Raw genomic sequence first — 65,174 nt, forward strand, 5'->3', positions numbered from 1 at the left:
CAATTCTGGTGGACCTGGCTCTTTCCAATAATGAGGTGATTCAGGCCAGTTCCAATAGACATGGGTTGGAAAGTGCCATCCAATTCCAGAGAGAGAACTATGGAGACTAAATATGGATCAAAGCAGAGAATTTTCACCTTTTTTGGTTTTGGTTGCTTTTTCTTTCTCATGGTTTTTTCCTTTGTGGTCTGATTTTCCTTGCACAACATGACAAATACAGAAATATATTTAAAAGAAGTGCACATATCTAACCTATCTCAGATTGCTTGCTGTCTTGGGAGGGGCGACGTAAGGGACAGAGGGGGAAAAATTGGAATACAAAGTCTTACAAAAATGAATGTTGAAAACGATCTTTACGTGTATTTGGAAAAACAAAATACCTTTGGGGAAAAAAAAGCAAAGAAAATGTGGATAATGAGAGCACCTCCCTAATAGGGATCAAATAAAATTACACATAAAGCATTCTTGCAAACCTTAAAGTGTTACATAAATGTCAGGTACTATTATTCTTAAAATGGACTGCTCCTTAATTCTGCAACAGATGATCAGAGGAAAGTAAATGGTGGATCATTAAAGCTGAAGCAGTGGGGCTCCGGCTGAGAAGGTGGCAGGCTAATCCAGAGAACACCCTATATTAAGCCTACCCTGAGCCACAGTGCTGGGATGTCAGCAAACTTGGCTCCTTTTCAGCTTCTCCCCAACCAAGATCAGACTCCCTGCGTGACCCCCTTACCTCAGGGTACGTCAGAGACACAGGAAGGATATTTCAGGTTCAGGGCCCTTGGGTTAGGGGGTCATACAGCCAGACATCAGATGCTGGTCCAGCTTGAGACAGATTGGATCTGGAGGTAGCCTCATGTCACCCCTCTGCAGGGCTCTTGCCCTAGCTATTTGCTGCGGAGTGAATGGACCCACCGCTTTCAGGGTCAGCTCCAGCAGCCATTATTTTTTAGGTTGTCTCTGAGGTAGCTAGATATCCTGGGGGAACCCCAAGAAAGGTTGACTTTGGGGGTTCGGTGCCTCTGAGAGCAGCAACGCAACTTCACTCATACCTCCAGCATCAATTTTGTTTCAGTGCCAGGGGGCGGGCAACAGCTAGATGCTTGGGCACTCCCTTAGCCCAGGCCACTTAGCTTATTCTGGAGGTTCCCCTTCCCTCTTGGCCCACCTGCCTACTCACAACATTCAGGGTTTAGAGGCAGGAAAGAGGGACTGTTGCTTCCTTAGCAACCTCCCCAGGGCTGAGACCTTTAGCAGGAATAGCACAGCTAGGGCTAAAACATCAGCTGAGAACTCTGGGCTGTCCCTTTGCCCAAATGTCTCCAGCCTCAGCCTCCCAGAGGGAAACTTGTGCCTTACCACAGAGTACTGTCCCATCCCCTTCTTCCTCTCTCACTCTGGTCCCCTAAGGCAATCGCTCATCCTGTAAGGCAGGGAGCTACACTGGCTCCCACACTGGCAGCTTAATCAAGACCCTGGCAGATTAGTGACACTTTGGACATTAAGCCTCATTCATTTAAATGGAAATAGTCACTAAGCAACTTTACTTGGCTGGGCTGTGATGTTGTTCAACATCAAGTTTTTTAGCTACTTAAAAGATAGTTTGGCCTTTGGGTTAAGTATTTAGGGGAGAAGGGCACAAAGGCCTTTTCTAATAACTGTCTCATCCACATAATGAGGCATTTTTTGAGTTTTCCAGGTACCCCCACACCATTCCTGGGATCATTCCTAGCATGGATGCATGGGATGACAACCCTGACGGCTGATAGAGGATCTTGGGGATTATAATCAACATGCAAGGTTTTTTTTTTTCTTATCCGATGGTCCATTTCTGCCACTCTAGGTATTAGGATATCTTTAGTCCCAGTTTGTCCAGAAGAACCATATCTCAGTGGGCAGTGAGCAGAGCATTCGGAAGACTTGAGATGCAAGCTTAACTTCACCTTGTTTCCTCCTTGGTAAATGGATGTAATGATAAACAGCCCCTTTGTTTCATTAATAAAACATGTAGGGGCAGCTAGGTGGCGCAGTGGAGAGAGCACCAGCCCTGAAGTCAGGAGGACCTGAGTTCAAATGTGGCCTCAGACACTTTACACTTCCTGGCTGTGTGACCCTGGGCAAGTCACTTAACCCCAACTGCCTCAGCAAAAAAAAAATAAACAAACGAATGAATGAATGAATGAATGAACAAATAAATAATAAATGAACAAGCAAATAAACAAACGAATGAATGGATGGATGGATGGATAGATAAAAAAATAATTAAATAGATGAATAAATAAATATGCAAATAAATAAATAAATAAAAACATGTACCTGGTGACTCGGACTGTGAGCTCTCTGAGAACAGGAATTATTTCATATCTATATTGTGTGCAAGGGACTCTTTCCTTTCATCTCTCCAGCTTCATTGCTTCATGCAGCGTTTGTGGGGTTAGGTCAGCAAGGGCAGTGAATCTGACCCTTCTCTACTGGCAGAGCAAGCAGTCCCCCTAAAAGTTCCTGAGCACTAGAACACTGCCCGGCCATGATAGGCACCTACCAGCTGCTTCTTGGAGTCCTTTTGTTCTGTTTTATTGAAACCTAGTGATAGAGTGGGTGGCTGAAGGTGCCTTTTCTGTGTTTGCTTCAGTTCAGTTGAAAGTCCAGGCTACTTATTTATTCCACCTTCTAGTAAGCAGAGAAACTGAGAACTCTGGCTGACCCCATTACAAGGCTAGGCCCCAAAGCCCCATGGAGAGCCTGGAGCTGTGTGTATCATCTTAATGTCCGAGGTAAAATCTCCAAACAAATTGGTTCCCCAAAGAAAGATATCAAACACATGCGAAAAACCACTAGCCGTCTGCCATTCCAATCAAACTCCCAGCAAGGCTGCCATAAAAGTGACTGATTTGTATTCCTTGGGCTTCTCAGCCCTTCACTCCTCCTCCCAACTCCATACCATCTGGTGGTTTCCTACAGATGCTCTACTCAACAGGGAGGAAAATCAATGAACGGTTTCTTGTTCTCTCTTTGTTCAAGTCAGGATTGCTTTGCTCCTGGTGGGGACCCTTCATTCAGCTCTTTCTCAAACTTTCTAAAAACTTACCAGCTCTCTAAGTCTCCTTTAATTTTCTTTTGCTCCTCTTTGTGTTCTGAGGCTCTCTCTATTCTTGGGAAAACAGTCCTGAGTTGAATATGACTTGAATGTGATGTTTTTTTCAATATTTCATTAATGTCTGTGTGCCGCAATCAGTTCCCAATAAAAATAGTTAAGCAAAGTCTTTCATGACAATCACGGCAAGTGACAGAGGAGGTACCATTCTTGACCTCTGGGCTATCACCTCATTGCAAAGGGGAAACACGTTCCCACATCACTTGTCTAGAATCGGTCCCGATTGTGACACTCAATTGGATCTGTTTTCTTCTAGGATTGTTCTCACGCATGTTACTGTAGTCATTAGGTATGTTGTTCTAGCTCTGCTTTCCACATATTTCCTTTCCATCATCTCTCTGTGGGGAGAAGGAAGTGTTTTAATGCTGGAAAGGATATTGATCAATGAATTGGAGTGAATTTTGGTTGCCCTATAATATTCCTCATTTTATTCATTCATTTTTGCTCCTTAGGCAGCTGGGTGGTACAGTGGATAGAGCTTCAGGCTTGAAGTCTTTCTGACTTCAAATCTGGCCTCAGATATGTGGCCTTGGACAAGTCACTTCACTCTATTTGCCTCACTTTCCTCCTCTGTAAAATGAGCTGGAGAAGGAAACTGCAAACCATTCCAGTATCGCTGTAAAGAAAATCCTAAAAGGGGGGCAGCTAGGTGTGGCCCTGTAGGCCCTGAAGTCAAGAAGATCTGAGTTCAAATTTGATCTCAGACACTTAATGCTTCCTAGTTGTGTGATCCCAGGCAAATCACTTAAGGCCAACTGCTTCAGCAAAAAAAAACAAAACAAAACAAAACAAACAAAACAAAACAAAACAAAAAACAAAAAAACAAAGGGGTGGGGGTGGGAAGAAAGAGTTGGGAACAACTGAAACTACTCAACAACAACTTGGCTCCATATTATTTGTCAAGCACCACACAATATTATATTCAAGAACTCTAGTTTCTTCAGTCATTCCCCAATGGATATCGACATTGTTTCTAGTTTAACTAAGTCAGTTCACTGAAGATATTTTCATAGATATAGAAAGCATCTTTGACCTCCTTGGAGGTAAATGCTCAGTACTGGGCTACCTGGATCAGAGGGTATGAGCAGCTTGAGCATTGTTCTAGTGATTCTAAATTGTGTTTTTCAGTTGGAGCAATTCACAGCTCTTTCAAAGAGATGTCGTGTTAGTATGTCTGCCTAGCCTCTTGCAGCCCCTTCAAAGCCTACCGTTTCCATCTTTTATTATCATGGACAAATATGGGTGTGAGTTGATATTTCTGAAATGTTTTGTATTTTTAAATTACTCATGCTTTAGAGTCCTCTCCCAAATGTTGCTGACATTTGCATTTCTTCTTTAGAAAAATGTTCATATCTTTTGAGCACTCATCCTTTGGGGAAAAGCTCTTAGTCTCACACATGTGTGTCGATTGTTTGTGTATTTTGGATATCAGACTTTAATTAAAGATTTCTCCTCAACTTAGCAATTTTATTTTTATTCTAGCATCAAACCTTGGTCATATCGAAACTTTCTAATTGAATTTTGGGATAGAGGATTCCCTTTACCCCTGCAGATTGGCACCTGATCTTCATCTTATACTCTTGCCTGGGGCACTGAGAAATTAAACAGCTTGACTGTATCAGTAGATATCAGAGACAGAATCTGAATCATAGGTTTTCAAACTCTGAGGTCAGCTCACTATCCACTCAAACATGGTGTCTCTCTTTTTAAATTCATTAAAAATTTGCATTTTAAATAATCAAAATGATTTTCGTCATCTTTCACAATTACCTCTAACTCGTGTCTGGCCATGACTCCTTCCCTTAACATATGATTTGAAAGAGCTCCTATTTGCTACTAATTTTATTTCTAGACCCCAATTTATATATAATACAGGTGTGTGTACATACACGTGTGCACTGCGTATATACACACCTGCATGTGTGTATATATACATATATATACATACATGCATTTGGAGGATGCCCTGGGTACATTTCTTTTTTTAAGTTTTTAAAAATTATTATAGCTTTTTATTTACAAAGCATATGCATGAGTAATTTTCTAACATTGACCCTTGCAAAACCTTCTGTTCCAACTTTTCCCTTCCTTCCCCTAGATGGCAGGTAGTTCAATACATGTTAAATATGTTAAAGTCTATGTTAAATACAGTATATGTATACATATTTACACAATTATCTTGCACAAGAAAAATCGGATCTAGAAAGAAAGAAAAAAATCTGAGGAGGAAAACAAAAATTCAAGCAAACAATAACAGAAAGAGTAGAAATTCTATGTTGTGGTCTACTCATTTCCTGGGTACATTTCTCATAGATTCATAAATCTTACTATAAGTAAGGCTAAGGATATGATTATAAACTACCCCATAGATAGGTTTTATATGGTAACTCTATGTGACATATACATCACGAGCAGAAAAGAAAATGACAGATGGTGGAGGGGCCGTGGGAAAATAGGTACATCAGATGTACTATTAGTGGAGCTATGATTTAGACCAGTCATTCTGAGGAGCAAGTGGAAACTGTGCCCCAAAAGCTATTAATCTGTCCCTACCCTTTGACCCAGCATTACCATTACTAGTCCTGTACCACAAAGAGATAAAAGAGAAGACGGCCCCATATGTACAAACATACGTATAGTAGCTCTTTTTGTGGTGGTGAACAACTGGAAACTAAGGAAGTGTCCATCAGTTGAGAGATAGCTGAAAAAAAATCATGGTATAGGAATATAATAGAATATTGTTGTGCCATAAGAAATGATGAAGGGGATAGTTTTATTTTCGGTTTTTATTTTTTTGTGATCACGGTTTGGAGGAGTTTATTAAATAAAAGGCTGTTTTCAGAAATACGACACTAATTACATTTATTGAAAAAGGATTAAGCAATTGAGGATCATATTCCTTAGTAATTTTGAAAGGAAATGTTTTTGAGGGTACATGCAGTAGTTTGGGGAAGAAGTATCTGCCAGACATATGAGCAAGTAGGGGATAGTTTTAGAGAAAGCCGGGAAAATGAACTGAGGCAGAAAGAGGTGAGTAGAAGTGGGAGAACCATTTCTAAAATATCATTACTTGCAAGACAAACAGCTTTGAAAGATTATTTCTGATCAATGCAATGGCCAACCAGGATTTTAACAGTTTGAGAAGAAGCCCTTAAATTTGGGGATTAAAAGAGACCATGGGTAATTCTGGAGAGAGCAATTTTGGCTGAATGATGAAGTCAGAAGCCAGACTTCAATTTTAAAAACCTATTTCAATTATCTCCTCCAATCTTCTCCCCTTTCTAAAATATACTAGCATAAATCAAACCATTCTCTGTTTTTCTTCATAAATTCACACTAGAATATCATCTTGGGAAATCAATATTGGATTTGGTGACATCACAAGAATCAGGAACTTACCTGTTGAAGATTTGAAAATGTATTCAAATGGGGCCAGCTAGGTGGTGCAGTGGATAGAGCACCAGCCTTGAATTCAGGAGGACCTGAGTTCAAATCTGATCTCAGACACTTAACACTTCCTAGCTGTGTGACCCTGGGCAAGTCACTTAATCCCAGCCTCCAAAAAAAAAAGAAAATTTTTTTTAAAAATATATATATAAAATATTTTAAAAATATTTTATTTTTATAAAAATATATTTAAAATATATAAAAATATAAAAAAATACATACATACATACATATATATATATATATATATATATATATATATATATTCAAATGTTAGCCAAAGAGTCCAACTTAGCTTTCACTGGAGATTTACTGAATAAAATCGGCCAGATTAAGAACCTGGAGGATAAGGCCCAGGCCAGTAGATAAATCAGAACACCATGAATCAGCTGATTATTGAACTCACCATTTTTCTTCTTCACTTTCTCACTGGTGCGCCAGGCTCATTGAAAGAGCTAGCAGTTGTTGAGTCATTTCAGTTGTATCTGACCTTTTGGGGCCCCCATTTGGGTTTTTCTTGCAAAAGATATTGGGAATGGTTTGCCGTTTCTTTCTCCAGCTCATTTTACAGATGAGGAAACTGAGGCAAATGGGATAAAGTGACTTACACAGGGTCACACAGCTAATAAGTGTTTGAGACCACATTTGAACTTGGGTCGTCCTGCCTGGCGTTCTATCAAATGCCCAAACCTAGCTGTCCCAAGCTAGAACAGATCAAATTCTTGACTGAGTTGGATCTTCTTCAGCAGTAGGAGGGAGGAATCTGCCTTATAAAACTGGTGACTGTGATCTACATTTTCATTAAGGTTAAGCCCTCCCAAATTGAAGTTGGTAATTAGTAGGATGGGCTAGTTAGGGATTAATTCCAGAATTGCAATTAAAATTGAAGCCCCTCTGCTTTTAGAAAGGGGAATTCTCTCCCTTTTAATGGGAAGTGGAACAGTATATTTATGAGATATATCTTTAGGATTGTCCAAGGACAAATGGAAGAAGAGTACGGGACCTTAGCCTTCTTCTTGCCTGGCATCAGAAAATAGAACAAATAGAAGGGACCAGCACAGGAGGTATCGGGGTCCCTCCCTCCTGGGGGGGCTTCACACCCCCCATGGCTTAGCAACTGGATTTCTGGGCTCATACAAACTAGGTTTCTGCCTTGATCAATCCCCTACAATGAGAGGGTAGAAAAGTATTATGTCAGCTTCCAAGCTTCTGGTCCTTGGATATACTTGGAAGGAGACAAGGCAGCCTCTACTGAAATCTCTTGGATGGAATTTTTAAAGGACGCAACAGGGAAGCTGCAAGTACACGGGCACTGGCTGAGTCTGGCAAATGGAAAAACTCCTGGAGGGGTGATTAAGGACTCTGTGGGGCCTGTGCAAGCTAGATGGAAAAATCTAAAGATGTTACCAAAGAACCTCGGAGAGCAATACATACTAGATGGTCTCTTTCATGGGTCAAGAAGAAATTCCCTGGGGATTGCACAATCGCCTCCATGCAGTTCAATCGCAGCTTTCTCCTGAAGTCTCTCATCACCAACTGCCTTCTGAACCTTGTGCCATGGATGTCCCTAACCATTTCAAACTCATCATCTCTCCTCCTCATCCTCTTCCCTGCCAATGGCCCTGTTTCTGTCAAGAACACTATCATCTTTTCAGTGACTCAGGGTCATTTGAAAGTCTTCCTTCCCCTTCATCACTAATGTGATCAGTTGTCATGGTCTAGCCATTCTACCTTCTACATCTCCCACATCTTTCCCCTTCTTGCCACATACAATATCAGCACATCATTTCAGGCCCTCATCATTTTTTACCTAGAATATATCAATCGTTTTTCAGTTGATCTCCCACATCTCATCTCTCCCCATGCAAATTCACCCTGACTTTATCTCCTCCTTGTAGAATGGAAACATCTTGAGGGAAGGGACTGTTCGTTTTTTTAATTTAGTTTTTATATCCTCCAGACTCAGGTAATGGTATACTGGTTGTATGAATTATCTGGGCCAATCAGTTTGCGACAGTAATGGTCATGTGTTCTATGGCTATTGGGTTGCCTCAGAATGGTCCGATAAATGCAGATTGAGCTGATTTCTCTCCCTTTAGTTAATTTTCTCTCAGTTGAGTATTCGATTTCAGACCAAACATACGTTTCACTGCTGCCATGTTGTGTCTTAAGGAGCACACTTTAGTGAAAGTGAGAGCTACCAGAGAGGCTGTTGTTGTAAAGTCGAGCATTTCAAGAATCATTTGAGCCTGCAATGAAATATATTCAGTCCTATTGAAGTGCAAAGGAAAAGATAGTCAAAAACAAATGCCTAGAACTGACAAACTACGGTTGCAAAATGGTCGATTTAATCCTCAGAACCTTCAGAGGAAACTGATAGCTAAATGGCTTGTTTTTGATTCTTCTACAGAACAGCCCAGACATCTTCAAGTTGGATGACTAGCAAGAAAAAGATAGGAGCATTAAAGGCTAGAAAAAGGCAATTTTTGCTGATCAACTCCACTTTTTCATTCAGGGCTACAGAAAATAAATTGTAAGACACCTAGGGAAGCCTGTAAGATGTGGTCATTTTCATCAGATTACAAAAAATCCACCCCCAAAAGTGTGTCAAGAATTGTTTTGTTTTGTTTTGTTTTGTTGTTATTGTTTTTTTGTTTTTACTTCCAAAGGGGAATGATGGACTCTGATAAATATAGCAACATTCGAAGGCAAAGAAAGTTGTTCAAGTGTCGATGAGATTCCCAGATGATGATGGAATATCGCCCTCCGGGAACTGATGAAGCAGAGATGCTCAATCCTTCTCTTGCTTTGGTTTTCTCAGACAAATTGCATCGTCCTTAGCATTGTCAAAGGGTTTAACATTAGAAATGAATGTAGTTTTATCACTGAAGTTAACCATGGAGAAGAAGGGCTACCATCTGCTTTGGTGCTGCCTTTCAAGGATCAGTGGCCCTTTCCATCCACCCTGCAGCTGAAACTTCTCACATGGGTCAACTACTACCCAAATAGCAGGCAAGCCTATCAGAATGGAAGCTCTGTGAGAGCGGGACTGTCTCATGTTTCTGTTAGTACTCCCAGCATTTAGCACGGTGCTTTGCCCAAAGTAAACACTTTCATAATGCTTTTTTCATCCATACTGTAATAACAAAATATATGGATAATTATGTTAAGAGGTTATATACTCAGAAAATAGGTGAATTTCATTTCTCAGTTTGAAATCAAAATCTGACTCTGATATGCTGATCAAGAGGTTTTTAGAAAAGCCCATTTCCACTTGATCTGGGCTCACTTCAGTGCAATGGGATTAGTTACTATAGGTCCCCAACTTCTTTTGGGCCAGTAAGGCTTTTCTCACATATAGGTGGTCTCTGCTTAGCAAAAGAATCACATTCCAAAAGTTCATTTGCAATTCAGGTGTTTGAAAACTGGAACATATTTTTTTCAAAAAAAAAAAAAAAAGAAATAATTTTACAGATGATGGCTAGGGTTCTAGGCTAGCCCACAGAAATCTATTTAGCTTGGAGATTAGCTGAAGTTCTGTAGAGTAGAGAAGAGAAATAGAAAATGATACTATCTCAAGGTTAGTCATTTTTAAAATGGAAAAACAAAATTGGAAAAAAAAGACTTGAGAAGAAAGGCAAATTTGATTAGTGGATTCAATTCAATTTAATTCTGTTATCATTGATTAAATGCTTACTGTGGGCCAGGTATAATCTGTTAGATGGTTGGGATACAAGGAAAAAAACAAATAGTATTTGACCTCCAAGAACTTGAATGTGGTTGGAGGCACTACTGTTCCCTGATAAGGATAACACATATAGAAAGTAAAAACAAACTGGGAGAGGATATGACATCAAGAAATAGCGCTTGTAGCACATGGCACCTGAGCCAGTTTTGGTAGGGAATTAGGTGTTCTAATTCTAAGAGGTAACGATAGGGAGGATAAGCACAGCCTTTGCAAAGGCTATGGAGGCAGGAGATACAATGTTGGATGTGAAGAACAAATAGCCAAGTAGAGCTGAAGAGAAAGAGAGAGACTTTTGTCAAGATTCTGAGGGGGGGCTTCAGAAACAGCTGCTACAAATTCTTTTTCCTTTCCCTCTTTCCCTCCTCCCCAGTGTTTTGCTTCTGACCACCAAACAGTCCTGTCCTTTTACAGCCCCTCTCCCTTTCTTATTCCTTTCCCCTTCTACTTCTGTTCTCCCTTCTCTTAGCCTCTCCCTTTCCTTTCTCCTTTCCCCTCCTACTTCCCTACAGGGTGAAACAAGTTTTTCTATGAAACTAAATATATAATAATAACAAGAGCTGGCATTTAAGATTTGCAAAACACTTTACAAATATAAATTCATTTGGCCCTTCCAGCCACCCTAGAAAGTAGTTGTTCTTCATTTTACAGATGAGGAAACTGAGGCATACCGGGATTAAGTGAGTTGTCCAAAGTCCCACAGGTAGTAAATATCTGAGGCTAAAGCTTAATTCAAGGTCCAACACTCCATCCACTGTGCCCAAATCTTTTCCTTCTTCCACTTTATTTTACAGATGAGGAAACAGAGGCTGGGAGAAATTAAACAACTTGCTCAAAGGTTCAGCAATCACAACTCAGAGTGACCCATTCATATTGTATATTAAGCAGCTAACCAATGGAAAAGAATAGTTTCTATTAGGTCGATTAAAAAAAGAAAAATCAATTTAGATTTCAGAAGAGATTTCGAAAGTATATGTCGTTTATCCCAAGAGCAAACTACCAACAGAGTACTTTGTGCAGCTAGAAAAAATAATAAAATTAATCTTCAGGATCAGATGTACTACACTCTCAAGGGAAAAAAAGAAGTAGGAATAGCATCCAGATCTCAAATTATTCTATAGAGTGGGAATCATTAAAACTATTTGGTACTGGTTAAAAAATAGAAAAGCAGAACAATAGAATAGACCAGATAAGGAATAATCAAAAACAAATTCAAAATTAGGGTTAACCCTAACTCATTGTTGACAAATCCTAGGACATAAATTATTTGGAGAGCTTCCTATATGGCAAAGACTGCTGGGAGAATTGAAAACACTTTGGTAAAAATTAGGTGAAGATATCTTATACCACATACCACAATAAGCTCAAAATATATTTGCAGCCTGCACAATAATGTCATATTATAAAAATAAATTAGAAGAGAACCAGAATGGGTAATTTTCATAGATATAACTAGAGGATGAATTCTAAAACTTAGGGTTGAATGATTACAAAAGATAAAATAGATCATTTTGATTACATGAAATTGAAAAGTGTTTATGTGAACAAAACTATGTAACTGGGATAAGAAAGGAAGCTATTGACTGACAGAAATTTTTGAATCAAATATTTCTGCTAAGTATCTGATATATAAGAAATATAGAAAATTGATACTATATATATATATATATATATACATATAATCTATAGGTTAGATGGTCACAGTATATGAACAGTTTTCAAAAGAACTGCAAACTACAAACTGCCATATGAAAAATGTGCTTCAAATTGCTAAGATTATTAGTAATAAACAGCAGAGATAAATACCAATCAAAATAATTCTGAGGTTTTGCCCCTAAATCAGCAAATTGACAAAAAAAGATAGAAATGGTCAATGTTGGAGGGGTTAGCTGTGGAAATATGAGCAAAGTAAATACATTCTTGGTAGAGCTATGAATTGGTAGAATATTCTGGAAAACAATTTGTAATTATGCTAAGAGAATCACTCAAATGTCCACATCTTTTGACTCAACTGTCCCACTGCTAGGCAAATATCCTGAGGAGTTCTCATATATACCATAATATTTAAAATGTTATAATTTTTGTGGTGGTAAAGAACTGGAAAGAAAATAATTGGCTATGATTGAGGAATGGCTAAATGAGTTGTGGTACACGGATACAGGGGAATATTCCCATATTGTAAGAAACAAGAAATATGAAGAATTCAGAGAAGCATAGGAAGAATGATATGACCTGATAATGACTGACATAAGTAGAAACAAACAATATGCATAATGAGTACAACATAAATCGAATGACAAGAATAACAATCCTGAAGACTATGTAATTATTACAACTGCATTTGCCCCTGAATAAGAGATGAGAAATTGCACCTCTCTCTCTCTCTCTCTCTCTCTCTCTCTCTCTCTCTCTCTCTGAAGGAATGGTGGACCATAGTTGAACATTGTACATACCTTTACTCTACTGAGTCTTTGTAAGCTTCTTTTCTCTTTCTTTTTCATTCTTGTTTTGACTCAGCTTCACTGAGTAGCAGAAAGGTGAGGGTTATGTTGAGAAATGTAGGTGATAGATAAGCCAAATAAATCAATACAAATTAAAAATTAAAACTACATCTTGCATTACCTCTTGTACTATTGTTGTTTCAGAAGCCAGCATGATCTATTAGAGGAATTCATATAATGACATGCACACATTTTCTAAAAGCTTTCAATTTATTTATTAACCAAGCAGTTTCCCAGTTTTATTGATTGCATGCATGCTAAAGTACTTAGTTAAAACACACACACACACACACACAAATGTTAATCACATTTCAAGATTTGTCACACAAAATGAATATTTTTCAATTTGAGCTGTTTGTCAGTATAACTTTCAGATTTGTATGGAAAAGCCCTCACAATCTTTTCCCCCAAAGTGGAATGTACTTTAGTATGAAATCTCATTTCTTTGTGAAATAACAACTGTTTTTCAATGAATCCTCTCAGCAATTATAGTGATTAAAGTGGAAAAATTTCTAAATTAATTGTCTTTGCAGGCCATGCTAAGAATGGATGGTGGGGAAGAAAAAGGGGCAAATGAAAGGGGGATCTTTGTAGGGTCAGCCTTGGAGCAGAAGTACTTGCATTCAAATTCCACGTCTGACCCATTGGCTGCAAAGGGGTCAAGCCACTTAGCCTCTTAGGATAAAGTTACTGACAAGTTGTCTATCTGCATCTGTGCAAGATTTTTCACACGGGGAACTTTCTATTCAGATGAAATCATAAGTGCAGACTGGGGAAAAGATACTCTTACTACATTACATCATGTAGACTAGGTGACCGGAGAGCACGGGGGATAGAAAGCTGCTGGCAGGGTCAGGAAGATCTGAATTCAAATCCTGCTCCAGACCCAGACTAGCTGTGTAGTCTTAGCTAAATCACTTAACTTGTATTGACCTAAGTTTCCTCAACTCATCAACTTGAGATAATAATAGTATTTATGTCTCAGAGTTGTTGTGAAGATCCTGAGATACTGCTTTTCAAGTGTTCAGCAAAGTGTCTACTGCATAATAGACACCAAAGAAACACTAGATGTTGTATGTTGGCCCCCTGCCCATCAGGCTGTGTGCTCCTTGAGCACAAGGAAAGAACTGGTTTTGACTTTTCTTCCTGTTCCCAGAGTTTAACCCCTAGGACTCAGGTCTTCCTGATTTCAGGCCCGATGTTCTATGCACTGTGCCACCTAGCCACCTCAATTATAATAAATTCTTACTTTGTAATGTCTTTGTTTTTTTTTTTTTACAATACTATATTTTTTATTTTTTAATATTTGGTATATATATATAGTCTATTTTATAGAATAATATCATTTAAAAATACTATAATAAATTATTGAAAACAATAAATTAGAGATAATCTTAGAGGGAAGGCACTGAGATTTAGGAGTACTAGGAAAAGAGACCTGGATGAAGCCAGGGAAGTGCAGAGGTAGAGATGAATAGGGAGAGCATTCCCAGCATGGGGATGATCAGTGATCCTGCCTGTCTTTTTCTTTTGTTCCCTGGAGCTTTTCATCAAGCCCAAGTTTGAGCCTGCTAATACCCCCCATGCACTTCTCTCCACTGCCTTCTGTGTGACATCCGTCATTAGTTCTTCAGAGGCCGTGGTTTTCCCCGTCTCATTGCCATACAGCCATACCATTATATTGTTAATACTGAAAAGAAGGGCCTTTGCTTCCATGGGAAGTTTGGGGTCAGTAAAAGGGCTCTGCAATTTCCCGAAAGCAATCCAGCCCACTCTCCACCTCCTGTTCAACTCTTGGCCCAGCTCATTGACCATCTGTCCTGTCAGTCTCAAATATACATACTGTTGGGCAAATCCTATAGGGTATCCATCCAAATGGATGTGGAAATGTGGAAAAAACTCAAAGGAGCCAAGGAAAATCTTTTCTTTTCAACTTTCCAGTTGCCAAGGAAAACATCCTCTCAAAGCTGGTGACTCGATTAGAATCATGGTATAGCACATTTATGGGTGGGAAATCACTTTTATAGACTGCACTGGACAATTCTTTCTGATAGCTGATCCCAAGGGGCCCCCTGGGCCATGGGAAAACAACTCCCTTTTCCCATATTACAACTCGGGGCTGGTATACTCTGGGCTTCACAACATTGCTATTAATTAGGGATTATCTGCAGGCCGAAATAAATGTGTCTAATTATAATGAATATCTAATCTTATTAGATAAGGATCCTTTGCAAATTGCAATGTCATGGAGCTCAGCGGAGGCAAGGATTTAATCTCTTCTAATTGAGCCAAAGGTTTAAATACAATAAGATGGATATATATCACACTAAGTAGGTATTTGTTATAAAACTGAGTGAAGAAAAGCAATTCCTTGGTATTAATCATATTTCTCGCCTATTATGATCATCAGCTCAAGAGTTGGTGTCCAAAGCACTTGTCCTACAGCCGAGGAAGGTGGAGGAACTGATGATTTACCAGATGCTCATTTACCAGCTCTCAAAATTGCTTTGTAGCTGCCCGGACCTGGCAGAAATGCAGGAGGTCAGGACTGAAAAGAGGTTTTAAGGGTTACTTTCAATCCCTTCCTCTTCAGAGGAAATGGAGACCCAGAGAAAGAAAATTGAGAGGCTGTGCCCACTCTCTCCCCACACAGGGCTCTGTCAAGAAGATACACTGAAAAATTCATAGCAATATGTCAAGGAAAGCTTTCTTATCGTTATTAAACTGGGAAAGGCTTCTTGATGGTCAGAGTACCAGATGCACAGTCAGGAAGACCTGACTTTGAATCTGAGTCATTTGGTCACTCTGAACCTCTGTATCTTCCTAGGACTTATTTACTAAGTTGTGGGCAAGTTGCCAGCTGAGTGGTTAGACAGAGCTTCCATATTGGGAATTGTGGTTGCTGATCCAATCACAGATCTTGGTCAAAGGACAGGAAGAGATCATTTTCAAAAGAAGATAACAAAAGCTAAAAGCCAGCTTATAGAAAAATGCTGCAGACCCCTAACAATAAGAGAAACGTCACAAAAACCATGCCTACCTGTCAGGTTGGCACAGGTAACCAAAAATCAGCCTTTCCAAGTTGGCAGTCACTACCGCGTAGAAACGGTCCTGCTTCTGCTCACTTCCCTTTATGTCACCTCATGAGGTCTTCTCGGGCTTATCAGAAACCAACCTGTTCATCGTTTTGTAGGACATGAAAATATTCTATTACATTCATTTCTGTCATTTGTTTAGCCATTCCCTTATTGATGCTTTAACCCCCATTTTCTAGGCTTTTGAGGGCCCACAAGCAAAAAAAGCTTCTATAAACACTTGGGGATATGAGTCCTTTTTCTCTTTCTTTGATCTCTTGGGGTAGGGGACTAGTAATGGTTTCGCTAGTCAAAGGGCATGCAGTTGAGTGTCTTTCAGGTTATTGTTCACAAATGCTTTCCAGAATGGCTGAACCTTCAATGATAGGATGTGACATATTCTCCCTCACCATGCAGGTGGCCACCTTCTGGATTCTGTTGAGTCTTCCAGAGAAAGTACCCGGGGATGGCAAAGGGCTACAGAAATAGGAAGACTTTTTGGTGACTGCTAATTAAAGTCTTTCATCAGGTGACTTCAGAAAGCCTCTTTTGTATGGGCAATTGAGATTTGCATCCTCACAATAATAAAGAAAATAGCAAGGCGGGGACTGCTCTGAAAAATTAATCTCTTAACACTTTGCTACATGTTAGAAAATTAAAACAGAAGGGAGAAAAGGTCAGGCTTTTAAAAATCAATTTTCTCAACAGCAGATTGTATTAGATTTGTTGCGATTGGAATGGCTACTTGTTCTCACTGTAGTGGAGGGCCCGGCAGGGGTTATTTCTACTTTCTGGTACTGAGATGGAAAGAATAGCATAAGATGGAGCAGTAGGCCTTCTCTTTCTCGGTGGGCATCAGGGTATGCGTTGTCCAAGTCGCCACCATATTGATTTCTTGGACTTATCTCGCCATAATGCGTGTGTGTGTGGGGGGGGGGGACTGGATGATTTAAGGAAAATGACAGGAGCAGTAAATGAACCTTTGTTAACCATTCATTTGTTCCAAAGAAAGCACACCATGGTGTACAGGGCGAACATAACACGGCTTTGTTAATAACACAATTACGGCCATTTGGTCTGATGGCCGCCACGGAGGCTATTCACAGATGCGGGAGTCCTGAGCTTTGAAAACTGTACTCACTGAAGACTGGATAAGATGATGGCCTTTTTGCAGGACCAGGAGCTACTTTGGTGAGGCATTAGGAAGCCTTCCTGGGGACGGGAGCCATGCTAATGGAGACTCTAGATTTGCTTCTCTGAAGATCTTAAGTGGGGGGGAGCCAATTATCTCGATGGGATGCTTCCATTACCTTTCTCCCTAACTATATAAACCCCCGTTGGTTCATCCTGCTCTGATTCACTGCAGTGCATGCAAAGACACCTATTTTCCTAACAGTCCCCATGGATAAACATGTATCTGGCACAAACGTCTACTTCTGGGTCTGCTGATGCCATTGGGAATGGAGAGAGCAGCAGGGGGTCCGAAGCGGGGTAGATAAGACACAGGGACAACTTGCAAGAGCTAATCCTAAAGAAAGCCAGCTCCCCAGGGCCCCAGATGGTTACAGCCTCCCAATAAGGTATTGTTCCTGCCCCCAGGTACCTCCCTCCCTCCTTCACTACACAGTGCCCCAATTTTTTGTCCATCTTGTTGCTTTGTGTGAAATTCTCTCAATTTAAGTATAGACTGTATAGAAATACAAGGAGGCTTTTAGAGGCCTAGATTTTTAAGAGTTGGAAAGGATTGTGTAGTCACAGACTCTGAGAACTGGAAGGGACCTCAGAGACACGTGGCCAAGATTTTCCCCACATAGTCATCTGGCCTTTGTCTGAAGACCTGATTCAGCCCATTCCGCTTCCATGTGGCTCAGATATTTAGGAAAGCACTCCTTATCCCAAGTTTTCCTTATCCTGAGACTAAATCCGTTCCTCTCTTATTTCATTTAACACACTCACTTTACAGAGGAGGAAACAAATGTTTTAAGAGCTAAAATCACTAGGCCAAGATCACACAGATAGGGAAGTATAAGAGCTGGGATTTTATTTTGAAGAAGTGGGGTAGGGGGTGGGGACTATTATATATGCTGTCACACTCAGTTGTATGAGATAGTTTTGTGAACTTTGGAGTGTTCTGATTTTGTAAAATCTTTCTTACAAGGGAAGAGGCTGCCAAGGAGGGGATTTAAAAGAGAAATGGCTTCTCATGTGCCCATTTCTCTAGGGACTGATTCCATTTGGCTAAGATGGCCACTGAGGCTTTATTGCTCAAAACACAACTCCCCCCTCAAATCTTGGACTTTGAAGGTCCTTGCAAGGTGAAGGGCCCTTAAATCCCCTCCTTGACAGCCTTATATGACTTTAGCATGCAATTCGAATCTCGGAGAGAGGAAATAAGCAATATAGCACTGAATTAATTCAGCTCTTTCCAGGGAGTTAAATGTCTGTGACAACTTCTTTGATTTCCCTAATTTTTTTCTGGCTTTCTTGAAGACCATTTGTCTCTGTGGATATTTAGGGAACAGCAGAACAAACTATGAGGATCTGGATTGGCAAATGGAACACCCTGGGGAGGAAAGTCCTGCTAATACAACTTAGAGTCAGGTTTGCACGCAGGCCCCACGGGCAGCAGAGGGAGAGTCTGATTCTGTTTCAGATGCTTCTTATGAATTATAGGACTGCAAGTCACAAAAATGCTCTCAGCTTTTATTCACTGGGTATTTTTTTTAACCAATTTTGAAAGGGGGAGCAGAGGGAGCTGGGGAAATGCAGGCACATTCCCACTTTTCAGTTTCATCTGTGTCATGAATGCTTTCTTAAGCCTACACAGTCAACAACAAATAAAGCAAGCCCAGATTTGGACCAACTGCCAATTTCTGAACACTCACCCAGAAAATGGAATAACCGGCTTTGAAGAACTGGTCAGATCTGGTTACAGCAAGCTTCTGGTTCTTCTTCTTCTTCGGGCACTGAGAGTTTGAGTGATTTGCCCTGCATATGCCAGAGGCAGAACTAGACCTCGGGGGCTCGAGAGTTCTAGAGTCGGCTCTGTAGCCACTATTCTGGGATGGGTCTCTGACTCCAATCACCCGGCCCCTAGGAGAAAGATAATGAATGTGATGGTAAGTCTCAAAGATGCTGAGGCTCTTTAACAAGCCAGAGGTCACTTGGCTCTGTCATGAGCCAAACACCTACTGGTAAAACATCAAAGAAACACTGAAAGTATTATCAAATAATAGCAAGTGGGAACTGTTTTGTTTTGAAATTAACTCGATGGAACATTTTACTTCTAAAGCAGCTCACGATCATTTTAGTTTTGGGCTGACATGGAAATAAAAAGAAGGCAAAAGGAAAAAAAAACACATGAAGATGGAAAAAGCCAAAGGGGGTCAGCCTAGAGTTCCTTTACTCAGCTGCTTCTCCATCATATTCCAGTTGCTGTAAATCTGATCCTAATTCAGGTACCTGTTACCTCCTACATGGATCGCCACAAAAACTTTTTGAGTTGTCTGCCCATTGCAAATCATCCTCTGTCCAAAGTCATCTTCCCAAAGAGTAAACACTTCCTCCTCCCTCAACTTCAGTGGCTCCCTACTACTTCCAGGATCACCCACAAACCCTTTTCAGAGTCTGTTCCCTTTGTATTTTTCTATATTGGCCTATTTATGGTTGTCCACAGGTTATGCTCTATCTCCCACCTCTGTACATTTGGACTGGCTGACCCCCACATCTGGGATGTTCTCTTTCCTTACCTCTGCCTCCTAATTTTCCTGACTTCCATATTCAGCTCAAAAATAACCACCTGCAGGGAGCAGCTAGGTGGCGCAGTGGATAGAGCACCAGCCCTGAATTCAGGAGGACCTGAGTTCAAATGTGGTCTCAGACACTTAACACTTCCTAGCTGTGTGACCCTGGGCAAGTCACTTAACCCCAGCCTCAAAAAAAAAAAAACACCTGCAAATCAGTTTCATCCATTCTCCTCAGGTGCTCAAGATATCCCCCCCTAGGGCTACCTTGTATCTATCCCTTATGGATCTTGTCTCCCTGATTAGAATGGAGGCTTCTGGAGGGAAGAAATAAATTTGCTTTTCCCTTTGTATCATCAGTGTTAGCATGGGGACTGCTACTTAGTGAGTATGGGATAAAATGCTTGTTAGTGGAACTATCTGATTTTAGAAAAGCCTGGAGAGATTCATATGAACTGATGCTGAGTGAAGCAAGCAAAACCAGGAAAACATTGTACACAGCAACAAGACTGTGTGATGATCAATTATGACAGACTTGGTTCTTCTCAGTAAGCTAGTGATCCAGGACAATCCCAATGAACTTTGGCTGGAAAATGCCATCCGCATCTAGAGAGAGACCTGTGGAGACTGAATGTAGCTCAATGCAGTGTATTTTCCCCTTTTTTCCCCCCTTTCTCATGTTTTTTCCCTTTTGTTCTGATTACATGACTTATGTGGAAATATGTAAAAAATGAATGTATATGTATAACCTAAACAATTAAAACAAAAATTGAAAAAAGAAATGATTAAAAACAAAACAAAACACCACATACCTTTTGGTTCATGGACTAATTTTCTGCTTGTCATTCACAAGTCACATGTTTTCCTTCCCTAAACTAACTTCTTGTTATTTAAATCACGATTAGGTTCCGTAAAATGCCTACAAATTGTATGATTCTCTTATTGACAGAAACATAGGAATCAAGGCTGCAGTTACATACTTAGAAGAGATCCAAGATCTTAGCTGAGACACGACACTTTATCAAAACAACAGTGCCTTTAAACATCCCAAGTGTCTTTGGGAACAGCAGGAATCTGGTAGCGGGCCCAAATGTTGCCCAGATTGAAGTGGAGGACAGTCCTGGGCAGTAATGAGCAGGCCCATACATGCCAGAGATTCCTTCCTCCCTGGCTGGAACGGGGCCTGTAGGATGTCCTGATGGCATCTTCTGAAGGCCAGTGCTGAAAGAAAACCATTCCCTTCTCCTCAGTGGGCAGCTTTTTCATCCATAAGCCATCACGAAGGAATCGTTTCCCTCTGATCTTTGGCAAGGATGCAGAAAGGGCTCTGCACATGCTGCTACTAACTCACATGAACGGGAGCATAAGTAGGGCCAAGACACATCAACCCTGGAAAAAATGCATAGTCCAATTATCCATCTGCACCATCTCCCCATACTTGAGGCAGTTCTTTGTACTTTTTTAATACCTGAGAACACTCTAATGAGGTGCTCTGGCTACCTAAGCTCATTTGCTTCTCCCCAAAGCCCATTTCAAATGTGATTTGAGACAGAAAACAAGAAAAGAATGAACAGGGGGCATATAGACCTATAGGAGGATACCCTCTCTGAATAGACCTACTCCATGGGCTGCCTGCTGTCCCACAATCAGCCAGGCTGAAAGCTAAGAAATCAACATGTCAGTAAAAGGAGGTACTTTTGGAAACAAGGAATAAAAATGGTGGAAGAAAGCACCACAAGAAACCAAGTCTCTTGTTGGAATTTTGATCTGAGAAGGCAATTTGCTCTCCAAGGTGGGAATGGCTTCCCTCCCAAGTCATCTTTTCTAGGAAGCCTTTCCTGAACCTCTGCACTGCTAAGTGTCCCTTTAAAATACCCTCTCGCTGCCTTCTCTGGGTTTGTATTAACTTGGACAAGTACATATTGTTTCCTGGGGTAGAGTATATGTTCTGTGAGCGCAGGAATTGCTTCATTTCTTGGTGGACATTTGATAAAAGCTTGCTGATTGAAAAGTAGCGTTAAATAGGATTATTTACAATCATGTTGCTATATTTATGTGCTTGTTTTAGATTTAAAACTATACTTCTGGGCCAGCTAGGTGGTAGTAGATAGAGCCCTGAAGTCAGAAGGACCTGAGTTCAAATCTGCTCTCAGACACTTAACATTTCCTGGCTGTGTGACCCTGGGCAAGTCACTTAACCCTAATTGCCTCAGCAATCAATCAATCAATCAATGAACGAATGAAAAAAAAAACTATACTTAGTCATTGTTAGAAAATCTAAGAAACTCCCTACAAAACTCCATTTTAGATTTGAGCCAAGAATTTAATTTTTCTCCCTTATGGGACCAAAGCCGTTCTACAATGACCCTACTTTGAGGGTTATTTAGAGAAATGGAGCTGTTTTGCCTGAAGAAGAAAAGGCTTAGTTGGGGAAATAATGACTCACCCCAGAAAGATCCTCTTCTATCCATCCCAGAGGGCAATGCTACAGAGAGGAGTGGAAGCTGCCAAGAGGTAAATCTAGCCTACACAATTGACTTCTCTCCAAGTGAAATAGGATGCCTAGGTGAGAATAAGTAAGGCTGGAGGATCATTTATCAGGAGTGAGGAGTTCTTGGTCAGGTAGGGATTTATCTGGGCTCCTTCTGAGGTTCCTTCTAACTCCAAGAGAGTGGAATATAAATGGGGGAGGAGTGACACAGTCAGATGATAGTGTGGGTGAAAACGATCCGTAGGTTTTGGTGGACTACAAGCTCAAAATGAGTCAAGAATGTGACGTGACAACCCCCAAATCTAGAGTTAGCTTAAGAGAGATGTGATTCGTGAAGACAAGGGAGGTGATGGGCCTTGGTCAGACCACATCCGCAAGACTGTGCTCTGTTTCTGGCAGTGCATTTCCAGAAGGGAAGCTACTGGGTGGAATATACCAAGAGGAAGTCAGAGAATGGTTGAGAGAACCTGGGATATTTATCCTGAAGAAGAGAAGCCTTGGGAAAGACTACAGCAGTGAAGGGGTGAAGTTAGAGGCAGGCAGGTTCACAGCCGACGTGTGGAGGGACCTTTCTTAAAATTGGCACTGTCCTAAAATCCGTGCCTGGGAAGTATGGGTTCTACTTCACTGGAGGTATTCGGACAAAGACAAGATGATCATTGCTCAGGGGATTTTGATTCAGGTATGGCTTGAAGCCGATGGCCACCAAGGACTCATCCATTTTCAGGAGCCTGTGTTTCCGTGGAAAGATGTCATATTGGAAAGTTGAGACCCTGACTATTTTATCAATGAATTCTTCAATCACATCTGCTTGTGTATTTGGTAGAATTCAGTACAACATCAGGAAGATGAAAATTGCACAAATCCAAAAGCAGGGAATATTCCAAAGATAATGGGACCGTCTGCCATATTCCTATGGAATCTCATCTTTACTAGCCGGCGTGCCGATTCATATTTGGATGTTCTGTCAGGTAAATTTCAGGCTCTCACGTACACATCGTCTACAGGAGAAACTGAGGAGCGCCCACATCCAATGATCTCTGGGGAGTGTCTTTCCTTCTCTGTGCCTCCCTTGCTGTAGAGTGAGGTAACTGCCCCAGATGAGTTGATCTAGACTAGCTTGGAAACGCTATGATTCTATAAAGTCATGCTTCCATTCCTTGCGCTCCTCTCCCGAAAAATTAAAACCAAGACAAAGACAGCCCAACAGTTTTTGTTAGCAGTAGCTTTCATCAAATTGCATCTGGGATCCAGGTCTGATGGCATGAACATCCAATAACGGGCAAGAAAGTACTTTGTGGCTTATTTTTATATTAACTCAGGAAACGGGATGGAAAAGTAAAGATCTAGCTCCTTTTTTTGCCTGAAAACCTTATTAGAAGCAGAAGAGGCTCCATCTGTGATCATTTCCAAAGGTCTCTCACTTGTTTTCTAAGCTCATTTCAAGTAGTTTATTTTAAAGAGACACCAATCCCAAGTACTGCTTTGGATCTCTCTGTTGGGTTTTCTCTATAAAGAAATTTGCCTGCTAAGGACACAGCACTCTACGATGAAGAGAAATCTGGAGGGAGAAGAACTGGATTCAGCTCCCTTCCCTATTGTTAGTAGCCATGTGCCCCTTCTGGGTTGGACTTTCCTATTCTAGAATTAGAGAGTCTCTGAATTGGAAGGAACAGATCTGCAAAGGTATCGAGTTCCACTTGGACCTGAATAAGAGCTCCCACAAAGGCATTGAGCCTTTACTTTCTGGTCATCAAGTTTATTGACACCCTCGAATCTCAGTACTCAAATCACCTGCACTCCATCCGCCAGGATGGATGGTCACAGCAAGACCCGGCATCATCGCTCATAACTATTCCAGCCCCGTGATGCAGAGCTCTAATGATCCCTTTTGTGATCATGGCCTCCTCCTTGCCATCTTTGCCCAGCCCCAGCTCTGCAGTTTGTTCTGCCTTCTTCCCAAATGGCTCTTTCATCCTCCCTGTGATCTTCAATCACTCTACTCCTTTCACTTTCCCAAGTTCACTCCCTCTAACCCCTTCGCAATTCTGGTTAGTTTTTGGTAGGGCCACAAGTGGGCCTATAAAGTTAGTGATAGAAGGCTATAAGGCCTCTCCCATTTCTAATTTTCAAATCACTCAGCATCCACTTAATAAGTTTACAAATCAGCAAGTGGCCACTTGGCCCCTTCCCAAAGAAAGAACGCAATTTAGGACTCTGAAGTTAAATAAAATCGCCAAATCTCTATTCAAACAGGGATGGAATATCCTAGAACTAGAGTCAAATTTCTCTATAAAGAAGAGCTGGACCAGGCCTTCAAAGAGTATTTAGTAGGAGTTCTACTTTTACAGAAAGGGAAATGGAAATGCAGAAAGGAGGAGGTTCCTTCCCATGGAAACTCCAGATCACTAGTAAGTTAGTGGCAGGGGCAGGCCTTAGTTCTTCTCTTGGTTTTCCAAAGCCAGAAAAGCCAGTTTCCCAAAGCTTAAATTCCCAAATCATCCGTCTGGTTTTGTGAAGTATTGTTTGCATCTTGAAATTGGAACTGGAGCCGACCTTCACGCTGATCTCTCTCAACTTGGTTTTCCTATAAACTTGACTTTGAATGGGCTCATATGGTTCTTTGTTTGGGGCCATTTTCAACTGTGTCTCTCCATTTGTAAATGAATCCATTTCTGCCTATGGACACACACATACACACACATGTACACACGTGTACATTTACAAAGTAGGGGGGGCATGTTTCCAGAAGCAAGGAAGTGGGCTCCAAATTATGGACCGATACTTGGGAGAAAAAATAATTTCATGCTATTTGTTCCCAGACACGTCTACCTTTTGTTTGGAACTTTCTCACTGCAGAACTGAGCAATACAGATCATTTTGCCTTAAAGCTGTAAAAGTAGTTCTGACCTTATTGCAAGCAATATTTTACATTTTTATAGTAGCTTTCCTCCCAAGGCACCTTTCCAAAGTACACACATATAGCAGCATTGTCAGGCAGCTGCCCTGGGGAAGGGGGGGGGGCAGAGGACAGAAAGCAAGTATATGAGTTCTGTCCGGCATGGACAGGAGGAGGAGGAGGAAGAGGAGGGGCAATCATGGCCAGAACAACAGGAAAAAGCAGACCAAACTCACTCCGGTTCTCATTTAAAAAGTGCCCTGGGAGCCTTTACAGACAAAGAAGATCAGAACTTTATGTTTCAAGCTTTGATTCCAAACATCCCTTGAAAAGATTGTTCCCTGGAGGTGAGAGACTGCCTTTGATGATATCAGGTGAGAGAAGTTCTTTATTAAACTTGTCTCAGTACTTTTAGGCTGTTCGGGGTGCAAACTGTAGTCCCAAACCCCCACTTGGGGCCTGCACAGCATAGATTCAATTTGGAGGGACTGTTCCTCCCTCCTTCCATCCAATTTCTTTGACTCCTTTTGCCCCTACCAGCATTTCCCTGGGAACCTGATGATTTCAATCACGCTGAAATTTCCATAGAAATGAGCAACAAAGCTACAGCTCAGGTGCAAATTACTCAAGCTTGCACTATTGCATAAAGGGAACTCGAGTTCCACCCTAAAAACGTGGACAAAACAAAGACGTGTCTCAGGAACCCAAAAGCCTCAAGATTTTCTTCATCCCTCCGGTGGCCCATGCTTTCCATGCCAAGGGCCCATGCAAGTCTCCCAGCCGTATAGCACTACCTGGAATGTTTGAATTCTCCTAGAAAGGATGTGACCTTGGAGATGCTAGAGACCACTGCCCACACCCAGAAAATCCCATTTTCTATCCCAAGGATATATAAATATATATATATATATATATATATATATATATATATATATATATATATATATATATATATATATATATATATATATATATATATATATATATATATATATATATATATATATGCAGAGAGAGAGAGAGAGACACACACACACACACACATACACCTTGGTCCTCATGATAGTAGCCTAGGGTGGGAGAGCCGCATACTAGTAGATGTGAATAAATCATGGCTTGGACGGCAGAGCAGCAGCAGGCCTGCTCTTCTATCTGGCTCAAGCCCTGGTTGCTGCTCTGGCTGCAGGGCCACATGCGGATCCTTTTTCTCCCTGGTAGGCTGAGTCCTGGCTCTCTCCCACGCCACCGCCGCTTCTGGCCATGGTTATCCCTTGAGTCCGTACTTGAGGAGCTCTAGCACTGGTGCTCCATGGCTGCCATGAGCAGCTCCCTCTGCATGGGAAGGAAGGAGATTGGAACCGAGTTCTGCTCTGGTTTTCTCTCTCTGGCTCCAACTCACCAGCCTAACTCCTATGACTTTGTTCATTCTCTTACAGGCTTCTGACAAGGATGGTTATGAATTACGACCGCCTCCACTTCAACCACACAATCACTCTGTGGAGCTGCTTAGTCCTCTGAAGACTTGTCCATATACCCCAAAATGGCCCTTACCCTTTAACCATAGTAAGTTTGGTGAGGTCCCCCTGCCTAACCCTCTACATTTTTGTTGTTGTTCAGTCACGTCCAGCTCTTTGTGACCCCATTTGGGGTTTTCTTGGCAAAGATACTGGAGCGGTTGGCCATTTCCTTCTCCAGTTCATTTTACAGAAGAGGAACCGAGGCAAGCAGGGCTTAGCAACTTGCCCAGGGTCACACAGCTAGTAAGTGTCTGAGGCCAGATTTGAACTCAGATCTTCCAGACTCCAGGTCTGTGCCACCTAGTTGATCCCATCCTCTACATAAAATATATTTTTCTTGTTCCGGCTCCTTCCTCTCTAAAATGAGGAGATTGGGCTTGGGGGTTTCTGAGGTCTCTCCCAGGGATTCCATCATCGGTTAACCCTATACCATACACCCCACAGAGTGGGCCTTTGTCTTTCTCACTTGGTTTTTTCCAAACCTGGCTAAAAAGAAACTGCCACAGATGAGCTTGGAATTGGGAGTCTGTATTGCTAGGGCAATATTAAAGGATTTCAAACTAAGGCTCGAAGAAACAGCTACCAGGTTCAGACAGAATATGACTTACCCGGGGGAAGGTGTGCATATGGGGGAGGAAAGGAAAAGCTTTGGCTGCGGCCCAAATGACCCAGCCCAATACTGCGTTTGATTCTGAGCTCTGTACAGAGATTTCATGTTGCATCTGCTGAGTGAAGATGGAAATAGAAATGACTGTCACTGGGCTCAAAGATCCCTCTGAACCTCCTAGAAGAGAGGTCTGAGGCCAGCTAGTTTAGGTCATAGCTGAACAGGAGTCCCTCCTACACAGTTGACAAGTGGGTGCAAGGTAAAGAACTCTGCTGAGGGGGAGCTCCTATTTCCTGAGACGCTCCATTCTCCTTTTCTATTATCTCAGAGTGTTAGGATGTTTTTCCTTATCTCAAGGCTGCAGCCACTTCTCTGTGACTACCGTTCATTTCTTCTTCTTTTATTCCCAGGGCTGAGCAAAGATATCTAATTAATCCTTCTTTCACATGGCAGCCCCCTGAAATACTTCAAGGTAACTTACATGTCCCCACCCTGAGTCTTCTCTTCTCTAGGCTCAACACTGATAGTTCCTTCAGGTCAGCGTCATGTGGTGCAAGCTCTAGGCCCTTGGCCATCCTGACCACCCTGCTCTGGACACTCTCTCCAGATATTCACTCCCTGTAACCTTGCACCAATCATCACACAATCCTACAGCAGGCCAGGCGGCACCGAGGCTGTCACCTAAAACTTCTCCCGCACTCTGTATGCAGTGACAGGAGCTTTATTTGGAAAGGAGTCTCATTTGTTTTACTGAATTACAAGCAAATTAAGCTTAATGCAATGCGTGAGAGCTTCGGCATTCTGGGTTTCTTTTTTATGGGAAGAAAAGCTGAAATTCATCATTACCGGCAAGTCATTTTCGCTGTCAATAAACTCACCTTTGCAGAACCATAAAGCATGTCTATTGCTGGAGAAGCTCAGTTTTCCTTGAGGCTAGGTGCTGAATAGCTAGTGATTTCAGAAGTTCTGGCTCTTCTCTCTTTTCCTCTCATTGTTTTGCTCCTTAGATAATAGGCCCTCCCAGTGGATGACAATCTGCAGTTCTACAATTAAAAAAAATATTCTCATCTTCAGCGATATTACCACTGATTGCATTAAATGACTCTTCAAAAATCCTCTCATGGAACGTGAATTTTCTCCCATAACATAAATCAGCCCGAGTCGTCATGTGCTCAAGAAACAAATGACTAGCTTTGCATTTTAATTTCTCGAACTAGCAGGAGAAAGAGTGTCTCCCAATGGGAGACGGCATGGAACTTGCAGGGAGGAGGCACGTCCTGGGTGACAGACAGGATCAAAGACCTCTCTGGACCACAGAATCCAATAAGGCTCAATTCAGCTAGGAGAAATGTAATGTTTGTCATGGAGGGTCGGACAAGCCATTTCACAAGTAGCAGAGCGAAGAGGTGCTGCTGGGCAGCAGTTTGTCTGAATGAGACTGGCGTGTCCTTTCGCTCTAAGACGGCCCTATTTTTTCTGTCTATATCTTGGATGTGAATCCTTGGTTGCATATGGTCTCCCACAGCATACTGGGGATTTGTTTAGGACGGGGTCTGATTCTGTCAACCTTTCTTTGTATCCTCAGCCTTAGCACAGTGACTGCCTCATAATAGGCCCTCAGTAAATGCTTGTTGACTGACTGACTCTTAACTCAAGATGGCACTCCCTGCTTTGAGAGCTTGCCGGATTCTCTCACATGCTGGTTTCTGCTTGCCCCCCCCCCCCGCCCCGACCCCAGTTACTTATATTTTGGGGACTTATTCCTCTTCATAAACCTGCCCGCAGCCCAGTGCTAGGTAAACACAAATCATTTAATATGTGCTCGTGGACTTACTGTTTTCCTCCGTGAAAGCAGACATTCTTTTCACTTTTGCCTTGGTATGTCATCAGCTAGCACAGTACCTGGCACAAGGTGGGCACTTGGGAAAAGCTTGGTGGACTGAAATGAAAGAGCTGACAGTATAACATGGGGGGGGAAGTCTGAAAATCTTATGTATAGATAGCCTGCATCAATTATTAACATGGTGCCCAGGACCATGAAGATGCCAGCCCCCAAGCCTGCGGCCCCGGGCTCGACACAGGTGGACGGAGGGCCCTGTTCAGTTCTCTTGCCAAGGTGGAAAAGGCCCCGGGGATGGGGGGAGGGCCAGATTCCATATCATTCCATTTCTATTTGGGGAAAACATTTGGGAAATGCTTGACAGAAAGCATTTCTTTACATCTTTTGTAACCGCCTGGGAGAACAAATTTCACAAACTCTTGTTAGCAATTAAAGGCCAACTTCCTCCCACTGATGTATGTAGGATGGCAAATACAGACCAGCAAAAGCCAAACAAATAACAAATAAAATCTGTTCTCACAAGATAGAAGTGAACCTGACTTACTGCTTCACATGCTGGAATAGGAAGGGCAGATGCTCAAACACGGCCTGCCTGGCCCCTGGCAAGAATAGGTGCTGCCTGGTTGGCTAGAGATCTCTTCCACCTCCACCTCCTATCTCCTCCATCCCATCCCATCCCATCCCTATCCTTCATGTGACATTGGGGGCATTCGGCTGTAAATCCTGTGTCTCACCGGGGCACTCTCCGGCTAGCTGAGGAACCTCTATCAGAAGGGAGGACTTCATCCCACAAAGTCCTAGAAAGGAGCCCTACCTTCAAGGCCTTTCCCCGGAGTTTTGCCTCCCAGGCTTTTGAATAACCATCCTCAGGGCTTCCCCCAATATCCGAGGTCTCAAAGACAGGACAGAGTAAGATCAAAGTTTCTTCATGTTCCTGCCATGAGAAGCTCTGTAGGGTTTTCAGAACAGGAATAAATTTGATATTGTTGTATTCCCTTACTAGAATAACTCCTTGTCCCAGTATCTCCAAGGCTGGCTAGCCAAAGCCATTCATTTTAGAGATGGGGAAACTGAGGCAGAAGTATGGGACCTGTCCAAGGTGCTAAATCTCTGCAGTATCAACTCATTTGCCTAGGGTTAGTTAGGGAAGGGATGAAGGACAGGTTTCTAGAAAGGCAGATAATAAAATATTTTAAAGATGATTATATAAAGATTTCTTTTCGGGGTACCTTCACGTGAACACTGAAAGAATCACCGGCCAATCAATTTCTTTTCTTTAGGAAACCCACAATATAAATTTCATTGCTTTCTGAGAGAGTCGCCAGGAAAACAGAATGCTTTTAGAACAGTCTTGTCTTTTTCCCCCGTAAACCATTTTTCTTCCAAACCATTTGCAAAATTCTCTTTAAACCCATCTGTTCCAAATGAGTTTTACATGAGCGTCTATGTATCTGTGTGGATACATGCACTCATGTGGGAATTTGTGTGGGGGTGTATGTGTATGTGTGCAGGGAAAGAAATAGAGGGTTAAAAAAAAGGAGGTGGCTCTGGTCAAAATATCCAAAAAAATTGAGAGGCTCTGGGCTTGTCCCTTTTACTACCAGGATACCCAGAAGGCCCACCTTGTTTCTGTCACTTGGTGTGTACCGTGGTCCCAGGGTTAAGAAATAGAGGGTAAAATATAGGGTTAAAAAAGGAGGTGGCTCTGATCAAGGTATTCAAAAGAAATTGACAGGCTCTGGCCTTGTCCCTTCTGCTACCAGGACCCCCAGCAGGCCCACCTTGCTTCTGTCACTTGGTGTGTACCCCGGTCCTTTTGGGGCTGCAGATGCTGAACAAGGCACTGGAACTTGCAGTACTAGTTACAAGGTATGTGGGTGGAACTGGGCATCTGGACCGACTCCTCACGTCCTCTAGGAGAATGTGTCCTTTTGGCTCAGATAATCTTGATCAATCAACCATCCTCCTGCAGCTCCAGCTTCCTAAGGGACACAGATAGAAAATGAGAGGTAAACATGAAACTTTCATTGCTGCAGGGAGCTCACAAGTACTCCCCAGGCGTGCCAATCACTATCTCTTTCTCACCTATGTTAGTAAACAAAGGGAGTGGGAAAATTACTTGAGTCTCTGTTTCTCGGGGAAAGATATCTGAGCTAAATCAATAGTAGAAATGGGCACATAAATAATCCCAGCAGGTTTAGGGAGCTCCCGTCTGCCTCGTTTTGCATTTGGTGGCTAGGAACTACTGAGAGAAAGGAGTCTATCCAGTGACTTTCTCCAAGGACAAGCTGATCTGTCTCTATCCCAGAATCCAACACAGCAATCCCCATTCCCCAAATAACCCCACTTGAACCTCCCCTGTAACAGGCATCTCAGCCTATGTCTGAAGCCCTCCATGGAGCAGAGGCCCATTACTTTCTTCTGCTTTTGGAGAGCTCTGATAGATAACTGGAAAGCTTTTCCTGCTACACTGTCTAATTTTGATTCTTTGCACCTTCCAGTCATCCACTGTTCCCCATTCTGCCTGTTGGGGCCAGAGAAAAAGCTTTTTATCCCTCTTTTCCAATAACAGCCTTTCAAATATTTATAGACAATCATCGAGCATGGGTCCCAGAAATGAACATGGGTCCCAGAAGGCTTTTCTTCTGCCTGCTAAGTTTTCCCAGTGCCTGATGGAACTCATTCAGCAAGGACTAAAAGCCCCCGCTTGCCCTCATTGCCTCTCGTTGAGGAATCTCCATTTCTTTGGGGTTATTTCTGGGTTGGGGTGGTCAGAACAGATGCAGTCGAGGCAAGGCCAGAGTGCAAAGGGACTACCTGTCACTTCCTTATTATTGGATGTTAGGCTGGCTGCAAATGTTGCCTGAGGGCACAATATCAAAACCGAGATGTTATGATGTTTCTTAAATCAAAGGGATGACATCTGATGCCGAAGTTTTGGCCATCCAAATGTCCTGGGCCTGTAAGATTATTTTCTTAATAAGAAAGTGCATTTCCTGGGTTGCCATGCCCATTCTTCTGGTGCCCGGCCCTCCCTCTGGACCTAGTTAAGATGATTCTCAAAAAACATCATATGGGCGGCTATTTAGAAGCTGTAATCTGTCTTTGAAGAGAATAGCCACCTCGAGGAGGTCATATGGCTATTCACTGAAGAAACAGAATAGGGTTGGATTCATTTAAAAATTAAATAGCAGATTTCCTATAGGTGATGCTATCCACTTAGTTGGTTGGTAACCTACACAAAAAGAGGGAAGGACATGTGATTCTGACAGCATGGTAGGAACTCGTTTCTACCAATGGGATAACTGTTATTTTCACCTACATAATGGCTAGATGGTGCAGTGGATGGATACAGCACTGAGACTGCAGGCAGGAAGGTCTGAATTCATCCTCTGTGACCATGGGCAAGTCACTTAACTTGCTTGCCTCAGTTTCTTCATCTGTAAAGTGGGCATGATAATAGCATTTACCTCCCAGTGTTGTTGTGAGGATCAAAAGAGATAAGAATTACAAAGCACATAGAGCAGCACCTGGCACATAATTAATGTTGAATCAGTGTGAGCTAGCCTTATTACTTTCCTAAAATAAGTCTTAAGTTGCCTAAGACATACAGAAGTAGATGACTTGCCCAGAGTCTCATGGCCAGTGTCTACCTGAAAGGAGATTCGAATCCAGGTCCTCCTGACATGAGCTATTTATTCTGTGCTGCCTTCACACAGAAGCTTGGAATATTTGAATATTGAAGAGAAGATGGAGTTTTCATAAATCCCAATCTATCTCCAGAGATGCTTCATCCCATAGGGATGAGCCATTGATCCAGGGGAATTTCAGGGTGCTTTTAGAAGGGGTTATTCCAGAAACAAGCATCTCAGAAGGTAGAGAGCACACAACTCGTATGTTCACTCCATTGACTGGTTTGAAAAAATGATCAGGCTGAAACTTTGACCTCTTGGATGTCATCTAGTGAGGTGTTATCAACATGGCAGAGACACAATCGCCCCAGTCTGTGGGACAGAGAGGGGGCTGATACAGTGCACAGAAAACAGGGCCCGGAATCAAAAAGATCTGAGTTCAAATCCAGTCTCAGGCACTGATTGCCTGTGTGACCCTAAGCTAGTTGTTTAACCTATGGATTGTCTTCGTTTCCTTATCTGCCAAATGGGAATAATTACAACACTTACCTCCCAGGGTCATTGTGAGGATCAAATGAAATCATATTTGGGAAATATTTAGGCCAGTGGCTGGAACAAAGTAGGCAGTTAATGAATGCTTGTTTCCTTCTTTGTTTCCAATGGACATGTTTAGAACTCGGCTGTGATGGTAGCGAGGAGGGCATGGGTACTCCTGAGGAAGGCTTTGTCTTGTGGGGACAAAATGAAGATCCACCAGGAAAGAGCAATCTGGCTTTGGATCCTAAGGGCTGAATTGCCAACGCACAAGGAAAGGATGACGGGGCAGCCTGGATGAAGTCCTGGCCCCGGAGACTCATGGGAGCCTTACATTTCTCATGTAAACATGGAACTAAAGATCCCTGTCCTCCTTAATTCATATGGTTTTTTGAGAGGCTCAAAACAGACCATGTATTTAAAAGAGTTTTATAAAGTCTGACATTCTGGACAAATCTACATGTTCGTCCCCATCACCATCATCTACCTTATCCTTTTCACCATCATCTTCCTCATCCTTATCACCATCATTGGCTAACCTCCACCAGGAGCTTCTTGTCCAGACAAGTCCAGAGTGCTTTCCGGTAGGACCCTATAAAAAGACTTACAAATCACTGAATGTTCCCTTTGAGTGAAATTTATCAGAAAGCGATTTATTCCCTCCTTAATTGGGACATTAATGTTATCACAGAGGGCAGCTAGGTGGTGCCGCAGGGGACAGAATGCTAGGCCTGGAGTCAGGAAGATCTGAGTTCAAAGGTGATCTTGGATACTTTCTAGTCATGTGATCCTGCACATGTGACTTCACTTCTGTCAACTCAGTTTCCTCATCTGTCAAAGAACTGGAGAAGAAAATAACAAACCCTCCTTTGCCAAGAAAACCACCAACAGAGTCACGGATTTGGACACAACTGGAGTCAGTTACCAACAGCAACCAACCACAACAATATCACATCAAGGAAAAAGAAGTCAAAGACTAGCAAAGAGAAGAAAAGATGTAACCTTCATGGCTCACTCACGTGGGTACTCTCTCTGGCAATGAAGGCATCATCCCATCCCACCCACGCTTTTTCTTCCTTTATGGTTCTTGTCTGTTCTTGCCCTTTCAGAAATACTCTCTGGGAAGGACTGACCCTTTGATGTCTTTGAATATCCTAAGAAACATCGTGTGGACCATTTCCCTTACCTCATTTCTCTACACTTGACTGATCTTCCTTTCCACCACTTCCCACACACAAATCGGCCCTGCTGATCTGCTGCAGCCTACTTGCCCTGCCAAGCAACTGCCATTTGATTTCTTCTGGGATTGTGGTCTTCCATTGTGCACAGAACTACGGCACCACATGGCGAGTGCTAGTGGCAAAAAGATGGATTTTTATTAGACTGAGCAAGGAAAAACCCAAAGGGCATTTAAGCACCAGTGTGCCGGCTTTTTCAATCGCCAATTGGAATAAATGGATTCACTTTCTGTACTGAAGGAATCTCATATGAAACATAGTTTTGAAAAGCCAAAACAAAAGAGAATTTTAGGTGTGATTCGAGGCAGAAAGCATAATTTAGATAGAAAAGAGGAGGGAGGATAATTAGGTAATCATTTCAAATATTCACAGTGCTTTGAACAAAAGCTTCACTTCAGTTGCATTTTGTCTTAAATGGAATGACTTCTTCCTACCACAGATTCAACTCCCCATAACAAATGGCTCCGACACAGAATGTACCTGAGACAGAACAGAATCTGCTCTTTGGTACCAGTCATTAAAAGTATAGATGGGATGATTCCAAAGAGTTCATTAAGCATCAGGAAGATTTTCCATTGGGCCATTTGCTGGGATGGAATGATTGCGCTGCAGTCTTGTACCCTTTGTTCCTTTCTGATTTCTCAAATTAACCTTTTTCTTTTTCTGGATATGAACTTTAGTGCTTCTATGCATGGTCAACGGCTGGAGGAAAGAAACCAAAGAACTCTCCACAAAATTCTACCCCAAGTTCTGTCTCTTGGGGGATCTTATTGTTGAAATTGGTCAACTTCATGTTTTTTGTACATGCAGAAATTCTCTAGGGGCCAAAGCCTCTCACCATTTCAGCCACACTGTCAGGTTATAAAATGACAGGAATACTTTCTGTTTTCCTCTTGCCATTCTTGGTTTTTTGTTTGTTTGTTTGTTTGTTTGTTTGGTGAGGCAATTGGCAGTTGGGGTTAAGTGACTTGCCCAGGGTGTTAAGTATCTGAGACCAGATTTGAACTCAGGTCCTCCTGACTTCAGGGCCAATGCTCTATCCACTGCTGCACCTCCTCTTGCCATTCTTGACCCCATCTGGATCCTCACAAAATGGACCCTGCCATTTGAGATGACCTCTGTAGGTGGAAAACAGAATCCATTTTAGAATTAAAAGACTTTAGAATTGGAAGAGTTTTTAGCCATTATCTTCATTTCAAATTTCAAAAGGCATTTTCATACAAATCCTACCAGCCTCCCAAGAAACTCATTTGAGGGCCAGGCAGACCCGGAGCGCAATAAATGTTTGGTGAAGAGAATTCTTCTTTCTTTAGCACCTTAAAAGTCTGATGAGTCACTCAAAGGGTCATTCAATGGGTCATTCAACGATGGAGAGCCTACATCAGAGCCCTAACAAAGTCAAGGATGCTTAGCAAGGACTCTCATCAGACTTGTAAGGTGCTAAAAAAGGAAGAATAGCCCCTGGGGCAAGGCCCTGAGCCTTGGACAGCACAGTATGACAGAGCCCTGATAGCATAACAGTCTTTAAAGTGCCCTCACACAGTTCCACTGGCCGTAGCCTACCTCAGTCTCTGGTCCTTCAGGGCTTTGTTCAGTGGAGGTAAACACCTTATAGCCCACATTGGTTGATTTTTTTCTTAAAGCTTATTATGACTTGAACTTTAACAGAGCTCGAGTGTAGTTCTCACTAACCACCAAATCAAAATGGTTTCATTTGGGACTTCAAAATGGGCTCCATCACAACAAAGTATGGGTTGGACCTGATTCAGGATTGATGTCGAGCTAGTATTCACTGAAATGGTAGTGAAAGGCTCCTACATTACTTCCCGGCCTCATTGTCTCTGGAGAAGCCACTCTGCTAGCTGTACTTTGCACGTGGCACCTTTTCTGCCTCCTTTGAACAGGTGATTCCCTGGGGTGGGCTCAGGAAGGAGGGGCATTTAGGACACCAAGAAGAAGTGTTGGGCTTTCTCCCTTCCCTGGAATCTTCTCATCTTGACCTCCCAGAATCCTCAACTTCCAGCAAAGTCCTGCTCAGCCGACATCTCCCTTTCTGATCTCTCGGGTACCTATTAGCATTATCTCCCAGCCATCAATTTGTACACATCCTCTATTGAGTTCTCTATGTCCATATGTCCATCCTCTAACAGAAGGCAAGCTCCCAAAAAGCCCCTCCCAGGGCCTTGTTATAAGGGAAGTCCTTAATGTCCCTCAGCTAGAATTAAATGGGATAGGGAGTATGGGTTTTGTTTTCTATTTTTCATCTGTGTAGTCTCGGGGCTGCCTGGCTGGTTCTGGGGTTATCTCCCCCACGCCTCCCTCCAGAAGAAATCTTAAGGCATCAGTGGTTGCGTTGTTAGAGTCCTTGAAACTCTGCTAGTGGGCTGCAAGCTTGGCCAAGGCTTGTCTGAAGTAGACTCCCAGCAATGGGGTTTGCCTGTTTCTTGTTCTCCACTAGCACTCAGACATTAATGAGAATAAGGGAATGAGGAGCAGGGTGGGGTAATGGGTAGGGAACTGGTCTTAGAGTCCAGAAGACTTAGGCTGACATCCTGCCTCTGACCCATCTTGGGAAGATCATTTTTGCCCCCCGATGCCCCCAGGAATAATTTAAGATTTTCAGCTGCAAAGAAGGCACCTATCTCTAGGGATTGGTATGGAAAGTGTCTTATCAGGAGCTCCTGACTCAGACAAAATCATTGAAACAGCCCAAGACAGCTAAGAACAACAAATGACAAAGGCATGATGGGGACTGAGTAATAGGATGCGAGGTTTTTAGCCCCCTCCTGTAAGCCATCTATACTTCTACAAAAGGGACCTGTCCTCATTCATCCAATTAATGGTGTTTGTCTTCCCGGCAATCTCACGGCTGTCCAAGGATCAAAAAGAAGGCCACGGGAAAGGGGGTGGGGGTGACAGCAAGGACGATGGAAGGCCAGTGGCTGAGCTCACTGTCCTCCAGTCCTTGGCCTTTTTCCCCCTCCCTTCCTCTTGCCTTCTCCACTCTTCAGGCTGTTTCATGACAGAGAAAATGTCCTCTGGTCCATTTTCCAATATTTATCAGAAAGCTTATTAAAGGGCCCCCGTCCCCTTCCGTCTGCCCTTACCAAAGCTCGCTGAAAGGTGACCATGGGTACAAAGGCCTGTGGGTTGACAGAGGGCTCTTTCTAGAGGGGCAATCCTCAGAGGGATTTCTTCTGTCTTCAGTGGGAGCCTCCCCCTGACAGAGCACAGAGCGATCCATCAATGCCCGTCCCCCCTGTGTGTCTGTCCATGAGCTCCTATAAATTAGTCCACTCAATGTGGTGGGGGGGGAGGGGGGCCCTTCCTCCAGAAGACATCTTAAGGCATCAGTGATTCACAGTAACTCACAGCCGTGACTCTGGGGTGTCAAAGGTTCGGCTGCTGGAACCCAAGCTGAGGCAAGGGTCTGAGGAGGCACGAAGGAGGCCCAGAAATATACTGTTGGCTTTCTCCCCCACGGGGGAGCCACATACAGAGAGGCTCACTCCCAGGGGTTTGGAACTGAATTCTCAGTCTTTTTTTTTTTTTTTCATAACAAGACATGAAATAAAATAAAACCCGCTCTCGCTACTCCCCCCAACTAGGGTATGGGGGAGGGGTGGGAATGGGGGAAACGGGCTCGGGGACGGGGACAAGATTTGCTTGGAAGAGTTTCCCAAGCCTAATGTGCACAATGCTGCTGAGGGCTACTCTCAGAGTGAGCTGGCAAGCTTGCCTCTCCTTACCTGAAGATGGCGCTGGGCCCACAAGTTGAGTTCTCAGGCCTGGGAAGGCCGGCTGAGCAGGGCTGCCAAGAGATACACTCTTGAAAAGGTCAAACTACTCTGGCAAACTAGCCTACCTTCCAAAATATATTAAACAAGAAAAGGCAGCTGCTTTCTTCTCATCTCAAAGCCAACAAGAGAAAGGGAAAATAAGGGAGAGACAGACCTTTAACAAGGAGCCAGGCAGCAGCTCAACCATGACACTCGGGTCTGAGAAATTAGCTGGCACGCCCTGGCACTGGGACCATCACTCACCCTAGTAACGGGGGCTTTTACCGCCCAAGGGTACGGCCAGCTGGAAGCTGGAGGGGCCCCTTGGCCATTCTCCCTCCTTCTCCTCCCTCACTTTCCCCTACCCTGCGGCCTCTGGGTTTGCCCAGGCTGTATGTGGAGCAATAGGTCTGGACAGAGGGATACTTCTAGGCCTTCAGGAATGTTTCAGAAGAGCCAGAAGAGCTCATTTGTTCCAGGCCCCATCCGACACGTATACTTGGACGTGAGCAAGGGGGAGAACAAACCCTCTGAGGCATTCGGTGTGGAGCCCAAGCGCCCGGGCTCCGCTTCCAGCTCTCCCCCTGTAGGACTTTGCCCAAGTCCCTTTTTCTCTCCAGGTCCCGCTTTCCTGCTCTGTAAAATGGAGGAGACAGGGGCACACAAAATGATCTCCCTGCAGCCCTTCCAGCCCCAAATCTATGAGCTTCCTATTCATCAGCTCTGGGATGTGACTATATGTGGATGTTTGTACAAATGTGCATGCACACATAATATATATATATATATATATATATATATGTGTGTGTGTGTGTGTGTATATACATGTACATATATATATATATATATATACACACACACATATATATATGTAAGTCTCCAGTCTACACTATTATCTCGCTCCTTCCTCTGAACTACTTTCCTTTAAAGAATCAAATGAGACAATGTATACAAAATATTCTGCAAGCCTTACAGTGCTAGATAAACTGTTATTATTCCTTACTCTTTTATATATAACTGGAGCTGGAAAAGGCACAAAGACTTTTGGGACACTCTCCCTAGTGTTGCCCGAGAGTCAGGAAGCCCCGATTTGACAACCTGCCCCTGCCACATACTAGCTATGTGGCTCTGGTACAATGCAATGTGGGTAGAGCAGGATTGGCTCGGAGCACTGGGTTCAGATTTCGCTTCCAGGATGTATTCCCTCAGTTGGGCAGATCATAACAGTTTCCTTATCTAGTGAATCGGGGTGGGCTGGGGGGGGGGGCTGGAGTTTTAGCTCTCTGACATCCATAGACCTAAATAACTTATCCTTCTGATACCCCTGATAGGAGTTATTGTACCAAGGATATACTATAAGATATTTAATATGTATGGGAATGGCTGCCATCTAGGGGAGGGGGTGGAGGGAAGGAGGGGAAAAATTCGGAACAGAAGGGAGTGCAAGGGGTAATGTTGTAAAAATTTACCTATGCATATGTACTGTCAAAGAAAATGTTATAATTATAAAAATTAATAAAAAAATAAAAGAAAAAAAAAGAGTTCAAACCCTAGCCTGTCAAAGGGAGCCTTGGAAATGAACAAAAAACAACACAAAAGCAAACAATGGTGGTCCTTTTCCCTTTGTAACTCCTGGGACAATTTCAATTGCTGAATAAAAATAAAAGTATAATTATAAACATATAGCATTAAATACATAGATTTATATTTATATAGAATTATATATTATATATAATTATATATGTACTTATAAATAATTATATATCATATGTTATATATTTTATATATGCACTTATATATAATTATATATCATATGTTATATATTTTATATATACAGTTAGGAAAGACAGCCTGTTCTCATAGGATGTTTGTTAGGATGGCACAGAGAAGTGAAATTCCTGTATCACTTTATTCTACCTCCTCCTTGTTTTTCTTTCAGTTACATCCTTCTCTCTTCACTCTACTCCCTTCAATCAGTCATAAAACCATAGATTTAGACCTTGAAGTAATCTGGGAAATCACCCTGACCAACCCCAACAATTGAACAAAAGAAACTGATCCACACAGGTAAATGACTTGACCAATTCTGCACAGGTAATCAATGGACAAGATGGAAATTTGAACCCAAGTTCTGGGCTCATCTCTAAATCTGCTTCCCTTTCTATCTAAATTAAATTCAAAGATACCAGGATATTCTAAGAGGGATGCCTGGTGAGGAGAAAATCTGATACCTTTCCCCAATTTATTTGCATTTGAATAGGGGGTAATTCCTCTACCTAAAAGAATGAATGGATCCCCACTGATAGGATTTCAGGTTTCACTGTCAAAAGCATGGGGGGTTGGGGGGGGAGGAACAACTGTGTGAAAAAAGAGAAGGACTTCCTAACATACAAAACCAGTCCAGCAGGCCCCTGGAAGGCTACTTCTTTTATTATTCCTTACTGTGCTGCCAGTAAACTTGTATGCAAACTTGTATGCCCATTTTTGATTGTAATTTCCTAGATGGCAGGAACTGAAGCAATATAATTTTTGTGTGTACGCAGTGTCATATTTTATCAATCAAGCATTTATTAAATACCTACTGTGTACCATCTGCTGGGACTACAAAAATACCAAAAACAAAAAACAAAAACAAAAACAAACAAACAAAAAAACAATCCCTGCTCCTGAGGAGCTTATATGTGGGTATGGGGGATGAGCTTGGATAAAACGTACATGTACATATACACAAAGAAATAGGACGTCATCTTGGGGGAGGGGGTGCAGGTACCTGGAGGAACTGGAGCTGAGCTTGGAAGTAACCTAGGGATGATAAGCAGTAGAGGTATATTCCAAACGTGGGGGGGCAGCCTAAGCAAAGGCAATGAGGTTGGAGATGTAATGTCATCTATGGATTTGGCTGGACCGTGGATTACCATAGTAAAGAGGGCAGCTGGATCTGGTGCCCTTGACAGGAACAGAAAAACTGAAGAGAGGACAGGTTCAGGAGAAAGAGATCATGAGTCTGTTCTGGACTGGTTGACTCTAAGATGCCTCTAGGATGAACAAGAGCTATTTGGTGATGCAGGATTCGAGCCTGGGCCTAGCTACATAGAACCCAGAGTCATCTGATTAGAAAGAAGAATTGACTCCATGGGAGTGGATGAGGTTATCAAGCTAGAATGCTGAGGAATACATAAATGAGGCCCTTAAAGGTATTTTTCCCCCAAGATTCCAAATAAAACCCCCTTCAAAAGTTGAGATCATGGAGACTCTAGGTACAGATTGAGCTTGTGATCAGTGTGGTTGTGAAAGGGACAGGAGAGTAATTCAAAGAATCACAGAAAGTACTTTTCCCCAAGACAGAGGAGATCTGAGCAAGATGCTGGGGAGAAAGGAAGAAGCTGGAGAGGAGAGAAAGAAGACAAAAGGATGGGCTCCTTGGCTCCTTGGTATACCTAAACAGAGGAGAAATTACCAAGGAGGAGAAGCAGTAAACCAGAGTGCAGGACAGCACATCAAGGATAAACAGGGCACTTCCCTAGTGGAACCTGAGCCTGTGGGGGGAAACGAGGCCAAGTGAGCCAATTAGCTTCCCTGTCTAATACTGAGGATGCACAGGCATGATGGAGCCAGCACAAAGAGAGATTTCGTGGTTCTTCTTTTGCAACAGATGCAAAAGAGAGCTCATCAAAAGAAGTGGAAATGAACTGAATGGATTGAATGGGCTTTATTAATGAATTATATATAAAAGACGGTCATGCTGTATGCGATAAAGGCAACACATTGTCATGGCTTCAGAATACCAATTTGTTCTCAAACTTCCTCTCCTCAAACAATAAATCATTTATTCTCTATTTTCATTGGCAAGCTTGTCCCTGGGAACTTGTGTTGTATTGATTTTTCTTAAAAAAGGGATGGGGGAAAGAGAGGAGAAAAAAAGCAATCTGGAATTATGCCCAAAAAGTTATCAAAATGTGCATACCCTTTGACCCAGCCATACTACTACTGGGCTTATACCCCAAGGAACTACTAGAGAAGGGAAAGGGTCCTGTATGTGCCAAAATGTTTGTGGCAGCCCTTTTTGTAGTGGCTAGAAGCTGGAAGATGAATGGATGTCCATCAATTGGAGAATGGTTGGGTAAACTATGGTATATGAATGTTATGGAATATTATTGTTCTATAAGAAATGACCAACAGGAGAAATACAGAGAGGCTTGGAGAGACTTACATCAACTGATGCTGAGTGAAACGAGCAGAACCAGAAGATCATTATACACTTCCACAATGATACTGTATGAGGATGTATTCTGATGGAAGTGGATTTCTTCAACATAGAGAAGAACTAATCCAATTCCAATTGATTAATGATGGACAGAACCAGCTACATCCAGAAAAGGAACACTGGGAAATGAATGTAAACTGTTATTTTTACCTTCTGAATCCAATTCTTCCTGTGCAACAAAAAATTTGGTTCTACACACATATATTGTATCTAAATTATACTGTAATATATTTAACATATATAAGACTGCTTGCCATCTGGGGGAGGGGGTTGGGAGAGGAAGGGAAAAAATCTGAATAGAAGTAAGTGCAAGGGATAATGTTGTAAAAAATTACCCATGCATATGTACTGTCAAAAAAATGTTATAATTATAAAATAAAATAAAAAATTAAAAAAAAAAAAAAAGAGAGGAGAAAAAAGATAAGAGCTTTGTTGTTTTGGTCTAGGACTGAGAGAACAGACCTTTTGGAACCATGGCCAAGGCAGCTGGTACCAGGGCCATTTTAAGTGCTGTATTCCACCTGCCCAGCTGGGCAAGGGCAGCATCTTTCTCCACCCCCATCCCTCTCAATGTTTCCTTCAGAACCTGTGCCCAGGAGCCAGCCAGGGCTGACTGAGTCCCCATCTTAAGAAATGTCATTTTAACCCTGGCCAAGTCACCTAACCCCACTTGCCTCAGCAAAAAATAAAATAAAATAAAATAAAAAGTCATTTTGAAAAATCACTGCATTGTTAACTGCCTAAAGGAAAAGACATTTTTAAAAAATGATTTTTGCTTCTTAAGCAGTGAGACCTCTTCTGCTGTGCTCACTTGGTCACCCTGTTTTTAGGGAATTTAGGAAACAAAAAAGCCCCTGAGCAGAGAGATAAAAAGATGAATCTGGATGCTAGGGCTAGGGAGGAAGAGAGAGAAGAGAGGGAAGAAGAGACTTCAGTGCTGATTCCATCAGCTGATCTTTCTTTTTTTTTTTTTTTTTTTCTTTACAGGCTATTAAAAAAACTCTCGCTATGGCAGAGCAGATTCAGAAATTGATTCTGCCTGTCACTGGAAATACGTTTCAATGGTGAATGCTCTTGTTCCTGGAGCCCATGGCAGAGCTGGTGACAGCCGAGAGAAGGACTACATTATTTCTGTCCCCAAATTATTCCGGAGATCTTTGAAGCCCTTGAAAGGGAACATCTATACAGACTGCAGAAACTCCATGGGATTTCTTTTTTTTTTATGAACCTCAGATTAAGAAATGAGTTTTGTAAATGGATTTCTCTGGCCTTTGGAAGTCACTGTGCTGTTTAACTCAGCTTACTCATTAAAGTCATTTGGAGTGAACCCACCTTTTCGAAAAGCCCTGGCAATGAAGTCCAGGCGAAAGCCGTCACCTTGGAGCAGGCGGCACTGTGCCCCGACAAGACCCCTACCTCATTCTACCCATCACTGAACGGTGACCAGGTCTTGGATGCTGAGGTAGCCTGCGGCAAAATAAACGCCATTTCCCTTTAATATTTCCCTCCCTATTTCACCTCCTTCACAGGCTTGCTCACAGCTCCTTTTCCAGGGCTTTCTTTCCTGAAAAGGTCTTCATCATCCACCCTGTATATATTAGGTATGCTGTTATGTTCAGTTTATGTTAGGAGTTGGATGTGCTAGGTAATAAGGCTCCAGGGTATTCATCTGCCCTGACTATCTGAGGAAAATGAACTGAAAGGGGAATAAGCTGGCCTTTGGATAGAATTGGAAAATACATCAGAGAAATGGACAGAGTACTGGAACCGATGTCAGGAGCTCCTAGGTTTGAATCTTGCCACAAAAGCTTATTATTTCTATGCCCCTTTTCACATCTCTTAACCTCTCTGGGCTTCAATTTCTTTGCCTTTTTTTCTGTTACATGTCAGTGGTAGCAAGTCCTGAGACAGGCCTTTGAGTTTATATTTGTTTTATTTTTACAAGAGGAGCCTAGATCTCTCCTAGATTACAGCGTATTAGAGCAGGGGACAAAACTAGCCCCTGGGTAGGGGGCTGTGCAAGGAGATACGACAAAGTTCAATGGACAATAATGAGGGGAGAAAGAAGTTTGAGACTGTCCTGACCTCCAACAATTGTTAGTCATACCAAGGGATAAAGGAAATGGAGATGGAGCTAATTCCTGGATGAGCCACAATACAACAGGTCCCTTCCCAGTTGAAAAGTATGAGGGGGATCACAGATGGCCCCAGCACAAAGTCCTGATACAGAAACCGAGGCTGGGTGCAGGAGTAAACTGAATAATTTCCTAATAATGAAGAAATACTCTAGGTTAGAAGTCTAAGAGTTAAGCCCAGAAGAAGATTCTTAAAATAAGCACAAGAAATGTCTCAGGAAAAAGAATGGCTTTGCCACAATAACTCCAGAATAAATGAATCAAGGGATAAAAAAAAAAACAAAAACAAAAACAAAAAACAAACAAACAAAAAAAAAAAAACAATTAAAGCTTCTGAGGGAAAAGAGAAAAGAGCAAAGAGAATATAATGATTTTAGGAGGCAACAAGAAATATTAGTTCAAAGGCTAAAAAAGCAGAATATGTGAGGGACCTAGAATCAAAATCAACTGACCTTGAGAAGAGGTTGAGGAAAGAGAATTCAAGAATTATCAGATTCCCTGAAATCCCTGATCAAATCCAAAAGCTACTTATCATACTTCAAGAAATTATCAAAGAAATTTGATACTGTTATCCTGAACATGGAGACCCTGAAGAGTAGAGAGGAATTATAAAGAATTTACTCAATACCTCCGGAAACCCCAAGTTGAATACAGGCAGAAATGTCATAGCTAAAATCTAGAGCTTCCAGGTCAAAGAAAAATTGCTGCAAATGGCAAGAAAGAATTCAAGTTAAAGAGGAAATATGGTCCCAATCATGCAAAGACTGTGCCATAACTGGGATTAAAAAGGAAGGGAAGTACAGAGTATCCCAAAAGCCTTAGTGCAACTATACTAGCTTTTCATTTAATAGTTAAGTGAATACTTAACTATTATATTATTATTATAACTAATATTATATATTATATATATGATATATAATGCATATTATATATTATGTATATAATGATATTATATAATATTATTATATTAACTAAATATATTTACTTAACAAGTTATTAAAATTTAGCTTAAAGCTGTACTAAGGCTTCTAAAATGCCCTTTATTTATGTTATACCAAAAGGCAAAAGAAAAAAAAACTTAGATCCAAGAATTACTTATTCTGCCAACCTGAGTACGATACTACATATGAGGGGAACAAATGGGTTGGTTTTGAGTTCAGTTCTTTCTTTTGTATCATATTATAAAATCATGAAAGGAAAACAGTTCCCTCTGCCTAGCCCCAGTGGGAAAAGGAGACTATCGGCTCCCAATCAATAGCAGCCTGGGCCTTCATAGGAAGTCACAATAGGTCATGCCTGAAGGATGTTGTGCAGCATAACCTGAGAGTCATATGTCACCTCACATGCCTTCTTTGGGGTCTGGGGGTCAGAGCTGTCCAGGGAGCAAGATTCACCCTCCCCCCAACTCCTTATATGCCTTCTTTGGCCAGCAAGCAATTCTTTGGGCTGCTACTGATTCCTCTAGGATGGCGAATGAGCCAATGCCTCTGCAGAATTTCCATCAAAACCACAGAGTTCAGGATACTCCTATAAGACAAAATTGGGATCAGTCACCACAAACTCACGTTGGATGATTATCAATGAGCCAAGTTGGGTAAAAAAATCATATACTTCCTACCAAAATATTCCTGAAACATACAGAGAAACAAAAGGGAAATGCCCAGCCATGGAGACCCAGTAAGATTACAAACAAATCCACAGCAAAACAGAGTAGAGCAGAAAGGATGCTGGATCTGAGGTCAGAGTAGTGGGTTTGCATCAGGGCTGTACCCATTGGCAATTACTGTGTGGCCTTGGGGAAGCTCCTCTATCACTTAGGACTGTTCCCTCACTTGGAAAATGAGAAGCTTGGACAAGGTGACCTTTCAGCTCCAAAATCTATTTTCTTATGACCCATTCTAAAACAATGTCCTCTGAGAGGAACAAATGAGTAGAAGAACAGGTAAATAAATACTAACTTATCAATCTCACATCAAATACCTATCTCTAGGATTGCCTGGGAAACAGTCAGCACTGCAACGGCGATGGACTAATTACAATTATAGTGATGAAAGCGTCCATCCTTCTTTATCTAGAGGTTTTACCTGTGTCAAACTGTGATGGACGTGGATCTTTTCAACAACAACGCGGTGATTCAATGCAATTCCAACAGACTTGTGATGGAAAATGCCATCTGCACCCAGACACAGAACTATGGAGACTGAATGGGGATCGAAGCACAGTATTTTCTCCTTTTAAAAAAATGCTATTTGTTTGGGTTTTTTTTCTTGTAGTTTTTCCCCCTTTTGATCTGATTTTTTGAGGGCAGCGTGATGAATATGGAAATATGTTTAGAAGAATTGCACAGGCTTAACCTATATCAGATTGCTTGCTGTCTTGGGGAGGGAAGAAGAGAGGATAGGGAGAAAAATTTCGAACATGAGGTTGTGCAAAGGTGAATGTTGTAAACTATCTTTGCATGTATTTGGAAAAATAAAATATTAAAATGTTTAAAAAAAACTGAATCCAGGGAAATTATAATCATCAAGCCTGCCCCCCCCCCCAGAAGAGTGATGAGAAGATACCTCCTCACCCTTTTTGCTGAGGTGGAGAGCTATGATCATGAAATATCATACATAATGGCAGCCTTTTTGGTGTGGTGCCACGGTTCTTTTTTTTTTTTCTTTATAGAAGATGGCTCTTTGGGAGGTGGAGGGAAAATATATTGGGAATATAACGTCGAAACAAAAAATCAATCCAAATTTCCCTTTCAAAAGTCACTGGGAGAAGGAAAGGATATCTGCTCTTGGTCTGCCTTCTTGACGTGGGTACCATGCTATGTAACCACAGCCATCCCAAGAAAAGCTGCTGTGTCTAAGAAAATAACAAACACACGTGCATCTCTAAGGGAATGTGCTGTAGAACTTTTGGGTTCCGGATAAAGACTGTGAGCCCCTTCTCAGAGGGATGTTTGTAGATAACTGAAGGAATTTTAATTTTCAGTTAGAAGTTTAGTGAAAATAAAGCTCTCTTATCTTTTCCCATCCCACTTCATGGACACCTATGAATTTACCCTTATCTATTCACAGGTCCCTGGGTGGGAAATGGTGTTGAATATGGATCTCAGATTAAGATCTTTAGGTTTATGGGAAATGAGTGTAAACTGAGAGCATTTTTGTTTTGTTTTTCTTCCCAGATTATTTTTACCTTTTGAATACAATCCTTCCTTTGCTACAACAACAATAACAACAAAATTCGGTTCTGCACATATGTATTGTGCCTAGGATATACTATAAGATATTTAATATGTATGGGAATGCCGGCCATCTAGGGGAGGGGGTGGAGGGAAGGAGGGGAAAATTCGGAACAGAAGGGAGTACAAGGGATAATGTTGTAAAAAAATTATCTATGCATATGTCCTGTCAAAGAAAAATAGTATAATTATAAAAATTAATTAAAAAAAGACTTATAAAAAAAAAGAAAACTCCAAAAAAAAATCTTTAGGTTTAGATAGTTTTCAACTTTCAGTCTTTAAAGGGTAAACTGGGCAAAACCCCTAGGAGTTGCTAACATATCTTGACCTTGATTTTGTGACCCACTAGGATGGCAAGAAGAGCTTTGGGTCCAGAAGAAAGAGCTGGAAGGGCACGTAAGATGCTAGATGAGTTCTTTGGGGGAAATTTAAAAGCGTTAGAGCTAGCAAGTGGCTCAGTGTACCTGGAATGAAAAGGCTAATGACAGAAAAGGGAGTGTCTTACTAAATTTCTATCTATATCTGCAACTTGCTAACTTTGTCATTTGGGGTATGGCCCTCACTGTTTTTTCTACTTTCCTCAGGTCACACTTTCCTCCCTTGTAAAATGAAGGGCTTGTACCAAATGGTCTCTGAGGTTTCTTTCAGGTTTAAATATAAGATTTTATACTCTCTTAAGGTCCCTTCATTCTTGGCGTGACTTGTTGTAATCCTCAGACTTGGCTGTGAAGGAGCCCAGTTTGACTATGAATGGGGGCACCTGGACTATTAGACAGAGACAGTCAAGAGATAGCCAGGAAAGCCAGTGGTATAGATACCCCAAGATGGCTGATGCAATGTCAACAGAAAGGCTGTCTAATCAAGGGGGATGGGAGTCTGATATCCATGTTATCTAGGGAAAGGACAAATGGATGGAAGTGGATGGCTGACCAAGAGACTGCAATGGGCAGTTTTTAGAAGAAGAAATGCAAATGATAGCCAGGCATAAGAAGAAATGCTCCAAATGACTATTAACCAAGGAAATATACATTAAAACAGTTCTAGGCTTCTGCTCAACAGCTATCAGGTTGGCAGAAATGGAAAAATTCCCCATTGGAGGGGCTGTAGACAAACAGGCATTTTAATTTACTTCTGGCAGAGCTGGGAATTGGTTTGACCACTTTTTATTTTGCTTTGCTTTTGTTTTTTTCTTTTTTTTTTCTCTTCAGTTCAAGTGCCAATGGACTTACTAGGGCGGAAGAGAAATGATGGTGCAAGCCAGGGCTTGTCTAACATTTATTTCTGGTCTCAAACACGGGATTCTACTTTCATCTGGAAAAATTGATATAACACCTATGAGGTCTACCAATCATCACAAAATCACAGAAAGTCCCAGCTGCGAGGGTCCTTACAGATCATCTGGTCCGTCTAGTCTAACCTCCTTTTACAGAAGAGGAAACAGGATTCAGGAAGAGGAAAGCCCTTGTCCAAGTAAGTTGGCAGTACAGCAAGAATTTGGATTCAGTTCTCTGACCCTAAATTAAATTCTCTCTCCACTGTTGTTGGGGAGTAATTATACATCCACCAGTGTGAGGAGGGTTTGCTATATCAAATTGCCTGACACCAAAAACTCTTAGGAGAGGCACCTGCTAAAAATGTACTCACCCTGGGAGAGAGGAAGGGAGGGCTAGAGAATGAAAAACAACATCTCATCACAGCCAAATTTTTAACCCAGGGGCATTATGGGTGCTAATTTCCATATTTGTCTTGGGATAACTGGGAGATGGGGGTAGTTGTCTCAAGGGAGAAAGGGAATTGATCTTGTAATGAAAGGCCTATCAGATTTGGAGTTAGGAAGCCTGAGTCTGAATCCTGGATGCTACTTACGGCTCCTGAGACTTTGGGCATATCCTTACTCATTTCTCTGCGCCTCGGTTTCCTTATCTGTCCTTCAATTCAACAAACACTTGTTAAATGTCAACCTGGCACTCAGGCTGCAATAAGTTCTAGGAACACAGACAAAAACAAAGCAATCCCTGCCCTTGAGGTATTTACATTCTACTAGAGTGGAAGATTACATATATACAAATAAACTGCAAAAAATAAATGAGAGAGATATAATAGAAAGTAATCTTTCCCTTTCTCCCCTAGAAGTTCAGTCCAGCTTTCTTTACTACACACTTCAAATACTTGTCATAGTCATCTAAAAGTCTCCAAATTATTTTTCCTTCTTTCTCAATGAATTTAGCAGCTGGATCACAGTCTTTTTTTCCTCTGTTTCTGAAACCCTATCCATAAAATGAGGAGGCTGGACTACCTGATCTAGCCTGTCCCTTCTTGCTTGAACTCTATGATCTATGACCCTAGAAAAGACTACCAGATGAACTGTCAGAATTGGAGTTCTTCCTAGGTGGGGCTCAAGCCAGTAATAACAACTGAATTCTACCGGTACCCTCATATTTGAGGTGCAGATCATCTGTAAAATTCCAGTGAGGAAGAGAGATCATGAAAGAGGGAAAAGGACCCACATGTGCAAAAATGTTTGACAAGCAACTCTTTTGGTGATGGCAAGGAACTGGAAAGTAAGTGGCTGTCCATCAGTTGGGAATGATTGAACAAGTTACAGTATATGCATGTGATGGAACACTATTGTTCTATAAGAAATGATGAGCAGGCTGATTTCAGAAAAACCCGGAAAGACTTACATGAACTGATGCTGAATGAAATGAGCAGAACCACAAGAACTTCCTACACAGTAACAAGAAGATTACATGATGATCAACTGTGATGGATTTGGCTGTTCTCAACAATGAGGTGATTTAAGCCAATTCCAAGAGACTTGGGATAGAAAATGCCATCCACATCCAGAGAGAGAACTATGGAGAATATGGAACGAAGTAGAGTATTATCACCTTTTTGTTTTTTTTTTTTTGTTTTTTCTTTCTTGTGGTTTGGTCTAATTTTTCTTATGAATATGGAAAAAGGTTTTGAAGGATTGTACATGTTTAACCTATATCAGATTGCTGGCTGTCTTAGGGAGGGAGAGGTAAGAGAGGGAAGGAGCAAAATTCGAAGCAAAAGTCTTACAAAAATGAATGTTGAAAACTATCTTTACATGTGTTTGGAAAAGTAAACTACTATTGAGGAAAAAAATTCCAGTAAGAAAAATTGGATTTGTCTATAGATCCCAGTATAGATACATAGGAACTCAGTAACCAATTCCAATTTAACAAAGAAATATTCTGAAGATGGAAGACATGTGGGAAAATTGGAGCACTAATGCATTGTTAGTGGAGCTGCAAATTGATCTAACCATTCTGACGAGCAATTTGGAACTATGCCCAAAAGGTCATAGGTGACTGTTTTCTCTGGAAAAGGACCACATGTACAAAAACATTTATAGCAGCTCTTTGGTGGTGGCAAAGACTTGGAAATTGAGAGGATGCCTGTCAATTGGGGAATAGTTGACCAAGCTGGGGTATAAGAAATGATGATCAGGATGGTTTCAGAAAAAAAACTAAAAAGACTTCCATGAACCGATACAAAATGAAGTGAGCAGAACCACGAGAAATTGTATGTAGTAATAGCAGTATTGTCTGATGATCACCTGTAAATGACTTACCTTTCTCGCAATAAAAAGATCCAAGACAATTCCAAAGGACATATGATAAAAAGTGTTATCCACCTCCAGAGAAAGAACTAATGGAGTGTGAATACAGACCAGAGACTTACTTAGTTTTTACTTAATTTTTTTACATCTTATTTTGGTCTGTGTTTTCTTTCCCAACATTACAAATGTGGAAATGTGCTTTACATAACTGCACACATATAATCTATATCAAATTGCTTGCCATCTTAGGGAAGAGAGTCAGGTAAGAGGGAGGAAGAAAATTTGGAATTCGAAAATGTACAAAACAAATGCTAAAATTATTTTGACACGTAATTGGAAAGATATTTTTAAAAAGAACTATTTGGAAGATAAAGCAAGGCCAGACAACTGAAGATAAATATCAGAACATAGCACAACTCATAATTGAGTAAAGTTGAGCTTAGAATAAACTGGGGCAGACAATGGAAGTTCAGGTTAACAGAAAAAGCTTTTTTTTTTTTTAAATTAAAGATATATTGGGAGAAAAAGGGCATCAAAAGAAGCTACATGGGAAGATGGTAACTGAGAACAGACAGAAGGCAGAGAGGGTTGCTGAAATCTTATTGCATTTCTGTTTTCTTGATCAAGGAGAATGACCCTCAACAAAAATGATTAACAGGAAGTTGATGCCCAAGATAAATACTGAGACAGTAAGAGAACATCTAGGGGCTCTTGACGCCTTCAAATCACTTGGCTCAGATGAACTATGTTCTTGAGTGTATGAATATCTGTGATGTTTGCAAGATCATGGAAAATGGGAGAGGTACTACAAGATGAGAGATGGGAAAAACTTTTTCCATTTTCCAAAAAAAGGAAAGAACATAGCCTGAAAATTATGAGCCAGTGATCTTGACTTCAGCTTCTGGACAAATTAGAGAATGGATTTTTAAAAGGATGGTTGGTCACCGTTTAAAAAAGGAGGTGATTACCAAGTACCAGCAGGGCTTGCTCAACAATAGCTCCCGTTGAACCTCATTTCCAATCTCTACAGGACTACTACTAAAGTGGGGGATGACGAAAATGCCGGGGATATTTTTTACTCTGATTTTAGCAAAGCTTCTTAAAAAGTCTCTCATACTATGGAGAAAATTGATATTGAGCAGGCGATAATATAATCTGATAGATTTTTAACTGCTTGGATGGTCAGACTCCAAGAGTGGGTGTTAACAACGCAGTCTCAATGTGGTAGGGGATGTTCATTGGAATCCCAAGGGTGATGTGAACTTTAAACCAGCTTATTCTCAGGAAATGCTAAAAGGAGTCTATCCTGTTCCTATTATCAATCATAATCAGTACGCAAAAGGGTCAACATTCCCAGACTGTCTTATTGATGAGGTATAACCAAATGATGAGGTCCAGCTAAGGTATACCTAAATAAAATTAGGATTAATTGAGGTCTAGTGGCAGGTTTGGGGTACAGGGAATCAAATGGAGCTGCAACCCCTTTGGATTCGGTGCAAGGATGCGGAGTTAAATGAGGTCTAGTAGTGGCGGCGAGAGTCCCCTGTAAATGAATTTACAGGCCCGAAAACCTAGATTGATAAAAAGAGGTTTATTTTAGAGTTTGGAAGTCAGGTTAAAGTCTGGTTAGTAAAAGGTATTAGATAGAGGAAGAAATACACCAAAAGTGGTGATGCAAAGCATGGTGCTCGCATGTTTCAACTCTCTGCCAAGAGATGATTCCAGCTTGGCTCTTTTATTTGCTCGAAGGGGCTTATGGGCAGTGCCAAGTTCTTGGCGGGCTTTTCAGATAAGGAAAAAATTGTTTGTTGGGGGTTGGGGAAACTTGAGCAGTAGTGGGGGCTGAAAACCCAAGCCAGCTCAGATCCGGTGGGGCCTGGGCCCAGATATTCAAAAGAGTGCTTTTTTGACCGGGATTTGTGAATCAAAGGTCAGCCATGGGGGTTGGGAAATCAGAAAGGAAATCTTAAAGAGGCTACCGCCCCCATCATTATTGCCATAGTTAAGACAGTCAAAATGTGTACTCTCTCAACCATAATCAAATATAAAAGGAACTCAGTTTTCTCAGACTATCTTGTTAGCTTTTAAGACTCATTACACATCCTTATCACTCCCTAGATCCTGCCTTTATTTCACCTTCCTCCCTCTAAGCTATAAAGTCTTGTGTCCCCCCCCCCAACAATAAGCAAATTATTTAATCACCTGACTCTGCCTGGTTTAGTTGTGGTTGATTAAGTCCCTGAGCTGTTTCACATAATAAATGGCCAACTTTAGTAACATGTGATGGAAGTCCAAGTCCTGTCATTCCAAGTCGTTAACCACTGTGCTCTCCCAAATCTATTTCCTATTTCTAGTTTATATTATCATTTCACATAGAACCTTTATTTTTACTTTGCAGGGATTTGTGCTCCTTTTACCAATGACCTGGATACAGACAGTGTGCTCACTGTATTTGCAAATGACACAAAGTCGAGAGGGATAGCTAACACACAAGGCAACAAAATCACCATCCAAACTATTCTCAACAGGCCAGACTACTGGACTTGATCTAATGAGCTGAAATTCATTAAGGAGAAATGTAAAGTCTTCCAGGTAAGTACAAAAAATAAACTCCCCAGATACAAGGGATGGCACAAATCAACAACAGTTGCCCTGGGAAAGATCTGAGGGGAGGGGGTTGATGGAATTAATGTGATCTTGTTTTGTCGGAAGAGGGGCAGACACAAGGAAGTGACATTAGATGGGATAGGGAGAATTCTGTTCTGACTTGGGCTTCAAAGTTTAAAGACATCGAGAAGGTGGAGAGTGTCCAGGGCAGGATAGATCTGGGACTTGAGTCTAGCTCCTCAGATGACTGCTTGGTCTGGAGAAGACTCTGGGAGGACAGAATAATCCTTTTCAAGCACCTGAAAGGGCTATTGTATACAAGAGGGATTAGCCTTGTTCTACATGCCCCTGGGGGCAGAGTCCCAGAATGTCCAGAGAGGGAGGATGGAAGAACGACCACTTAAGATCAATGCTGGGAAAACCTCTGTAATGTACAGGTTAGCTTTCGGGAGGTCCTTCAGAGGGGCATTGGTCACAACAGGATAGACACTTCAAGGATGTATCATATGTATACTAGAAGACCATTATCTCATCAATTCTACTTGTTGTAAGTATCCTTGTTTCAAGTATACTTCTCCAGAGTTCCAGCCCTCTACAAACCTATCTAACCAAACAGAATGGGCCACCTTGGGAGGGGAAGAGGCTGGCTTAAGGCCTGCAAGTCAAGTCAGTTACAGAGGATGCTCCCATTAGGGCTGGGTTGGACTGGATGGCCCCTGATGCCCCTTCCCACTCTCGGAGTCTGTGAAACGTAGTGGCCAAGAAATGCAGAATACTATTTGGAAAGCTCCCATTTGTATTTCTTCTCAAGGTTCCATTTGAGAAAAATGAGAGCCAAAGCATTGCAGAAAGTGAAAATTGATATGCAGGCCATTCTCTCCTGGAGACACAGAATTCAGGCTCTTTTCTTAAGTTGTTATGTCTGCTTTATAATGACTGTGCTACAGTAAGTAAAAGGCCAGCCTTGCAAATCTTGGGAAAGGAATCATGCAGCTCTGGATACTGGCTGGAATAATTTAGGGCCATAAGTACAGAAAGGAAAGCCTAAGAGAGAGACCACGCACAGGGCAGCCGGCCTTTATGTAATTCAAGGGCAAAGAACATTCTGCCTCAGTTGGTGCTGAAGGCTGGATGCTTGCATCCACGGCTGGTGGGTGGGCGGCAGTGGGATGCTGGTGTGTTTGGTCCTGTTTTCCATCAGAGACTGGCATAAGGAGAAGTTCTTGGCTCTGATGCTGGGACTGCTCTATAGTAAGTACAAACAGCAAATCCCATAGGTAGGAGGGGACCTAGGAAAGAGCAGTGATACAGAAACCCTCTGCAGTATGGATAGCTCGGTCCTCTCAGGCAGGGTAGTTTGGGGAGAGAGACCCAGCACCGATCACACCTTGCTCGATGCTCGGGCCTCCACTGTTGCTAGTATAGCATTTGCTCTTGGCCTTTTGATTATATATATATATATATATATATATATATATATATATATATATATATATATATATATATACATAGATAGATAGATAGATAGATAGATAGAGAGAGATAGAGATAGAGATAGAGATAGAGATAGAGAGATATATATTTTTACCAGTTTTTTAATTTCATTCTTTGCCTTTTTCAGGCTACTACAAGTTACTGTCTATCCTAGCACTGGCATTTCCAGGAAAGGGCTGACTTCAGTGTCTGAGATATGGACACTTAGCTTTCCAAGGTCAGTCTTTATGAGACTTGTTTCTTCCTGGGTACATTGGGTGCCACCTGTTCAGTCCCTTGTTTGGGATTAAGCCACAGGGATGTTGACACGACGTCCTGATTAGAATCATGGATTTGGCAGACTCTTTTTAAAAAAATGTATAAACATACAGAGCAACATTATTAAGTAATATAAGGGAGCTTTGGATCTCTAAGAGCAAAATTCCAAGAAAAAAAAAAACCTCCTAAGTACAATTTGGTACATTTCTCACTAAAGATTAACTATCCCTTGCCCATCAATTGGAGAATGGCTGAATAAATTGTGGTATGTGAATGCTATGGAATATTACTGTTCTGTAAGAAATGACCAGCAGGAGGATTTCAGAAAGGCCTCGAGAGACCTCACATGAACTGATGCTGAGTGAAATGAGCAGAACCAGGAGATCGTTGTACACTTCAACAGCGATACTGTATGAGGATATATTCTAATGGACGAGGCCCTCTCCAACAATGAGAGGATCCAATTCAGTTCTGATTGATCAGTGATCAACAGAACCGGCTACACTCACAGAAAGAACACTGGGAAACGAATGTGGACTGCTTGCATTTTTGTTTTTCTTCTCAGGTTATTTTTACCTAAATCCGATTTTTCTTGTGCAACAAGAGAACTGTATAAATATATACACATTTATTGTATTTAAGATAAACTTTAACATATTTAACATGTATGGGACTGCCTGCCATCTAGGGGAGGAGGTGGAGGGAAGGAGGGAAAATTTGGAACAGAAGGGAGTGCAAGGGACAATGTTGAAAAATTACCCATGCATATGTACTGTCAATAAAAAGCTATAATAAAAAAAGAAAAGGTATGAAGCAAAAAAAATATTAATTATCCTGGTTATAGCTTACTCTAACTCTGGCTGACTCTTCTTTCTGTATCCTTTTCCTGAATCCCAGTTGCAAGGAATCCATTCACCCTACTCATTGTTAGACCAATTAAAGGAATGGTTTTCCATTGCCTTTCTGGCCCCTGTATGTACTAGAAGCTCCGTGACAGTCCCACCGATCCATCTTCATCAACTCTACCTGTGCAAAAATGCAATGATTGCTGTGCTCAGAACATCACAATGCCCCTTTAAGATCAGTTTTCTGCAAACTGAGGGTTTCTCTGCCAGCTTACTTTTTCACATTCATTTTTTTTTATTTCTAAAAATATTTTATTACTTTCCAAATAAGAAAAATGAGCAATGAAATAGAACAGGCCAGGAAGGAACATTCTTTTCTTTCCTTCTTTCTTTCTTTCCTTCTTTTTCTTTCATTCTCTCTTCCTTCCTTCCTTCCTTCCTTCCTTCCTTCCTTCCTTCCTTCCTTCCTTCCTTCCTTCCTTCCTTCCTTCCTTCTTTCCTTCCTTCCTTCCTTCCTCCCTCTCTCCCTCCCTCTCTCCCTCTCTCTTTTCCTCCCTCTTTCCCTCCTTTCTCTTTCATTCTTTTTTGATAGTACTATTGCTACCTCCATTCTTTCCCATTCTATAGCTTAAAAACAGGAAAATAAAAATATATATGTATATTATCACGCATTGTCAAACTTCACTCACTCTTCCCAACTCCTCCCCATATCTTTTTTTTAAAAGGGAAAAGCAAAATCCTTGTAACAAATATGCATAATCAATAAAAAATTGACCATATTTGAAGATATATGTTTTATTATTTCCCTTTAGACTATCTCCTCTCTCTTAGGAAGTAAGTACCATCCTCCATCACTCCTTTTGAAGTTGTGGTTGGTTATTTCATTAATCAAAGAATCCTCATCAAATTAATTTATTCAAACATGCTTTTGTATATAATGTTGTTGTATAAATTATTCTCCTAGTTCTGCTAACTTCACTATGCATCAATTTTCTAAGTCCCCTTAGTTTTCCTTAAAACCATCCCTTAATTTTTGATAATGCAGTCACATTTCATTAATTTCCTATACCATAAGTGATACAATCATTCCCCACGTCCCTCTCTCCAGTAGCTTCAATTTTCTTTTTTTTTTTTCCTTTTTTTTTAAAATGACCTTTGCCAATCTAATGAGTAGAACCTCAAAGCATTTCTCTATTTACTAATGATTTGCAGTATACACTAATATAAATGTTGGTAGTCTGAATTTCTTCCTTTGAAAACTGTTTCTTCATATCTTTTGATCATTTATCTATCAGGAAATTCACCTTCATTTTCAGGTCAAGCTTTCTCCTTCCCTTTGGATCAAAGCAAGCCATGACGTTGTATTCCCTAGCAGTCTGTTTATCGTATAAACAGGTTTGGTTTTGTTTTGTTTTTACTGAACTTAGAGAGTTAGCAAAGTCAGCTTACAACAAGAAACTGTAAAAGACATAGAACAAAAGAGACCAGATTGGAAATCCTGACAAAGATTTAAATCTGAGATTTCAAAAGGGTTCCATTGCATAACCCTGCTTCCAACCTTGGGCACACAGCCTGGAAGAGGGCTCTCAAAACTGAACCGTGACTAGTTCTCCAGTGATCCAGTCCACCCATTGCTTGCTCTTCCCATGACTGAAAGGGCACCCAAATTCCATTCAGTAGAACCTGTGGCCAAAGGACTTGGAAGCACAAACCAGCATGGGGATGGTCCAGTTTCTGGCTCCTTTCCTATCACGTGACCTTGCGGACTTGACAAACCATTCCAAAAAGGTCTTCGAATAACGCAATTGGGTTTCAGAGGTAACAAGGAAGCCAAGGACTGATTGGGGAACTGGTCTAAATGGTCAAGAGAACTTTCTAGAAAAAGAAAAGTTATCTTATAGAAGAAGACATTTCTATGTGATCTGTCCTTTTTTAAAAATTGGAATTTGATTCAATTCAATAAACATTTTTAGCAGCTTCTCTATAGTAGCCAAAACAGGAAGCAGAGGACCAAAGCAAAACCTTTCCTAGCCTCGAGAGCCTGCCATTCTACTTGCATTTTGTAGTTACTAAACTGTGAGAATAAGCATGGGCTCCCTCATGGAGCTTACATCCTGGTCTCAGCAGGGGAAGAAGTACCCAGGTAAGAAAACAAAATACATACAAAGCCCTACTAGATGGTTTTCATAAAATATGATGCTACTGACATCTGGGATGATGGTGGAGGTGGCGGCAGAGGGATGATGGAGATTCTGTGAGGGGTGAGGGAAGAGGGACCTTCTGAAGGGCCTGGAAAGGGGCCTTTCTGAATTATCCCCGAGGAGGTGAACATCCAGGTGTACAAGACCATAAAGAGTTCCAAAGCTCTGCCATACTAAAAGTATCTTTGGGGCTTCCCATTCTTCTTCCCTTGCCCAATAACTCAAATTAAAGAAGAGCACAGGTAGCCAAGGAGGCTGGCCTTCTGGAAAGTTACACATTTACTGAATTGTTTTATGTCTAGCCCGTGTCACTCTGGTTTTCCCACAAAAATTAATACTAAGATGTTTTTCTTGCAGAAAAGATGGAGATGTAGCCTACATAATTGTATAATTATAGGGAATTGAATTTGCTTGAATGGCCAGATTGATTGATTTTTTTTTCTTGCTGAGGCAATTGGGGTTAAGTGACTTGCCCAGGGTCACACAGCTAGGAAGTGTTAAGTGTCTGAGGCACATTTGAACTCGGGTTCTCCTGATGTCAGGACTGGTGCTCTATCCACTGCGCCACCTAGATGCCCCAAATGGCCAGGTTTAAAGAATCCAATGAAAATTGGGAGGGTCACTAGTGAGTGTCCCAAAGATCTGTCCCAGGCCCTGTAGGGTTTAATAATTATCTCAGGGACCTGGAGGCACAGTTGGCGTGCACATATATTGTAGAGATGGCATAATGCTGGGAAATAAAGCTAACACAGTGGACAAAAAAATCTGAATATGAAAGATCTCAATAGGCCAGGGCCTTGGACTGAATAGAATAAAATGAATTTTAATAGAGAAAAATTTAACAGAGTTTTATATTTGAATTTCAGAACTTGACCTCTCGAGTACAGGATGAGAGGGCAGATTTGGACAGGAGTTTGTAAGGAAAAAAATCCTGGGGGTTTTTACTGAGTGAATGAACCAGTAGAGTAATACGACAGGCCAAAACAAACTAATGGTGTCTTGGACTACTCTACAAAGTCCATGGGGACTCGGTGAACAAATGGATCCTGCCTTCTCCTACTCTGGTCATATCACATCTGGGCGACGGGTTCAGGTTTGGGAGCCACAGGTTTAAGAAGGAAGCTCAGGAACCTATACAGAGGAGGGCAAGCAGAATTGTGAAAGACCTCATATGAGCCTGGCTGAAAGGAACTGGGGCTATTTCAAAAGAAGAGAAGATGGAGAAGACCATAAGAACAGGGATGCCACATGGAGGGGAGATTCACTTGGTTCTGTTTGTTCCTCAAGAGCAGCCCCAGGAGTACCAGATGTTGGGGAAAGGGAGGAGTAGCAAAGAAGCAAAATCTAAGGTTGATTTCAGAAAAGCTTCTGAATGACTCGAGTCATTCCTAAGTTGAATGGGCTTCCTCAGGAAGAAGTGGGGAACCCTCGTTGGATATCATCAGCAAGCAGAATAGGGAGGCCTGTGTGGTCAGCTGGCTTGTAGATGTGCGGTGCACCAGATGGTCACTGAGGTCCCGCTTAACTCTAGAGATCAGAGATAGGACAAAAGGCGTCCGTGCGCGTCTCCTGTTTCCCTTTTGGGTCGGCATCATCACCCAGATTGGTACTTCTGGAAGGGATGGACGAGGGTGAGGAGGGCTACTTCATCTTCACAGATTTCAAATGTGACAATGTGCAGAATTTCACATTGAGAGAATGACCAAGTAGCTTGTGACTAGAATTGGGGCTAAGGGAAGGCTTTGCAAGCTCTCACCAGTTCCGATCCAGCCTTTCAAGTAGCAGAGAATGCAAGAGCTGGAAGGGGAGTCCAAGTCCCTTCATCCTCTCACTAGAGGAAAGAAGCAGTCACTCAGCAATGACTGATCCAATCAGGCCTCCCGAGCCCGGGACTCCCGTGTTCTTAGGATTCTGGCCTCCCACTTGGTCTTCCATTTGAGCCCTTTATTTAGTGTGTATATGCATCCAGGTTTTCCAGCCGGGATGTTCCAAGAAGTAGCAGAAATTGCTTATGCTTTTAAGATTTCTGCAGAATGTTTTAGCTTACAGTTCCAATGACGTTTATTTTAAAATATGGTGTTTCTCTGGACTGTCAGCATAGGGCACAACTGACTTTTAGGATTCTAAAAAGTCCATCTTTGGGATTGAGTGTTCTCCTCCAGAAATCCGCACCAGCAGCTCTTGTTTGCCATTTCAATGGCGAGCTGCACGCTCTGGCAGATTAGAAATAAGCTCAGAGGCGTTAACTAAGTCCGCTCCTTTGGCTTTGGCATCCTAATGAATACTGAACTATTTTGTACACGCCGAGTGGAGTGCTGGAAATATTTATGAGTAAACACTCTTTGAGAGTCATGCACCAAAAAATCTAATTATAGTTTATTATCACTTGTGTGGATTTACAAAATACAATTTCAAGTGAAACCAAGAGAGCTTCCCATTCCCCACGCCTGGCTGGATGCAGTTCTGTGTCCCATCGCCTCATGAAAAAATATCTCTATCTCGGCGTTTGCACAGAATGAACAGAGGGGCGGCTAGAGCTCTGGATTCCTAGATCAGATCAGAGGTCAAGTTTCACCTCTGCCATTCACGCGTCATGTGACTTGAAGTAAATCACTTTTTCTTTCCTTACAAGGCTGTTTTTTTCTCCATCAAATGAGACCACGAAGAGAATCAAGTGAAAGGCCAGATCCTGTCTCTGTCTTGCAATGAATGAATTCTTACTCTTAGCTTTGAGCTGATTGCAACTTTATCCTATGTTACTGCTGCCTTTATCGAGGCACTGATAAAGATGCTAAACAGCCCAGAGCCCAGCACAGAACCGCCAGGCACTCAACTGTACACCCGTTCCCACGAGGTCACAAAGCTGTTTTCAGGAATTGGTTGGTTCTTCTTCATCAGCTCCGAATTTGCTCTTGTGCGGCTAGCTTTCTCCCAGACTGTTTGGGGCAAAATCATTTCTAAACCCAATAAAGATTTCCTTTAGCTGTCCTCAAGTGCCTAAAACAGAGCAGTGACTGTCCTCTATCTTCATGTCTCTTCACATCACACCATCCATCCATCCTGGACATCTTCTGGATGTTGGTCCTGTATCCACACCCTCTGGACCCCTTCCTCCACTCCCAGTCTCCAGAGATCAGACCCTGGGAGAATGAAGGCACTAAGCCCAGTCTGTCTAGCCAACCCCAGAGCAATGAAAGCTCATGTTAGAACCCTGTCCTGTCATGGCTTGAACTGTGCTCCAGTACACTAACTTCCCTCCCCTCTTCTACCTCTTGTTCTGTGGAACCCAGATCAAATGCATATTGCCACTGCTTCTGGAAAGGATGTATCAGTTGCCTCCTCTATTCATCCCTGCGATTTCCCTGAAGCAACCCCCTTCCCCAGCTACCAATCCCCAAGATGTGTTGCCTCCTTCTATTACAATGTTTTACTTCGGGACGAGGACAGGCTCATTTGGGGATTTTTATCCGCTGCACTAGAAAGTGCTGGCACTTAGAGAGCACTTAATAATGCTTATCATTCATTCTTTTATTCAGGCTGTAATTGTACCATCATTAAACCCACTTCTTTCCATCTCTTCCACGAGAATAGCAGAAGAGATATTGTTAAACGTCTTAGGAAAAAATCGAAGGTAAGGAGCTGGGAATTGCTACGGCCATTCTGAAAAGCATTTGGAACAATGGCCTCTAAATCATTAAACTCTGCTTACTTTTGGGCCCGGCTGATACTGCTTTTCGGCTTATACCACCGAGGAGATTAAAGATGAAAGAAAAGGACCCGCATGCACAAAAATATTTATAGCAGCTCTTTTTGTCATAGCAAAGAAAAATAGTCAAAGCCAGAGCCTATCAGCTGGGGGATGGCTGCACGAATTACAGCCTAAGATTTAATGGGACATGATTGGGCTATGAAAAATGATGAAAGGGAAAATCTAGGAATCCTTGTACAAAGTGATGAAGCCCAATGGTAGCAGAAGCGCAATAATTTATATAATGATCCTAATAATGCCAAGGAAAATAACCCTGTTGGACTCAAGAACCCTAATCCAGGGGGTGACCAGCCTTAAATTCAGAAGACTAAGAATGATGAGGGATCTCTTCCACTCCTTAGCGAAGATGTGTACGAGAAGGGGATTTTCCAACATGATCAACGGGCAAAACTTGTATTTGGTTATACTTATTTGTTAGAAGGGAGGCCTATTAATTTGGGGAGGCAGAGTCGTACGTGTGCATATGTGTAGGGACGATTAGGGGATAGAGCTGGCAATACAAATAAAAAGAAAATAAAGGGAAGGGCCATTTTACATTTAAAAATTAACAGAGGAGAGCAGAAAGAAGTCTGAAGGGGCCAGAGGCAAGGAGGGCTTACTCTAAAATATATTTGAAAAACAATCTGAACCATGATCTTTTTTGGATTCTCTCTATCTCTGGAAACTTTCGTGTTGGGACTGTGGGTTTTGCACGTCCACGGCTCCTGCTAGTCCAACATCCAAGCTCGGCTTAGACGCCAGCTCCCAGGGGAAGCATTTTCTGACCCCCAAGTTGTCAGAGCTGTTTCCTTCCCTTAATCCACTCATGCTGGCTGGTCTGTACACAGTTGAATTCACCACTAGAATGTTCAATTCCCTGAGCATGGAGCTGCAGCCATTTTCATCTTTATCTGCAAGTTCCCGGAGCCTAACACAGTACTTGGTCCCAAGGAAGCATTTAACAAATGCTTGTTGTTTTCAAGTTAAAAATAAACAAAAACAGGTAACATTACCCCTCATAGTCAGCTGAGAGGCTGGCACAAGGGACAGGATCCAGAAGTGAGGACACATGCGTTCTTCATAATCACCTCTCAGTCACTTAGGGTTCCTATAATAGCGGTGGCTAAGCTAAGGTGCAAGTAGAGAATGCAGACCTTTAGAAGAAAGAGGAGTTTAGATTGACCCGAGTATTGGGAGGTGACCTATTTTTACAGTTTATGGTAAGCAATATAAAGTGAAGTAAAAGGTTGGCATATAACAATAATGATCGCTCCTTCAAGTTATAACCCATCATCCCTACCACAAGGGGTGGGGTGGGCGACGGCAGAGCTGGAGAGTGCCGGCGAGGGTGATGGATGGCAGGGACTTTATGTGTTCAGACTTTTTTCTAGGAGCTCTGAAGGCCTTCCAGGGAGCCTAAGATTCTGAATACTTGATCCTTGACGACACTGCTGGCTGGGAAGTAAAATATAATTGATTCCAAGGGTTAAAGAGATAGACAAGGAGGATGCTACAGCAACTATTTAGAGCCACCAAAAATTATAGGCGGGTTATCATCTTAGACTTTGGTCTTAGTGATCAAAAGGAGACCGTGCCGGGGAATGGGAGCTATGGGGCAATATAACGCTGCCAGCTCGAAACATTGAAAACCTACTGAATAACTGGCTGGATACAACCGAGGGACTAGAATCATCCACAAGAAGCTCACTCTTTTTCATAACCTCACAGCCAGCTAAGTCCCCTTTTACAAATACAGACTTTAAGGCGTCCTTGAGTATTTTATGGAGAAACTACCGTGGAAATGGTCCATGATCACAGACTGAACTATTGCCCACAATTGCCCAGACATAACACTGAGTGCAAGAATGATGTTTTTAGTACATGTCATTATAGTGAATCCACATCAAGTCCCTGCAACAGGGAACAAAAAATTCTGAAACATGGAGGCCCCATGGAAGTGAACAACACAATGTGGAGAGAGGAAAGCGAGGTATCTGTGATCCCCGCTGCCCTGTCCATTCCCGGAGCGGTCCTGAGAATGGCTTTCCCTCCCAGGATTCTGATTTGATGACAAAAAAGCCATCATCTTAGCATCTGCGAAATAGGACAGAGAATGGTCTACATGAAAGAATGAGCCCAAGATGGTAACCTTTCACAGGCCCCGTTCTGTGAGGACCCCATGGGAAAAGATGAGAGGAGTGGGATGGAAAACAAGATGCTGATATTACAGTCTCATGGCTACAAATTGTCTAGGATGTAGTTAGCATAGCTGCCGCAATCTCTAATTTAAAGTCAAGAGAGCTGAGGCCGGGAGGCACCGGGATCACCTATTGGAAGTAGCTGAGGCAAGATTCCCAAGCATGCCTCCAGTGTTCTTTCCAATAGATCCATTGCCTCAGTCCAACAGACCTTTATCCAGCACTCACAAAAGCTTCCCGGCCTCACACAGAGATGGGATGGACCTTCAACATCACTAGTGACCTGCTCATTTTCGAAATCAAGAAATCAGGACTCAGAGGGGATAAAAAAAACTGGCACAGGGCACACAGGCAAAGCTGTTATTCAAACCCAGGTCCTCCGGGGTTCTAGTCCACTGTGCC

The 65,174-nt window shown here is 41.9% G+C and overlaps 1 long non-coding RNA gene across 1 annotated transcript; it reads right to left on the reverse strand.

Moving 5' to 3' along the window:
• Positions 1-12,799: 12,799 nt before the first annotated feature.
• On the reverse strand, positions 12,800-29,680 carry LOC141548451 (uncharacterized). Its single transcript, XR_012483954.1, has 5 exons — positions 29,013-29,680; positions 28,057-28,221; positions 18,807-19,014; positions 15,888-16,022; positions 12,800-12,868 (listed from the first exon to the last, which is right to left on the reverse strand). It is a non-coding gene; the product is annotated as an uncharacterized LOC141548451 (long non-coding RNA).
• Between the last annotated feature and the right edge of the window lie 35,494 nt (positions 29,681-65,174).

The sequence above is a fragment of the Sminthopsis crassicaudata genome, chromosome X, assembly GCF_048593235.1.
Source record: "Sminthopsis crassicaudata isolate SCR6 chromosome X, ASM4859323v1, whole genome shotgun sequence".
In the NCBI taxonomy this organism is placed as follows: Eukaryota; Metazoa; Chordata; class Mammalia; order Dasyuromorphia; family Dasyuridae; genus Sminthopsis; species Sminthopsis crassicaudata.